We start from the raw sequence: 72,089 nt of genomic DNA, 5'->3' as shown, positions 1-72,089 counted from the left end.
TTTGAAGCATTGAATCCAAATCTGAGAGTGCACTGGATTCGATGATTCTCCGTAGTAATCAGTATGATTCCTGCGCTTGAGTTGTGTTCATTGGATGCTCCATCAACATATAGTTTCCATACAGGAGTATCTCCTTCCTTCTTGACATCTCCATTCTCCAATTGGTAGGAAGGGTCTTCCAGTTTGGTGCCTTTGACTATGAAGTCCACCAATGCTTGTCCTTTTATCGCCGTCCTCGAATGATAAGTGATATTAAACTGTCCTAGCCCCACTTCCCTTTTGAGTAATCGTCCCGAGGCCTCTGGTTTCTGAAGAACTTGTCATAGCGGTTGATCGGTTAGGACTCAGATCGAGTGAGCTTGGAAGTATGGATGCCGCTTTCGAGAGGCGATTACTAAATAGTAGGCTAGATTTTCAAGAGGGGGATACCTAGACTCCGCACCTACTAGCCTTTTACTGAAATAGTACATAGGGTTTTGTACCCTGTTCTCTTCTTTCACCAAAGCAGCACTGATTGCATGCTCGGTGATTTCCAAATAGATGAATAATACTTCACCATCAATTGGCTTCGCTAGTGCAGGAGGTTGAGCGAGATGCTCCTTCAAGGCTTGGAAGGCTTTCTCACATTCCTCGGTCCATTGGATCTTCTTGCTGCCCCTCAGTAAGTTAAAGAAAGGGACACACTTGTCCGTAGACTTTGATATGAACCTATTAAGGGCAGCTACTCTCCGTGTTAAGCTTTGCACTTCTTTGATTGTAGTAGATGCCTTCATGTCGATCAATGCTTTGATCTTCTCGAGGTTAGCCTCGATTCCACATGAATTGACTATGTATCCTAGAAACTTACCAGAACCAACTCCAAATGAGCAATTGAGAGGATTTAACTTCATGCTATAATTTCTAAGTATTGCAAAGCATTCCTCCAAGTCTTGAACATGCCATCCAGCTTCTTTGGACTTAACCAACATGTCATCGACATATACCTCCATATTTTTGCCGATCAAGTCTCAAAACATGCCATTCACTAAACACTGGTAGATGGTTTCTGCATTCTTCATGCTGAATGGCAATACCTTATAATAGTACAATCCCTTGTCTGTCTGGAAGCTGGTATGTTCCTCGTCGGGAGGGTGCATACTTATCTGATTATACCTAGAATATGCATTCATGAACAAGAGTATTTCATGTCCTACAATTGCATCGATCCGTTGGTCTATTCTGGGTAGTGGGAAGCAGTCTTTGGGGTAGGCCTTGTTCAGATCTATGAAGTCCATGCATGTCCTCCACTTCCCATTTGGTTTTGGGACCAGCACCGGGTTTGATACCCATTCTGGGTAGTAGGCCTCCCTTATAAAATTGTTTTCCTTGAGCTGCTCGTCCTCCTCCTTCAAGGCTTGAGATCGGTTTTTGTCAAGAAGTCTCCTCTTTTGTTGCACCAGTGGGTAGTTTTTGTCCACATTGAGGACATGCCTTATCACGGACGGAGAAATTCCAACCATGTCCTTATGTCACCAAGCATAGACGTCCTAGTTCTTCTTCAAAATTTCTACCAACTATGCCTTAATTTCAACCTTTAGCGCCTTTCCAACTTTGATTACTCTAGTCAGGTCTTCCATATCTAGTAGGACTTCATCAAGATCTTTGGCTGGTCTTACTCCCATGACGTCACCCCACAGCGAGGATCGATGTCATTTTCCTTGCTTTGGGAAACTTGCTATTATAAAAAATCTTCGTTAAAAGGAGCCCCCGACTCCAGTAGAGTGTTTCTTTCAACATCAACTTCCATGTTGACAACCTCATTGGTTGCATCATTCCTTTCACAGCAGATTACTATCATGTTGTTTACGCATATGGTCCTCTCTTTGCCTTAACCACTGACGCATTATAGCATTCATGTGCCTCCTTTTGGTTACCCTGTATGCATCCTTACTCTGCGCTTGTGGGGAACTTCAAGGACAGATGCCAAATAGACACTGCTGCGTGTAATGCCATTAGGAGGGGTCTCCTGAGGACTACGTTGTAAACTGATGAGCAATCTACCACCAAGAACTCTGTCATCACAGTCTCGTGCCTAGGGGCATTAAACATAGTGACCAGTTGAGACGACCCAAAATCTGTAATGTGGCTTAGAGCATGGATTAGGGGGCCAAGAGGGCCATAATTGATTTGTTATGTCATTATGTGATTATATGCATGGTTATGTGAGTTATATTATTACATGATGATAAATGCATGCATGTGGGTCTACTTTTTATTATAAGGGTATTTTGGTAATTTGGCTCGTGGAGGACATATTTGTACATTTTCATGCAAGTTTATGACTTATGGATGAGACCATCTTATAATGTGGATTTGTAAGAGCTATTCGGCATGAGACGATCTCAGAATGCAAGTTAGCAGTTTGATCATAACGGGGTTATTTACTGGGCTCAGGGTGAGTCTCTGGGTAATTTGATGATTAGTACATTACTGGAAATTAATAGGTGATGGGATATGATTTCTTAATATTTGAGAATATTGGGAATATTAGGAATTGGAGGACGTTAATTATGATTAACAAGATTAGATGGGAAAGGACGGTTTTGCCATTGGGGGTTGTTAAGGAAATAATATAGGCTTGGGGGCATTTTGATCTTTTGACCAAGGGATATATATTAAGTTAGAAAGTTGTAGAAGCTTAGGCAGCAAAATAGAGCATTTCCTTCCTATTCCACGATCATCTCTCCCACTTTCCTTTCCTTTGAATTTTTGAAGCTGAGATTGAGGGTTCAAGCTAGGTGATCAAAGCTTGAGGTTCTAGGCTAATGTTCAGCCATTAAAGGGAATGCAAACCTGTGATTTAGGTGAGAATTCGGCCATTAATTTTTTGGTTTTTTGCTCTATTTTGAGCTCAAAGTTTTGATTATAGAAGTGGTTATTTGATGAGGTTTTAAATGGTTTAAAGCTTATGTTTTGTTGGTTGAATGTTGGGTAAGTTGTAGTAATACTTGGTTGTGATTTCTAAGTTGTTTGGTGATAATTTTTGGTTGGTTTTAATGGAGAAAATGGCAGGGGTGCTGTGTTCCTGGGGTCAAGTCGTGACTTGGCCCAAGCAAGTCACGACCCGCCCCTGGTACCTAGCCAGAGCGCTCTCTGACTTGGGGGCTCGCCGCGACTCACTATGCCAAGTTGTGGCCCACCCCTTCCTTTTGTGCCAGGGAGGAGTTTTCAAGGGCTTTGGCTTAGGGGTTCAATTCCTAAGGCTCGAGATCGAATCTACTATCCATTTTAGTACAATTTGAGGTCTCGGGAGCGAGGTTTAGACCATGAACCCTTTATGATTTATTTTATTAATGGAATTCCATATTTGGTTATGATTAGGTGACCGCTAAGGGACCAAAGGATTGATCATTCTAAAAGGGTCATTCTTTTATTTTTTCTCCCTTGAACCAGAGGTAAGAAAACTGCACCCAGTATGTGGCATGCATGGTTATTGATGAGGCATGTTGAGTACTCTATATGTGGTTATTGATTGCATATTAAATGCTTATCAGTCTTGCTTACTTGTGAGTCGTAATGACTTATTAGTTAGAATAGAGAATGGTGTCAGTATTGATTGTGAAGCTGTAACTTATTAGTAATGTTCGGCAGTGGTACTAAGCCACTGGTCGTACGGAATTGACCTATGAGTCAAGAACGGTAATAGCGAGTTTAATGCAAGCCGAAAATATTAAATCTAATCGACATAAGCATTATCAACATAAGCATGAAATGCTTGACCAAACTTAACTTGGATGAAAACAAAAGTGCTTGTCTAGTCTAAAGGCTAGTTACTTAGAACCAGAGCCAAAAGGCTCAGGTGACCGTAATGTCACATGGCTTAAGGTGAGGAGCCCAAGTTCGTGACTTATTAGTTACTTATCTAGTTCAAGTTCGTGACTTATTAGTTACTTATCTGGTTCAAGTTCATGACTTATTAGTTACTTATCGGGTTCAAGTTCGTGACTTAATAGTTACTTATCTGATTCATGTTCGTGACTTAATAGTTACTTATCTGGTTCAAGTTCGTGACTCCATAGTCACTTATCTAGTTAGAGTGTGGAACCCAAGTGCATGACTCATCAGTAACTTATCTGATTAAGGCTATAAGCTCCAGCATGATTACCAAAATCATTATTGATATTCACTTATCTGATTAGGCTGCAAGCCCCAGTAAGACTATCATAATCATTTATTGATATTGTATACATGCAGTAATAAGTTTTCTTGGTGAGCCTTGGTTGACGGGTGCTATGTGGTGCAGGTAAAGGGAAAGAAAAGCTCAACCAGCCTTGAGTGGAGAGCTTAGGTGGCGATGTGTACATATGCGGCCGCTTGACCACCACGGCCAAGGTGTTTCTCAAAAGAACTAGGGGTTAACCCTATTTTTGCCGCTTAGGTTGGCGGGTTGTAATTTTTACACTATAATGACCATTTTAGATTGTAAATAACTTTGTAAACACTTTTATGGGCCCATGAAAATTTTATGCTTTAAATAAAATATATCCATTCCTTTTGATCAAGATTTTTCACCTTAGCCTATTAATAACATCTAAATGAACATTTATAACCAAATGACTTGTTTACCAAGTTGAGCACTATTTAAAATCCGCAGTAACGGTCTTGGAGTAACCAGGGCATTAGAAATGGGTATCAGAGCATGCGAAGGTTTAGGGTTCCTGTAGAGTGGCTGGGCATGTACACTCGCCACTGAAGACAAGGTCGACTCATGGTTTGGTAACTATTTATGTGGTTATGTGTTTAACTGCTTAAATAGAATATAAATGCTTTACCTGCTTAAATGAGATATATTGATATGGCTAGGCCTTCACTACCGCATCTTAAGCAAGAACATGCTTATTAGTACTGATATTGCTAGAACATGCTTATAAGTATTGTTAATCGTTGAACTATTAACTGACAAGTGTTAAATGTTCTTTGCTATGATCTTGTATCCATTTTTTTATCTACATGATTGTGGAACATGGGTTATTATCTGTTTAATCTTGGATCGTGAGGCGGAAAGAGGTTTAGTTATCATTGCCTAATTGGCCGCATTGACTATTGTAGCAAGGTTTAAGTTGATAATATGATTCCATGATAGACATATTCATCTGTTGGCCAAGAAGATCAGGGCCATAATAACAGACAGGGTCAAGACAATGACCATAATCAGATTCCACAGTCAATTCCTGAAAACTGGCAATAGTTGTTTGCTGACTTACAGGCTAGAGTATTCAGGCAAGAAGAAGAAATTCGCCTCCTGAGACAACAACAGGTTCCTACAGGGAATATTTGACATGAGGCACCACCAGTAGCGGTGCCAGCAGTTGAGCATTTTCCAAAGGTTGGAAGTAAATGGGAACCTCTTTATGAAAGGTTCAGGAAACAACAACCTCCAGTATTTTAGGGTAGTGGAGATCTAGCTAAGGCTGAGCAATGGATGAGCATGATTACCACCATCCTTGACTTTATGAGGGTGTCTTGTAATGAGAGGGTGGCTTGTGCCACATATATGTTTTGGGAGGGTGCCCGAATTTGGTGGGTAGTGTTATCCCAGACCAGAAATGTCAATGCCCTGAGTTGGGAAGAGTTTCAGACTATGTTTAATGAGAAGTACTATAATGATGCCATCAGGGCTACAAAGGCTGAATAGTTTATCAGATTACTTCAGGGGAATTTTTAGTGACTGAATATGCTTTGAAGTTTAATAGATTGGCAAAGTTTTCCACGGAGCCCGTGCCCACTGATGGGACCAGAAGGGAGAGGTTTATCCAAGGGTTACAACCTAGATTAGTCCGGGATATTCGTATCACCACTGTGGACGGAGTTACTACTTATGCACAGGTGGTGGAGAAGGCGGTCACAACTGAGAGAGCAGAGAACAAGAACTAGCAAGACAGTGCAGCTAGAAGAGAGTTGAGGAGGACAGGTCCTCCATTTGTGGGTTCAGGTAGGGGCGGAGGCCCTAGTGATCAGAAGAGGAAGGTTCCTGATAGCATCGCAACTCAAGTTATTGATAGGCAACCACGTGGTATTCCAATGGGCCGCCAGGGTGACAGTGAGGCCTGGAGGACTTGTCCAGAGTGCCCTAGGTGCAAGAGACATCGTTTGGGGGAGTGTAGGGCAAAGGCTTGCTTATTATGTGGGGCAGTGGGACACTTCCAGAAGGATTGCCCAAAAGCAAGAAAGGAAGAACCCAGGAAGGTGGACAACTAGACCCAAACTCGAGTGTTCGCATTGACTGAAGTATAAGTTGAGGCTTCACCCTTTGTAGTTACAGGTCAGCTTTTTAGTGTTGGAATCCCTTATACTGTTATGATTGATTCTGATGCTGCACATTCTTTTGTTGCTAGTAGAATTATTGATAGATTGTGTAGACCATGTGATTATTATGCTGTGGGGTTCGAGACCTTATTACCCACTGGGGAGTTGGTAGTATCCAGGAGATGGGTCAGATCTTTGCCAGTGCCAGTGGAGGGCAGAGAGTTGTCAGATGATTTGATAGAGTTAGTTATGGCTGACTTTGACATGGTTCTGGATATGGATTAGTTAGTGAAGTATGGGGCAACCATAGATTGCAGAAGGAAAGCAGTAACCTTTGAGCCTAAAGGTGAGGATCCTTTTGTATTTCTTGGCACTGTGCATGGACCCTGTATACCTATGATATCTATTCTGAGGGCTAGAGATCTATTGCAAGGAGGTTGCATAGGATTCTTAGCCAGTGTGGTGGATTCCAATCAAGCCATACCAGTGGAACAAGAGGAGACAAGATTAGTGTGTGAGTTTCTGGATGTGTTCATAGAAGATTTACTAGGGTTTCCACCACACAGAGAGATTGAATTTGTGATAGAACTGGCACCAGGGGGGGAGCCATTGTCTAGAGCACCTTAAAGAATGGCTCGAGCAAAGTTAAAAGAATTGAAAGTACAGGTGCAGGAGCACTTAGATTTGGGTTTTATGAGACCTATTTTCTCTCCTTGGGGTGCGCCTGTTTTGTTTGTAAAGAAGAAAGATGGTTCTCTGAGGATGTGTAATGATTACAGAGAATTGAATTAGTTAACAATTAAGAACATGTATCCTCTGCCAAGGATAGATGATCTATTTGATAAGTTGCAAGGTAAAAGAGTATTCTCAAAGATAGACCTTCGATCTAGTTTTCATCAGCTGAGGGTCAAGGATGAAGATATACCAAAGACTACTTTCACACTAGATATGTGCATTATGAGTTCTTAGTCATGTCTTTTGGATTGACTAATGCCCGTGCTGCTTTCATGGATTTAATGAATTGAGTGTTCAAGGATTATTTGGACTAGTTTGTGATCATCTTCAACGATGATATTTTGGTTTATTCTCAGTCTGACTCAGACCATGAGCACCATTTGAGCTTGGTTCTACAAAGACTGAGGGAACACAGATTGTTTGCAAAGTTCAAGAAGTGTGAGTTCTGGTTATCTCAGGAAACTTTCCTTGGGCACATTGTTAGTAAGGAGGGGATTGAAGTAGATCAATCAAAGATTGAGGTATTCAGAGATTGGCCAAGGCCAAAGGATGCTTCAGAAGTTAGGAGTTTCCTTGGATTGGCATGTTATTACAGACATTTTGTGGAAGGATTTTCAAAGATTTCCACTTCATTGACTGAGCTGACATGCAAGAATCAGAAGTTTGTGTGGTCAGACAGGTTTGAGAAAAACTTCCAGGAACTGAAGTAGAGGTTGATTACAGCTCCAGTTCTTAGTCTTCCTGTAACGACCCAAAATTACTAATAAGGCTTAGGGGCCTTGATTAGTGTGCCGGGAAGGCATAAATTGGAGGTTAAGAGAATTAATGGTAAGAAAGCGTGAAATGGGTATTGAATAAGTATGCGGGCCCTGTTTGGCTGGTAAGGGCATAATGGTAATCTTGGCCCGTTAGGGCATAAATGAGAATGTGTGTGATAAATTGTTGAGACCATATTATTATGTGGGTAGATTGATATATATATATGCGTGTACAGGTGTGTGTATTTGTAACTATCGGCGCGAGGCGATCCTAGGGAGCAGGTAGCGGGAAAAGTCACAACGGGGTTTAAGATACGACTTTGGATAAGTCGGGGGTACTTTTAGATAGCGGGTAGCGATTTGGACTATCAGGTCATGAAAATAAATATATGGAGATATATTTGAGGTTAGGATGTCTAGGTGGGAATATTGGGGGATTTTACCATTTTGGCCTCAGGGACGGTTCCGGCACCCCGAGCCTCGAGATTAGCTTAATAAGATAAGTTAGACATAAAGAAGCTTTTGGAAGAAAAACATAAACTGACTAAACACTTTACCTCACTTCACCTACACGTTCAGGGAAAGCAAAGGAGAGGAAACACAGGAAAACTAAGGGGAAACAAGCTGAAATCTCTTGGATTTGTGGTGAGGGATTGAAGGTTTAGCTCAGGGGTAAATCAAGGAACTAAAATAGGGATTAAGGTAAGCATCTAAACATCTCTTCTGTGGTTAGAAACTCTGAGTTTTCTGAGTAGTAAGATAATTGTAATTTTGATGTTTTTGAAGCTAGAAACTTGGGAACTAGCTGGGATTCTGCTTAGAGAAGGGGTTCAGCTGGAAAGGTAAACTTTAACTTATGATTTAGAAGTTTAAATCTGAGTTTTGAATGGTTGGTTGTGGTATTTGATGTTCTTGAATTTCAGAGATTGAAACAGGGATTGAAATGAGTTTTAGATTAGGTTTCCTGTTGAATTATGATGTTAGAGTTGTTTTAAAAGTGTTGGGAATGATTGGTATTGAAGTAGGGAGCTTTGGGATGATTTTGGGTAAGGTTTGGAGGTTGGAAATGGTGGAAATTCTGGGTTCCACGGGAAGGGCCGCGACTCTGTTCTAGAGCGTTGCGGCCCTAGCCTGCAAAGGAGCCAAGAAGGCTCGGCCAAAGGCAAGGGCCACGGCGCGTGTCCCCTTCAGGTGTGGTGTTGGCTCTGTTTTGGACAAGGGCCGCGGCTAAGCTTCAAGGGCCGCAGCCCTTGGTTGCACACTTAAGATTTTGAGGGTTTTAAGCATGGGGGAGTGGTCTAGTGTGCTCGGGTTTGGTTTCACCACCATGCTTGGTGGAATTTGGAATCCCGGGAGTTAGTTTTGTCATTGGAAACCTATATTGGAGTATTAATGGAATCTATTATCTTGTTTGTGACTAGGTGATAAGCTAGGGCTCGGGAATGGATCGTGCTCGGGGGTCGTTCTTTCTAATTAAAGCATTTGGAATTAAGGTAAGAAAACTACACCTATATATGTGGATAGGATGGGACTAAGTGTACCCTATATATGAATGTGTTGTTAAGTGATTGCGATACACTATGTGAATATGTTGGGACTAAGAGTTCCCTATAATGATATGAATGTCATAAGGCGGTAATATGCCACGAGGACATGTGGTAACAGCCTAAGGGTGCCAAAATCCACACTTGCGCATAGGGCGCGGCTCGGACACTGGTATCCGAGGACAACTTATTATGCACTAAGCTCGGTTAAGCTGGCCGGAGTCAGTGGGCACGTCACTGTAGTTGGCCTAAGCGAGCCAAAGGCAGTGAGTTAAACAGAGGGTGCGGCCTGCGGGCATTAACCTTAGTTATTACTTGATATGTGTTTATTGTGGATTAATGTCTGTGACTTAATGAGTGTCTAGAGCTGGATTAATGGTTTTTGGTCGGTGTGTTGCCTTGAATGAATTTTATTGCCTGATGGTACTGAATAGTATTTTCTAGTTATTGGACTATGCTCTGTGAATTGCTAGCTGTTAATACTGCTATGTCATGATATTATGTTTTCTTGCTGGGCTTCGGCTCAAGGGTGCTACATGGTGCAGGTAAGACAAGTTGACCATGGGTTGGAGAGCTCTGGGGGCCACCACAGTCGAGGATTTGTACAGGAACGGGAACCTAAAATGTATACTTTGCCATTAGAGTGGCTTGGTCAATTATTTGTAATTAAGAATTTTGTATTTATGTTATTTAAACCCTGACTTGGGATCCCATATAATAAACGTCTGTTTTCAATAAAGTTTAACCGTTTATAATCAAATTCTATTTAACCTAATCCCTTGTGTCAATAGATACACGGTTCAAACTAAATGACTTGATTAGCAAGTCTTGAACTATTTCAAACACACAGTGTAACAGTCTTGGTTATCAAGGGCGTTACACTTCCTACAGATCAGGAGAAGTTTTTGATATACTATGATGCCTCACATAAGGGTTTGGGTTGTGTTTTGATGCAGTCAGGGAAGGTGATTGCTTATGCCTCATGTCAGCTGAAGGAGTATGAATAGTTCCCACTCATGATTTAGAGTTGGCGGCTGTGGTCTTTGCATTAAAGGTATGGAGGCATTACCTTTATTGAGAGAAGTGTGAGATTTATACTGACCACAAGAGCCTGAAGTACTTCTTCACACATAAAGATCTGAACATGAGACAAAGATGTTGCCTGGAGTTTGTATAGGATTATGATTGTGAAATACTGTATCATCCAGGAAAGGCCAACGTGGTAGCAGATGTCTTACGACGGAAGGGTCTGAGACAGGTTTTCGATGCGAGGCTGATATCCAGAGAACTAGCAGAGGATATGACCAGAGCTGGTATAGAGTTGTTGGTGGGCCAGTTGGCCAACATTACGCTACAGTCTACGCTGTTGGAGAGAATCAAGGATGGTCCATTGGGTGATCCACTACTGACCAAGATCAGAGAGGATGTTTTAGTTGGAGTAGAGATTATACAGTGCAGATATGGGTTTGTTGAGATACAAAGGTTGGATATGTTTTCCATTAGACACTGCTTTGAGGCGAGAGATTCTGGATGAATCTCATACTACTCCTTACTCTTTGCATCCAGGCACCACGAAGATGTATCAGGATGTGAGATCACTATATTGGTGGCCTGGGATGAAGAGGGATGTAATGGAGTATGTGGCTGAGTGCTTGACATGCCAACAAATCAAGGCTGGGCATTAGAGGCCAGCAGGGTTATTACAGCCTCTGGATATCCCATAGTGGAAATGGGAAGACATCACGATGGATTTCATGGTGGGGTTACCCAGGACTGTTGGTCAACATGATTCAGTATGGGTTATTGTGGATCGATATACCAAGTCAGCTCACTTTCTTCAAGTGAGGACTACTTATACAGTTGACCAGTACGCATATATCTATGTGAGAGAGATCGTGCGCCTCCATGGAGCACCAAGGTCGATCGTGTTAGATCGGGATCCCACTTTCACTTCCAAGTTCTGGGGAAGTTTACAGAGGGACATGGGAACACAGTTGAAGTTTAGTACTGATTATCATCCTCAAACAGATGGACAATCTAAGAGGACGATTCAGATATTAGAGAACATGCTGCGAGCATGTGTGCTAGACTTTGGTGGATCCTGGAGTAAGTATCTACCTTTGATAGAGTTTTCCTACAACAACAATTATCAATCTACCATTGGGGTGGCACCTTATGAGATGTTGTATGGTAGGAAATGTAGATCCCCAATTCATTGGGATGATACAGAAGAAATGAGATACTTAGGTCCTGAGGCAGTTCAGAGTACCGGTGAGGCCATTAAGAAGATTAGAGCTTGGATGCTCACTTCTCAAAGCAGACAGAAAAGTTATGCAGATCCCAAACGCATGAACGTGGAGTTCCAGGTAGGAGACTATGTTTTCCTTAGAGTCTCGCCATGGAAAGGGGTGAGAAGGTTTGGGAAGAAGGGCAAGCTGAGCCCTAGATTTGTAGGTCCATTTGAGATTCTAGAGAGGATTGGTCAGGTTGCTTACAGATTGGCCTTACCACTGGCATTGTTGACCGTACATAATGTGTTTCATATCTCATCTCTTTGGAGGTATGTATCTGATGTGACTCATGTGTTGAGTTACGAGGATCTGGAGCTTGAGGCAGATCTCTCCTATGAGGACAGCCAGTCCAGATACTAGACAGAAAGGACAAGGTCCTCAGGAATAAAATGATACCTTTGGTTAAGGTATTATGGATGAACAACAAGGTCGAGGAAGCAACTTGGGAGTTGGAGTCAGATATGTAGAGTCAGTATCCCGAGTGATTCAGGTAAATTTCGAGGATGAAATTTCTCTAAGGAGGGGATAGTTATGATGACCCAAATCCTTAATGTGGCTTAGGGCCTAGATTAGGCAGTGAGGAGGGCCATAATTGATTTATTATGCCATTATGTGATTATATGCATGATTATGTGAGTTATATTATTACATGATGATCAATTCATGCATGTGGATCTACTTTTCATTATAAGGGTATTTTTGTAATTTAGCCCATGGAGGGCATATTTGTATATTTTCATGCTTGATTATGACTTATGGATGAGACCAAATTATAATGTGGATTTGTTCAAGCTATTCAGCATGAGACGATCTCAGAATGCAAGTTAGAGGTTTGTTCATAACGGGGTTATTTATCGGGCTCTGGGTGCGTCTCGGGGTAATTTGATGATTAGTACACTAATGAGAATTAAAGAATAATGGGATATGATTTCTTAATACTTGAGAATATTGGGAATATTGGGAATTGGAGGATGTTAATTATGATTAACATGATTAGATGGGAAATGACAGTTTTGCCCTTGGGGGCATTTTGGTCTTTTGACCAAGGGATATATGTCAAGTTAGAAAGCTATAGAAGCTTAGGCACCGAAAAAAACATTTCCTTCCTCTTCCACGATGATCTCTCCCTCTTTCCTTTCCTTTGAATTTTTGAAGCTGAGATTGAGGGTTCAAGCTAGGCTAATGTTCAGCCATTGAAGGGAATGCAAACTAGTGATTTAGGTAAGAATTCAGCAATGAATTTTCTGGTTTTTTGCTCTGTTTTGAATTAGTTTTTGAGCTTAAAGTATTGATTATAGAGGTGGTTATTTGATGATGTTTTAAATGCTTTAAAGCTTAGGTTTTTTTGGTTGAATGTTGGCTAAGTTGTGGTAATGTTTGGCTGTGATTTTTGAGTTGTTGGACGAAATTTTTTGGCTGGTTTTGATGGAGAAAATGGCAGGGGTGCTGTGTTCATGGGGTCAAGTCGCGACTTGGCCAAGGCAAGTCGCGACCCGCCCCTGGTACCCAGCAGAGTGCACTCTGACTTGGGGGCACGCCGTGACTCACTAGGCCAAGTCGCGACCCGCCCCTTCCTTTTGTGCCAAAGAGGAGTTTTCAAGGGCTTCGGCTTGGGTGTTCAATTCCTAAGGCTCGGGATCAAATCTACTAACCATTTTAGTACGATTCGAGGTCCCGGGAGCGAGGTTTACACCATGAACCCTTTATGATTAATTTTATTATGGAATTCCATATTTGGTTATGACTAGGTGACTGCTAAGGGACCAAAGGATTCATCATTCTCAAAGGGTCTTTCTTCTATTATTTCTCGCACGAACTAGAGGTAAAAAACTACTCCCAGTATGTGACATGCATGGTTATTGATGAGACATGTTGAGTGCTCTATATGTGGATATTGATTGCATATTAAATGCTTAGAAGTCTTGCTTAATTGTGAGTGGTAATGACTTATTAATCTGAATCGGAAAAGGTGTCAATATTGACTGTGAAGTTATGACTTATTAGCCAAGTTCGGCAGTGGTACTGGGCATTGGTCATATGGAATTGACCTATGAGTCAAGAATGGTATTAGCATGCTTAACGCAAGCGGAAAAGATTATATCCAGTCGACATAAGCATTATCAACATAAGCATGCAATGCTTGACCTAAGTTCGATGAATACAAAAGGGCTTGTCTAGTCTAAAGGCTAGTTACTTAGAGCCAGAGCCAAAAGGCTCAGGTGACCGTAATGTCACATGGCTTAGGGTACGGAGCCCAAGTTCGTGACTTATTAGTTACTTATCTAGTTCAAGTTCGTGATTTATTAGTTTCTTATCTGGTTCAAGTTCGTGACTTAATAATTACTTATCTAATTCAAGTTCATGACTTAATAGTTACTTATTTGGTTCAAGTTCGTGACTCCATAGTTCCTTATCTTGTTAGGGTGTGGAACCCAAGTTCGTGACTCATTAGTCACTTATCTGATTAGAGCTACAAGCCCCAATATGATTACCAGATTCATTATTGATATTCACTTATCTGATTGGGCAGCAAGCCTTAGTATGATTATAAGATTCATTAATTAATATTGTATACATGCAGTAATAAGTCTTCTTGCTGAGCCTTGGCTCACGAGTGCTGTGTGGTGCAGGTAAAGGGAAAGAAAAGCTCACCCAGCCTTGAGTTGAGAGCTTAGGTGGAGATGTGTACATATGCGGCTGCTTGACCACCACGGCCAAGGTGTTTCTCAAAGGAACTAGGAGTTAACCCTATTTTTGTCACTTAGGTCGGCGGATTGTAATTTGTACACTGTATTGACCATTTTTTTTTGTAAATAACTTTGTAAACACTTTTATGGGCCCATGCACAGTTTTATGCTTTAAAGAAAATATATCCGTTCCTTTTGATCAAGATTTTTCACCTTAGCCTTTTAATAACACCTAGATGCATGTTTATAACCAAATGACTCATTTAGCGAGTTAAGCACTATTTAAAGTCCACAGTAATGGTCTTGGAGTAACTAGGGCGTTACACCAGTAGTATGATAGTTCCTACTGGTGCTAGGCATTATCCCGTGAACCCATATATCACATGGGAACAAGGTGTCAGGTCCTTGACATTGAGCTTCATCTTCTCAAGGGATAATTTGTAGACGATATCTACTAAGCTTCCCATATCAACCAAGCATCTCTTCACTCGGGCATTGGTGATTTGAATGGTAAGGACTAGAGGGTCATTGTGGGGGGTAACTCACATGCTTGGCGTCATCCTCCATAAAAGTGAGAGTTTCACTTTCATACGTCGAATTTTTCGGAGACCGCTCCTCGACTACCATGCACTGGGAATACTCCCATACCTCATGTCTTAGGGTCCTTGAATATCGCTCACGAGCATTGTTACTGTTGCCTGCTATGTGGGCCCCCTCACATATGGTATCCAATGTGAAGTCCACGACCACTGGCTCTAGTGGTGGACTCCTTTGCCTTTGGAACTCTGGATTCCTGCTTGGGGTTTCGGTCTTGACTCGGTACCTCAAGAGTTTTCCTGATCGGAGGATACTCTATCTCATCCTTCAATTGTTTACACTGATTTGTGTTATTCCCATAGTCATTATGGAAACAACAAAACTTGTTCTTGTCCCTCTTTCCTTCTTAGCGCAAGGGTGGTGGCTTTCGGTATTGTACCTCCTGGTATTTTTTTAAAGAAATCTCGGACCTTGATGTAGTCAGGATAGTATAGGTTTTGAACCTGGGCTGGTAGGGTTGATGCTTAGGCTCTTTGTCGGTTGGTGCTGTCTTAGCCTTCTTTTCTACACTTTGCTCGGCCCCTAAGGTACTCCTCTTCTTACCATTGCCCCCATCGGTGCCTTGAGGGTTTGCGCCATTCTTGTGTGCCTTGATAGTTGTTTGATGGCTTATGCATTTTTCTTCCTTCATGATAGTGTCATCTAGCTTCATGTATTTGTTCGCTCGGTCTAGGAACTTCTGCAAGGTGTTGATGGGGTTCCTGTGGATGCTATCCCACAAGGTACTACGATAAATTATCCCTGCTGAGATGCAACGAACTTCCCTTCATCTCCTACTATGGATGCTCAGTTTTCATCTCTTCTGAATATTTGGATGTAGTCCTTCATGGATTCATCCTTCCCTTGCTTGATGCAAGCTAGCTGATTTACATAAACTGGTTGAATCCGTCCGGCACTGAAGACCTTGCAAAATTCCTTCCTGAACTGCTCCAAGGAAGTAATGGATCCAAGTTTGAATTTCCAATACCATTTTGGGGCTGAGTCAGAGAGAGTGGTAGGGAATACCCTGCACTATAATCATGCTCAACACTGAGTAACTCCATTTGATCCTCGAACTTTCCAATGTGTCATACTAGGTCCTCCTTTCCAGTGTATGTTGGAAGTTTTGGGGTCTTGTATTTTGGTGGTGGTTGAGCAGCTTGGATCATGGAACTGAAGGGACTCCCACTTCTATGAGCCAGCTTGATATCGGAAGGTTTCTTTGTTAGGCCCTGAACAACCATGGTGAGTGCATCTATTTGAGCTTGCACTGCTGGTGGGATCACTACTCTAGGTGGGGTAGACATCCCTGGTACCCCCTTTAGAGCGCTGGTTCCCATGTTGATGACTTCTCTCAGATCCTAAGGTTGTGCATCTTTCCTAAAACAATCGAACACATAATTAATGTTGTTCATCGACTCCTTTCCCTTGCGAGACTGAGGGTGTAGGGGTGGTAGGTCCGCCTTGATCTTTTCGGTGCGATCCTATCCTCTAGTCTGTCCTCCTACATGACTATGAGACTTTGAGCGACCATTTCCATTCCTGTCACACCTCTCAGATGTCTGACCTTCTTCTCCTGTGCCATTTCGTCTGTCCCGCTGGAAGGGGGCCTTTGGGTTGGTAACACTTTTACTCCGAGAGGCAGTGTTATTCTTCTTAGTCATGGAGGAGGCAGTCTTGGATTGTGCCTCTTCATCCTGTCTTTGGGAAAGTGTCTCTGAGAGTGTCCTTGGGGTTCGACTCCTCCCCTGGGACTCCTTGTTACTGCTGTCTCGCATCCCTGCTGCTTTGGCATGAGCCTCCCGCGTCGCTTGAGCAGCAGCTTTAGCGTTAGCTCGGGCTAACTGGGTAGCCACTTCCAGGGCCACAACAAGCTCCTGGGGCCTCCGATGATCTTCCTGCTCCCTCTGGACCATCCTCTGGACCAGCTCATTTATCTCCCACCATTGTTGTTCCATAGTTGCCCTCTGGAGGGAAATTTATGCAGCAAAGGCCTCCTGCCTCGCCAAAAATTGTGCCATTATTAACTCAATTTTAGTTTCATTTTATAATGTGTTTTTTTTTGTAACCTTGAGTCTTTATGTTTTTTTTGTGCAAGATTACGCTTTTGTTTGTCTTTGTTGTAGGTCGGTGTGTTGAATCGTGAGTTAAAAGCTAAAAAACGAGGAAATGGTGGAAAACATAGCTTTTGGCGGTTGTTTGACTGAAATTGGTGCTAAGGATGAATAATAATAAGTTTTTATGAAGGAAGGATGTCAAAAGGTTAAAATTTGAAAGAAAAAAAAGTGGAATTAAATTCGCTCATGGGCTTAAGGGCTGCGACTCTAGCAAAGTCATAGGCTGAAGGGTTGCTGAAAAGAGTTAGAGTCACGACTTGCTTATAAGTCGTGGTGCTAGTGGAAGTCAGAGGCGAAACAAAGTGGGCATCAACACACGGGCCGTGACTGGGGTTTAGAGAGAACCGACGCCTGGAGACTTGAATCAGAACTTGAAGGACCTTGAAAATGACACAGGCCGCGACCTAGGAAAGGCTAAGTCGCGACCCGCCGATAAAAAAAATAGGCATTCGTGTTCTTTTTAGTATAAATTCATACTTTATGTTTTAATTAGGGTTAGGTTAGATTTTAATTACGAGTTTAGAGATTAATTTTGATTCTGAGATTAGTTTTTCTCCACTTTCATATTTTTTAATTCTTCTTCAAGTCTTTGAATTTTATGTTTCTGAATTATTATTTTGTTGATTTAGTCATGTCTGCTATGAACTAAACACTTTATCTAGGGTTTAATGTAGTCACTTTCTTTTTAATCTTATTATGATGTTCTATTGATTCTTCTTCTTTATTCTAATCTATATAATGTTTGCTTAATGCTAGTAAATACCTTATCAATATTTGCTTGATTTATGATTTTGATTCAAAATTTGAACGATGAGAATTGAATATGCTATCGTGATATAGACATAGGTTACATATTGGACAAAAGTACCTGTATGGCTTGTGTAGTAATTAGGTTTCTATGTTTAATACCTCCTATATGTTTAAGTTTATCATAGAGATGTAGAAAACCTGCATATAGCTTTAGATCTTATATCTTGAAAAAGAATAGGAATCGATTTTCGTTAACCTGCTATTAGAATGGGAAGAAAGAAATTTTAAACTAATTAATAAAATTAATAGAATGAAAAGTTAATGACGTTTTAATTATTGAATCAGTCTTTATTTTTGCAAAGTTTATTTTAATTTTAAGGCTTAGTTTAAAATTCACTCTATTTTTGACAACCAAATAGTAATTTAAAAGCATTTATTGGTAATTGGTTGATAGTCCTTGTGGGAACGATAGTTTATTTGCTATCTATATTACTTGAATCGATTATGTGCACTTGCGTATCATATTTTTCGCAATCAAGTTTTTGGCGCCGTTGTTGGGGACTTAATATCCAATATCAAATTTAATTGTTTTTTATTCTAATTTGGTGTTTATATTTTATACTCATTTGGATCAACGTTGTATTGTGTTTCAGGAATTATTTGTATATGCGGGGAAGTAGACAAAAGGAACTCATACTGGTAGATCTTAAAATTGAAAGAATGTGCAGAAAGAATCGAAAGATAAAGAAAATGTTGGATTTTTCCATGGCTGCGAATCAAGGGAATGCAGTAAATCATGCTACCAACGGTGTCGAAGGGGCAATGGCTGCTGAGGTCCCTGCTGATCAATGGGATAGAAGTTTATGAGATTATCTACTCCCAACTGTTATAGGAGTGCATTCATGCATCAGACCTCCAACAATTGCTGCGAATAATTTTGAGAATAAGCTAGCGATTCTGCAAATGGTCCATTATACTATTCAGTTTGGAGGCTTGCCTTTGGAGGACCCTAACTTACACATAGCAAATTTCTTAGAGCTTTGTGTGACCTTTAAGATGAATGGGGTGAGTGATGACGCAATTAGGTTGAGGCTGTTTCCATTTTCACTACGAGACTTAGCAAAGAGTTGGTTGATTTTCTGATAAGCTACCTCTATTACCATAAGGTAGTAGCTCGCTCAAAAGTTCCTTGCCAAATTCTTTCCTCCATCAAAGGTGGCACGGTTGAGAGGGGAGATTAATAATTTCTGTCAGATGGAGAGAGAGTCATTGTATGATGCATGGGAAAGATTTAAAGAATTTTTAAGGAAGTGTCCACATCATGGTATAGAGAAGAGGAAGCTAGTCCATAATTTTTACAATGGGTTAGGCGGTACTACTAGCACTATCATAGATGCGGCAACAGGAGGGGATTTATGAGAAAGAGTGTCAACAAAGCTTATGATCTAATAGAAGAGATGGCCATAACAATTACCAAAGGCCTACTGAGAGGGAACATACAAAAAAGGTGGTTGGGATGATTGAATTAGATGCCATGTCAATGCTTATAGCTCAAGTGGCATCCTTGACGAAACAACTACAATAGAATAACCTCACAGCTCAAGCCATGCAATTACAAAGTTTGTGTGGAATGTGTGGAATGGCGCATCCACCTAACTAGTGTCCTGCAATGGATTTAAATAATTTTCCTATAGAACAAGTTAAAGCCATAGGAAATAGCCAAATGTCAGCCAATAACACATATCCCATGTTCTACAACCAAGGGTGGCAGAATCCCCCTAACTTGTGTTGGAAAAATAATCAAGGAGCAAAACTGCCATACCCAAAAAATCATCTGCAATATCCACCCCATCAATCAATATATGGGCTAAATCCTTGACCGTATTATGATCCTCACCAAGCAATGCCACAACACAAACCGCTGCATCCTCAAGTGAATCCACTAGAACCACAGTCAGACTCGTTGAACCAATTTATGACTGAAACAAGGTCTTCAATAAGGAATTTGGAGACACAAATTGGTCAACTGGCAAAGTTAATGTCTAACCGATCTCAAGGGAATTTACCAAGCTCCACCGAGGTCAACCCAAAAGAACAATGCAATGCAATATCTTTGAGGAGAAGTAAGAAGTTGGAAGATCCAAGTAAGAAGCCTATTAAGTTACCAAAAGTGGTCGATGAGAAAAAGGATAAAATTAAAGAAGAGGTTAATGAAAACTTTGAGAAAAAGGAGCCAGAAATAAGTATAGAGCAACACATTCAAATCCCATATCCTCAGAGGCTTCAAAAGAAGACACTAGACAAGAAATTTTCTAAATTTTTAGTTGTCTTTTAGAAGCTTCACATCAACATTCCTTTTGCCGAAGCACTTGAACAAATGCCAAGTTATGAGAAGTTTATGAAATAAATTTTGTCAAAAAAAAAAAAGAAAATTGGAGGATTATGATATGGTTGCACTTACTGAGGACTGCAATGAAATATTTCAAAAGAATTTACCTCCCAAGCTTAAAGATCTTGGTAGTTTCAATATTCCATGCTCTATAGGGGGTTCAATAGAAACCAAGGCTTTATGTGATTTGGGGGCTAGTATAAATTTAAGGCCTCTATCTATTTTTATAAAGTTAAAATTGGGAGAGGCTCGACCAAGTACTGTGTCTTTGCAAATGGCAGATCGTTCATTAAAGCATCTAAGGGGTATTATTGGGGATGTTCTATTAAAGGTTGAACAATTCATTTTCCCTGCAGATTTTATTATTCTTGATATGAAGGAAGATGAAAATATCCCCATTATTATTGGAAGGCAATGTTTAGCAACTGGTAGGGCCTTAATTGATGTGCAAAAAGGTGAATTGAAGTTGCGAGTGCAAAAAGAAGAGGTAACATTTAAAGTTTTTGCAACAATGGAGGTTCCAAGTTGTTGTAGAGTTGATGTGGTGGAAAATGAGGGTAATAAGCTAGAAGCTACTAAGAAAAACTATGGTGAAAAGTGGAATGCGAAAAGTTCGTCATCGTTCAAAAAGGTTCTTCAGTGAAAGGATTCGAATGTTACATGAGCGATGGAAAGTTCCATCAATTTCTAATAACAAGAAATGAGGGCCAACTCATGATACTACGGCTCTCAAGGATGTGAGGGGAGGACTTGATCCAAGTTGAATATGAAAGAAAATAAGCACCTGACTAAATGACGTTAACGACAACGCATTTGGAGGCATTCCAATATTTTTTTTGCATTTGTTTTTATTAGTTTTATATTAATTTTGGATTATTAACACTTTTATTTTAGTATTTTTTTATTTTCTTTTAATTTCTATTAAATAGGAGACTAATTTGAGTTGCAGCGCTAGCTTGGGCTCCACAGAATGAACTATGGGATAACAAAAAATTTTCCTTTCCCCATTTTCGATTCACCATCTTGATCCGTATAATTTTAAGTAGTCTAAGGTGTCATGTAAGTTTCTTTTCCTTAGCTTTTATTTTAACATTGGGGACAATGTTTAGTTTATGTTCGAGGAAAGGAGTTTATTGTTTGTGTTGTGTTGTGTTTGTTATGTTTTTTCTAGGTTGTTTAGAGTGCTAGTGTGAATCAAGTTGACAATGATTAGCCAATGATAATATCATTGAATAATGTGCTGTATAAATTGAATGGGAATGAAGCTTTAAAAATCTGTGTGCTTGGTTGAATATTTCTTACCATGTTTACATTAGCCCACTTAAATAATTGATAGTTTAATCATGATTTTAATAAATTGTGTAATTGAACAATTTTTATGATTGCCGAATTTTGAAAATGAAAATAAATTATGAAAATGTTGTTATTCTAGAACTTGTTTGCTTGCTTTTTGAGACTAAATCCTAGATTATGCATGCTTAGGAAGATGATTTAGGCAATTCTTTGAACCGATTGAGTCTTTCAAGCCAACCTTGATTTATTAAATCCCTAGTTACCAAAATTTGAGCCTAATTTGATTATTTTTGTTTGACACTTAATTTTAGCCTATTTGAAACTTTGTTATTTTTCTTTCCCTTTGATATACCATGAGCATATGAAAAGTGATTGGGAAATGATTTCTAATTGGGTTTATATTTAGACATTTGTGTCAATAGAAGAAGAAAAATTGAGAGAAAAAGAAAGAACAAATATTGAAAATGAACTACACTCCAATTGAAAATACGAAGAAATAAGTTTGGGGGAGTGTAGTATCATTAGAAAAAAAAAGGAAAAAAAACATGTTTATGAATTCTCTCTCAAAATAAGAAATATTGGGAAATTTGGGATTGGTTTTTTTGGTATTTGAGTGGATAAAGGTTGAATTGTTTGGTTGAGTGCTTATGGTATATTTTGAGCCTAAATGACATTTTCACCTACCTTAACCTAAGCCTTTCAATTATAAGCTGTGAAGTCTAATTGATTTCGGAGTATGTGTTTTCTACATTAGTGGAGATTAGTAAGTATAACAAGCTTATGGGATAATGAAAATAATTGATTGTAATGAAAAAAATTTGGTGAGCATGAATTGATTCAAATACATTTTATTTATGAATCATGATTTTGAGAGCTTTAATTTTTTTTTGGACTTAAGTGAGTTGGAAGAATGTTTTGACTAAAATTTTGGATTGTATGATGATTTTTCTAAAGATTATATAAGTGTGTTAGTCATCATAACTTGAGTCGTGAATTATTGTTGTCGGCTTGATTCAAGTGTCTTTGTTCTTTAGATTTTTAGTCGAGTCTGTTCATTATTGTGTTCTTTACTTGAGGGCAAGTGAAGAGTAAGTTTGGGGGAGTTTCATAACTCCATTTTAGTGTCATTTTAGAATGTGTTTTTGTGGTAATCTTGAGTCTTTATGTTTGTTTTGTGCAAGATTATGCTTTTTCTTGTCTTTGTTGTAGGTCGGTGTGTTGAATCGTGAGATAAATGCTAAAATAAGAGGAAATGGTGGGAAAATGGAGCTTTTGGTGCTTTTTTTTTACTCAAATTGGTGCTAAGGATGAATAATAATAAGTTTTGATGAAGGAAGGATGTCAAAAGGTTAAAATCTGAAGAAAAAAATGGAATTAAAGTCGCGGAATGGGCTTAAGGTCGGCGACTCTAGCAAAGTCAAAGACTGAAGGGTTGTTGAATAGAATTAGAGTCGCGACTTGCTCTTATAAGTTGCGGGGCTAGTGGAAGTCAAAGGAGAAACCAGGTGGGCATAACCGCACGGGCCGCAACTGGGGTTTAGAGAGTCGTGTTGTCTCAAGACTTGAATCAGAATTTGAAGGGCCTTGAAAATGACACGACCCGCGACCTAGGAAAGGCCAAGTTGAGGCCCACCTATAAAAAAAGAGGCATTTGTGTTTTCTTTAGTTTAAATTCATACTTTATGTTTTAATTACAGTTAGTTCAGATTTTTATTATGAGTTTAGAGATTAATTTTATTATCAGATTAGTTTTTATGTACTTTCATATTTTTTAATTCTTCTTCAAGTCTTTGAATTTTATGTTTCTGAATTTTTTTTTTTTTTTCATTTAGTCATGTCTAGTATGAACTAAACACTTTTATCTAGGGTTTAATGTAGTCACTTGGATTTTTATTCAATCTTATTATTATGTTCTATTGATTCTTCTTCTTTATTCTAATCTCTATAATGTTTGCTTAATGCTAGTAAATACATGATCAATATTTGCCTGATTTATGATTTTGATTCAAAATTCAAAATATGAGAATTGAAAATGCTATCATCATATAAACATTGGTTACATATTGGACGAAAGTACCTGTATGGCTTCTATGCTTAATTAATGCCTCCTATATGTTTAAGTTTATCACAGAGATGTAGAAAACCTTCATATTGCTTTAGACCTTATATCTTGAAAAAGAATAGGAATCGATTTTCGTTAACCTGCTATTAGAATGGGAAGAAAGAAATTTAGAACTGATTAATAAAATTAATAGAATGAAAATCTGTTGAAGTTAACACCCTAGGTTTTTAATTATTGAATCATTCTTTATTCTTGCAAAGTTTATTTTAATTTTAAGGCTTAGTTTAAAAATTACTCTATTTTCGTCAACCAAATAGAAATTTAAAAGAATTTATTGGTAATTGGATGATAGTCCTTGTGGGAACGATACTTTATTTACTATCTATATTACTTGAATCGATTACTTGCACTTGCATATCATATTTTTCGCAATCAAGTTTTTGGCGCCGTTGTTGGGGACTCAATATCCAATATCAAATTTAATTGTTTTTTATTCTAATTTGGTGTTTATATTTTATACTCATTTGGATCAAGGTTGTATTGTGTTTCAAGAATTATTTGTATATGCGGGGAAGTAGACAAAAGGAACTCATACTGGTAGATCTTAAAATTGAAAGAATGTGTAGAAAGAACCGAAAGATAAAGAAAATGTTGGATTTTTCCATGGCTGCGAATCAAGGGAATGCAATAAATCATGCTACCAACGGTGTCGAAGGGGCAATGGCTGCTGAGGTCCTTGCTGATCAATGGGCCAGAAGTTTAAGAGATTATGTACTCCCAACTGTTACAGGAGTGCATTCATGCATCAAACCTCCAACAATTTCTCCAACAATTGCCAGAAATTGTGCCATCTCCTCCTGGTAAGCATCCTTTGGATCTTCTGCATCAGGTTGATCCCCAACCAACACCAGAGGTTCGTTAATGGGATCGATGGGATCCTGAGTGGTGGAATCCCTAGGAGCCGTCTTCTTTGTCGACTGGGTTTTGGAGGCATCGTAAAACTAATGAAAGTATGTTTCTTGATTTTGTACTCTCAATGAATGCACGAAATTGTTGACCTCTAAAATTTTCCAACGGTCATATGTACAGTATACGACACCTTTTGAATGAAATAAATATAATATACGATAGAGTACAAATATCTTCAACAAACACAAAAATTTTATAGTGGTTCAATCCTATTCTGATGAACAGTAATAACCCAATCCACTTAGTATCGAATCACTTGATAGACAATTGCACAGATGAACTGAAGAGTTCACTCATCATCAACACGCCCAAAGTTTCTCCCCAGAAAATATATGTCTACAAATCATTCCCCTAGAATGAAGCTCTGGATCCTTTATTTATAGTACCCATGGGTTGTTACATGATCAGCAAGTCTGGAGATCGCAGTTTGGTGCACGATCATTGTGAGTGGAGATACGTGTCCACCTCTCCATGATTATGAGATCGTGGGTCTTCTCATTGTTTCTCTAGATTGTGGTTGACGATGCACGATTGAAACCTTGGGGAAAATTCTAAGTCTTTGTTGGTCTATGAGACTTAGGTGTTCGGCCCGATGACCCTTTAGAGCTTGGGTGCTAGGCCTGATGACCCTCTGGGTGCTAGGTCTAATGATCTTCTGGGTGCTAGGCCTGACGACCTTCTAGGTGCTAGGCATGTTGATATTCTCCGTGCTAGGTTTGTTGATTTCAACTTGAACGAGCGTGAACTTTATCTAGCAAAGTGTATTTGGAAGTTTAGGCCGACCACCCTTTGAAGAATAGGGTGGGCCAACCACCCCATGCAGTTCTTGAGCATGCTAGGCTGACCACCCCAATGAGGTGTAGGCATTGTCGACTTCCCTATAGATCTTGGACCTATCCATTTTTGTTCATAGGTCTTTTTTCAATACTTTGTCATTTTTTGATGACTTGTGATGCCACGTGTCGCTTTCTCATTCGCCACATCATCTCTTGAATTTTGAGGGATAATAAACTTAATGCACAATTTCAGGTTCCAAATCAAAATTCAAGTACTTAGGTCAAAAATCCCTATTTTCTCCAATTTCAAAATCAAACCAAAGTTCTTGCTTTTTAATTTAAATTCAAGGACTACAGCAGTTGCCTAATAAGTTGCTATCATCAATCTACCTATCTAAACAATTTAACGTCATCAATTTTTTATATTCAATTAAAACCCCAAAAGTTTCCTCAAGAACAATGAAGAACAAGTAAGAGAATTCTCATACCTTTCTCTGAAACTTTTGGATTCCTATGGTGAAGGTGACTCCTAGCAGCTACAAATTTCCCCTTTGAAGCTTGAATTCCTCTTGAAAATCCTTAAAAATTTGAAGAACTCAAGCCTAGCCTTCAATGCTTTTGGTGAGAGAAGTGTTTAAAGAATGAGAAATGAAGAAGGAGAGGAAGAGAAAGTAACGTGAAATGGATATGTAAAGGGTTATTGTCATCTTTTTACTAATTATATTGCCAAATGACAAAAATGCCCCTCCATCTAATATCCCCACTTAACTAACCACATGGGCAATTTGGTAATCTTTATCATAATTCTAATAATACCACTAATCTTAAAAATTTCCACTAATTTCCATTAAACATAAAAATTACACTAACTAATTTGTTCCACCAATATCCATAAAGTGTAAAAATTCCAATAATACCCCTAGAATCGACCCGAACCGGATAATTTCCCCATCGCTACTACCGCTGAAAATGACATATATCAAAAAAAGAATGTGGTCACAATGCACATAGCACATATAATTCACAAATATACCCTCACCATGTCAAAAATATAAAAATTCATGCTTTTATCAAAAGTGTGTCTTTAAATACATTAATGGGCATAATCAAACATATTCAATTATATAATAGTATAATCCCTCAATAATTATGTGCATGCCCTCCAGGCATGCAATTAAGGAACAAACTTAATTAGGAGTTTTAGGTGTTACATCCATGCTCTAGAATGCCTAATGCCATAGTTAGTATATCGTTTGTGTAACGTCCTACGTTTTCGAGTACCTTTAAACGACTTGGGTCGGGATTTTTTCCCCCGGGTTAAGAATATTATTTTAAATAATATTATATTTTATTTGTAAGTATTCCATGAGTTATTGCTAGCCAAAATATGAATTTTGTGATTTTAAAAGTCAAGATAAGACTTTCGGTCCTGGACCGACACAAAAACCCTGATCGGGTAAAAATCTCGGAAAATAAAACGAAAAATCATGGCAATTATATTTTAGGCATAAAATACATTCATAAAAGTTAAAGTTTGGTCAAAAATAATAAACCTAAAAGAAAATGGAAATTTTAGGGCATTTTGTGTTAAATGCCTAATTTTGCCGAAATGGGGAATTTTATTCCATGAATGGACCTTAGGTTAAATTTTATTATGTGATTAATTAAATTAAATGTGAGAGATATTTAATTTAATTAATTAATGTTAAGTTTGGTGATTAAAACTTAATAAGAGTGAAAAAATGTGTCAAAAGTCAATTTGGACTTTTCTTCTTATAAACCTTTATTAACCTTTATAAAAAAATAAAAAATAAATAAAAAAAATTAATGGTCACATATATGGAAAATGGTGGCTGGCCATGTGCTATTTTAGAGTGGTGTGAACCCAATTTTATAAAATTCAAATCCCATTTAATTAAGAAGTCAAGTGGGCAAGTGGGTAGAAAAGCACTCAAGTGTTTTGTGATATTTTGAAGAGTTGTGTGAGCCATTCTAACCCCCAAATCCGACCACTCTCCCTCCCTCATTCACTCTCATCTGATTTTTGAAGACTCTCTCAAGTGTTCTCTCCATTTTCAACCCCAAGAACACCAAAGAAACTTGGAAGCTAAGTCTTGGTCTAGGAAGGGTTTTCCCTAAGGTAAAGTTTCATTAATCTAGACTTTTGTCAAGTTTTAATCATAGAGTTTCAAATAGCTAATTACCTATGTTGTTGGAGGAAGTTGGTTAGGGTTTTTGAAAGGTTTTGAAGGAGTCAAAGCTTATAGGAAGGTCCAAACCTTAAGCAAGAACACCAAAGAGGTAAAAAGTTTAATTTTGATGAGTTTGTTGTAGGGTTTTTAGTTTTAAGCATTATTTTGTATATCTAATGCTTAGAGTTTCTTGTTGATGATGTAATAAGGTTATGGTAGTTGTTTAATAATTTTTATGATGCATGTGTATTGATTTTTGAAAATGGGAACCAAAACCCCCAAGGGTTTTGTAGGATACCCTAAAACAAAACATGTTTTAAGCTGTGACTTCCAAGGGGTCAAGTAGCCACTGTATATTGTTTTTGTGAAATTAAATTGTACGGTTATGTTGTTGAGATTGAGTACATAAAATTGAGCTTTTGAAACACTAAAAAATGTTTAGAAATGAGTAAGTTATGCTATTTCAAAGTTTAGGTAAAAAACTATTTTTTCGTATTCTCATTTTCGGAACCAAGTTTGGACAGCCACTGTATAGGGCAAATGAACCCAGTTATTTTCTAAAATTTTGTGGACATATTTCTGGCATAACCTATTAGTCCACTGTAAAATTTGGTAAGGAAATATTGAACGGTTTGAAAGTTATTAACTGTCAAAGTTTGGAAAAAATAAGGACTTGAAAATAAGGTCATTTTTACCTCATTGTTGGAAAATGATTTCACCAATAAAAAATGCTCATTTTGACCTAAGATTTTACAAAGACCTAAATGGCATAACAAAAATGGAATTGGGAAATTTTGGTAACAATTGGGTAAGTAAATTTCAAGTTATGAACTAACGAAGTATGTAGTTAAAAATGTGAAAAATAGGTTTTTCACACTTAGTGTAAAAATGAGATTTTGGAACATAAGGTAAAAAGTAAAATTTTGTTTATTTCAAGATATAAATTGGTAAGTCTTGAAATCATATTTTCACTAAAATTACCCCTTTGAGTTTAAATGAATTATTTTTCTAGTAAGTAAAATTGATTAATTGCTTTTGGGAAAATTAATTAGTCAAGATGAGAAATTTATAACAGTTTTCCTAATTAAGACGAATTAGGAAATTTTCTTAAAACGGTTTTTAGATATTAAAACCTTAAGAAAAATAAAAGGAAAATTTAAAGAGTTTATTTTCTTTAAAAATAATTAAGGAATTTATTTGTATTTTCTGGATATAATACCGGCTAAAATCTTACATATTTTAACCGACTAGTCGAAAGTGCGGGTTAATAGTGATACCTTGAAAGAGTAAGATTTTTAGCGGGTTGTGGGGAAATACCATTGTGATACCCGAGCCTAGGTATCGAGACTTAGGATAGGTCTCCCCGAGACTTAGGGTTTAGTCTCGAATATTTTGTATAACTTTCCTTAATAGGTTTAAAACCAAATAAGGATTGTAAATCCTTACAAATGACTTTTATTAAAATGACCAAACTGCCCAAAATAATAATAATGAATTATGAGTGCCATAATTAATCCGAGTATACAGTATGGATAACTACAGTATTGGCTAAGCGTAACTGGACTGAACGTTGGAGGGTGAAAACTTGCTGAGCGCTAAGGACTCCAAGTAAGTCAACTTATATTGTATGGCTGCAACATGAAATGATTATTGTCTTGTATGTTAGTATAGGGATACATGCATATATATAGGCTGTCATAGAAAGTTGCTTAGAGACGTTAGTCTAGTGAGTGCTGATTTAGAAAATATGAACGGTAGAAGTCCGTCATATCCTAGACGGTTGATCCCCGTCACACTGCTTGATTTTATTTATGTCCGGTTCATTACCGCGACGAGTGGCCATGAGATGAGGATAAGCTGGTTAAACCTAGGGGCGCCAAGATAAATGGGACCTAGGGGCCCTCATGCTTACTTAATCATTGGACGGTTAGAATCCGAGCAAGTGCTCTGATAAGTTATTCCCGGATAGCAGCCGTGAATATTGGCCATTCCGTGAGAGTGCCTAGAGATACTAGGGGTTGCCAAGATTGAGTGAGGTTGAACACCCTAGGGGCAGCTGCTCACCAGCACCACTGATTAACATAGAAGTCTCCGTAAAACCGTGTAAATTGGATTACACTCTTGAATAAGTAGCGATGCCCTAGGTAACACGATAGTTACCCTTGATGAGAATATTTATTGGCTAGATCTTAGTGTGGAGACTCGGTTCTCTTTTACAGATTAGCAATTATGTTGGAGGGCGCGTTACGCATGAATTGTTGGAAATTGTCGAGCGTTGGTCTCGAATTATATGGTGATATAATATATCTGCTTGCTCTGGGATTTTCTGAGTGCAGGGATATAATTGTTGATAAGATATAGTTGTGATATAATATATCTGCTTGCTCTGGGATTTTCTGAGTGCAGGGATATATTTGTTGATAAGATATAGTTGTGATATAATATATCTGCTTGTTCTGGGATTTTTCTGAGTGCGGGATTTTTATCTAGATATGAATTAATTTATCCTTGGTTATCAGGCATGACCATAAGTTTGCCAGGACGTTTTAGCGTTCTTGAAATTGATTGTGTAGGGTCCGGAACCCTAATTCTCTACATGCTTTGTTTGAAAGTTGATCTTACTAAGCGTTTTCGCTTACCTAGTTGTTTCATGTTGTAGGTAAGTGCAAGGGCAAGGCAGAGCAGTGAGCGCTGGAGTCTTCCTTGCAAATGTACATGTGGACCGACCTTTTGGGAAGCCGTTTTATTTTTGGAAATGTTGTGTAATTTTCGTAAACAAGGCTCACTCTACTCTTTATAAAATATGTTTGTAACTAAATGTTAAGTATGGCCATACGACTTTTTAAAAAGTTTTTTTTTATATGGGTTTTTGAGACATTTTGTTAAATGAAAACATTTATATTTCCGCATTATCGAGTCTTGAAATCCGGGTTGTTACAGTTTGAAACTTCCCCCACCAACTTGTCATCTACTACTTTTTGCCTGAATTCTGCCTATATACATAAAACAATTAAATCAGTTAGAATTTACCACATACGCAAATCATTTAAATTCGTACAAAAAAGTAAAAGAACACTTACAATCATCTTCACCACCTCTCGGCTTCCTCGTCAACAACTTCTCATTTCTTGTTCATCTGTGTTCGTGTCCACATCTCATAGCTTATGACCCATTTCCTGCTCCATTTGTTACTCTACAAATGAATAACCACTACGTCCTGAGTGATGTAGGTAATTGTTATGAGCTCAAGCATCTTGTTTTATTTTCCTCAACTCTTCCCACTCTGGGGTTAGTATTTTCATAACAATGTTTTGCCAATCTTCAGGATCGTAATACTCGATGTTGTCTGATGGAAGTTTGGTAAAAAGCTCAGGAGATACCTTCTTATATACATAAACAAGAACTTTTGTTAGTCTTGTTTACTAGTTTCTCCATATATTTCCTGCTTCTTTGAGGACGTCAAGTTTTAATAGAATTTTGCAGTTTGAACGTACCCTGCACATAATTGACAATAAAATTTCAAACTTTTTTCAATAGATTAATATTTTTAGGATACATTTAATAGTTAATATTAAATCTTACCTGGATTGGACCCCATATAGTATCTTTTTTATCCTTCTGTATTTGTTTCCAATTTTTGACATCTAAAGGAAAGGTTGCACGTGATAGAAGACAAATAGTGTTGTTCATCTTGGTCACCCCTTTTCCCATCACTCAACCAAAGTGATTGTACTCGACCTCATAATTGTGATCCTCACTTCTTGCTTTGAATACATCACTACAAAGAGTTTTCCCCCTAGTCTTCTAATCTTGTGTATTTATTGGTGCAATAGGATCGACCCCCTCTGGACATTACCATCATCATCAACAAACGGATCAACCTTATCATCATATCGTGGATCCATAATCTGTGAATATACAGTTAAAAGAAAAAAAATTATATATGTTAGTCTACTTAAATCTTCACCATCCTCACATATATATAATATATGATATAAAACTCACTAAATGCATAAAAACAAAAATAACAAAATTAATATACCTCTAATTATCTACCCATAACCCTTCACCATTCTCGCCTATAGAGTCATCATCATTATCAATGGTGACTTCAATACGTGGTGTAGCAATGGTAAATGTTTCTTATTCAAGTAAAATACCATGGCTACCAGACACTTTGAGTAGATAATCTTTTGATTGACTTTAGGACAACTAACCATTGAGCATCTATTGGATCACTCACATAAAATAATTGCTTGACTTGTGACGCCATTATAAAATGATTAAATTTATCTCCTATTCGGTTTAAGTCCACCATTGTTAATCCTAACTCATCTTTTTTGACATTGTTGTCACTTTTCACCCAATCAAACAGGAAGAGAGGAATATGAAGAGTCACACAATCTAGTTTCCAAATTTCTTTGGTCAGCACATAAAATGTAATATCACATTGTATAAGATTTTTATCTTTGGAGCTAGAGAATTTAAAATTCTGGGCGATAATAGTAACACAACTATTATGTGTCTTTCTAATATGATCACATTGATACTTAATTACACTCATTGAAGGACCTCGTGCTATCCATTTTAGTGTTTCAAACACTTTGTTGGGGTGTTACTCTAAACCTGGAATAGATAACATAAAACCAAATCTATCAAAATGTAACAAGTTAAAATATAATAAAACTCAGGCAAGAACAACACAAATATTTTACTTCATTCTCTAACCAAGTATTGAAATTTTGATAATGTTCTTCTTGTACAAATTTTTTATTCTAAGAATTAGTACGATAAGTAGTCTTTATTTAATTGAAATGTTCTCTTCAAGAAAAACTATTTATATCAATAAACTACATTAACTAGCAACATAATGAAAGAGAAAAATACGATTTATCATGCATATATATTAGAACTTACTCGATGTATGGTTGAACATCATCAATATTTTTTAAGACTAGGCGATGTGCTTCATCTCTATCAAATTTATTTACTTCACAAAAAACACCACCTCTACCACTTCTACTTATTTAAAACTCAATTTTAGGAGAACACGCTCCAATGCTCGCAATAACTGATAAGTATTCAGAGCAGAACCCCATTACTTCTTCAATGATGTAGGATTCAACTATGTGATGGACCCAAAACGGGTATGTTTTAAAAATTTATACTCGTAAGCGCACGAATCATATATGGAATATAGTGTTCGTGTAAGCACGAGATCGAACCCAAAGAAGTTGTCTAAAATCGAAAAGAAAACTATTTCAAATAAAAATTAATAAATTCTAACCTAGTTCCAAAGATTGATGAGAATTTGTGACAAGAAAATTAAATAAGAGACAATAATAAAGAAATTTAAGACAATAAATAAAAATAAATTAAAAGTAGAAATCAAGATAGTAAAATAAAGATTATTAAGATAATAGAATCCACAAAATATAAGTTCAATAATATTTATAAGTACATTGATTTCCAAGTTTTAGTATTAGTAGAAATTAATCAAACCATCACTTATTCAAATTAGATATTATATTTAAGCACAAGTTTTTATAAAAATATAGGATTTATCTTCACTTTTAAAATTATAATTTCAAAGCATTTAGTGTAAATCAATCTAATGAAATAACAAATAAATCAATGAATATTATTTATAAGGCAAAACATAATATTTTTGTTCTAAGCATTGGATGTGTACAATTTAATGACACATCTTTCACAAAGAATATTATGTTTTTGCACTAATGAAGAAAAAAGTGTAAATATGTTCTAACAATCCAAAATACAAGATATTTAAGATGAAAGAAAAATATTTGAAGAAGAAAATCCATAAACTTTATTGCACAAAATGGGAAACCAACATACAAAATAAACACTATCTAGTTACATATTGTTTCATCATCACCTTAATAATCTTAAAAAGATTAGAAACTCATAACTAAAATAGCCAATACAAACTAAAAATTACAAACATATATAGGAAAATTTGGAGGATGAACCCCCAAATTTTTCCTCTAAAAACACACAGAAAATTTACAACAAAGAAGAAGAAAAAGAAGAAGAAAATTGAGAGGTTTTGAAAGTGTAGAATTTGTGGTATGGTAACCACCCCCAAAATATGCCATAAAACCCCTTATTTATAGCAAAAAAAAGTGTATCAAAATAATCAATTTAAATTGATTAAATTAATTGAATTACTTATAATATGGCAAATATGTGTAAATTGTAGGGTGTAATGAGGATTTTTGAGTAAAATGTGTAGAAAGTGGGGTAAAAATGTTGGCATTTTTGACAAAGGGGACAATGGTACATTTTGCTTTTGTTTGGCTCAAGAGTGGAAAGGTGGTGGAGGCTTGGCAGGCGGTTGTGGGCCTTGGTGGACTGGAGCAGCTAGGGAGAGATTGGCTGAAGCAAATGGGGAGGTGTGATGTTTCGGTTTCAGCAACTGGCTGGGAGTGTGATGGAGTGTGGCACGGGTTGGCTGAAGCGTGGGCCTTGGGGAGCTGCAGCTGGACCACGGGCTTGGTGGATAGGCTGTGTAGCTGATGGGCCAAATGGCTGGCAAGCCTGCTGGGAGAGGCAGGGAAGGACATGGGCTGGAGCATTTGAGCCTTGGGCTAATTGGGTCTTGCTTCTCAAGAATGCCACATTTTTCCTTCTCTTTTTTTTTTAGCTTTCTATCCTTCTCTTTCAAGCACAAAGATACACCAAATTCCCTAACAAAATAAACATAAAATAAATCATAATAAAATATTTTCAACTATAAAGTAAATCAATTTAATTCATTGAAAATATTAATTATAACTTAATTTATATTTAACATTTAAGTTCAATAATACAACATTTTTTTACCACAAACTAAATAATAATAATTCAACTAATTAACTACAACATTTTACAACAAAATAACTATAAAAACACACAAAAATATAGAAAATTAAAATAAACCCAATAAATTAAAAATTACTTAAAAACTTAACAAATCAATTAAAAACTCAAGAACTAAGCAACAATTAGCATATAAAATATCGTAAAATAACTCTATTTTGTAGAGTTATCACTATGCAACCCTCAAGTCTGCTTCTATTTCTAATTTAACCTTTTGAAATCTTCATATACCATTCAAATGGGTACATTCATCTAAAGTATATTTTTCTACAAAATTTTACCTCTCTCACCAAATGAACAAATAAATGAATCATTATGTCAAAAAATGAAGGTGGGAAATACTCTCCAACTCACATAAAGTAATTAAGAGATTTTTTTGGAGATTGTGCAACTTTTATACATCTACCACTTTACAACAAATAGATTTAAAGAAGAAGCATAGTTTGGTGATGGAATATCAAAAAAAATTTGGGCAACGCATAACTGATAGCTATCGGTAGAATAACCTTCCGACACTTTCACATTCAACACAGAATGTCATATAATTTGTTTTCTTCTTTTTGCAGGGTATAACACGCTAGTGGCAAATAGGTTTTTCTCTCACCAACCTCTTGTTGTAACTTTTTACGTAGACACATTACTTTTAAATCTAACCGAGCTTTAATTCCATCTATACTCCAACCAAGAATATTCAACAATGTACTAATTAAGCTTTCTGACATGTTTTTCTCATTGTGCATCACATCCAAGTTATGCCGAAAAATCGAATGCTCCGAGTATTCTAGCAAAAAAAATAGATTTCTTCTTTTAACAACCTGTCAGACCATCTACAATCCCCTTTGCTTTTTCACGTCTAACATTTCTTTTCTTATTTGTACAATCTTTAGGCTTATCAAACTTGCATTGTGCTTTGTCCAAATTTTCTAACAATTGTCCTCCAAGTAAATGCGGGGAGGCCTTCCAAATTAAGGTAAACCATTGAAGACAATTGTCCAAATTCAAAATTCACGTTTTTTAGGTAAGAACTCTTAGTGTCCCATATAACAAATGTTTCTAGAGTGTTTTAAATATTAAGAATGAGTCCCCTCTTCACAAATGGGACATGCCTTATACCTTTACACACTAAATCCAGAAAGATTACCAAAGGCTAGAAAATCATTCATGGTCCACAACAACAATGCTTTAAGATTGAATTCTTCTTTATTATAAGCATCATAAGCACTAACCCCCATACCCTAATGTGCCTAAATCGCCAATTAAAAGAGCTAGGTATACATCAATGTCAATTCTAGGTTGGTTAGGACCTGATATCAACAGGGTGAACATGGTAAACTTCCTCTTCATACATAACCATGGCGATAATTATGGATAACTAGAATTAAAGGGCAAGACGAATACTCCTCAACCAAATTTAGGCCATTTCACATCAACTATTTTCGAAGCTTGCGAGTCAGTTGTATGTGTCAGCTTAACATCATTTACTCTGTCTTTGGTATCAAGATTATTAGCTCGGTAAAACTGAAACGAAAGAGGTATCAGTGATAAATACAATAAAACTTTTGTAGGGACACCTTTTCTAACCGCATCAGAATTTTTTTTTCTTTTGCCATCTTGACTCGCCCCATGTCGAACATGCAATTGCATTATTAAATCTATTTTTCGATATAAAATGCAATCCTTAGGACATGCATGTATTTTTTCATTTTGCATGCCTAATGAACGCAATGTCTTTCTTGCCTCATAAAATGACAACAACATTTTATTACCTTCTTGTAATAAATCTCCTAAAAATGATAGTAACTCCGTCAATCCCTTATTACTCCACCAATGTTTGGCTTTTAAGTTATATAACCTAAGCAGTGGTGATAATTTAGTGAACCTTGTACAATTAGGGAACATGGTTTCGCAGGATCTTCTAAGATGTTTTGAAATATAACTTGATCTACATGTGATTCATATTGTGCATCATCAATAATTTCTGCAATATCATCAACTTCATATTCCACATCAAAATACTTGTTATTCTTAGATGGTCCCTCATTAGTGACTTTCATTATTTCTCTGTGCAAAAATCACACTTTATGACTCTTGTCTATTCCGTTCCTAAATAATTGATCATTTACTTTAACAATTACCATCCTGACAACATTACCACACCTAATACAAGGACAAGGACTACTATTAGGTTTTTGAGTATTTCTTGCACAAAACTGCAAGAAAAACTAAAATTCATTCCTATATTTAACTGACACCTATCCGCTAACATCTAATGTCTATCCATTGTCAAACTTCACACAAATATAGAAAGCAAACAAACATTAACAATTAGGTTAATTAATTACATAATTGACAAGTAAATAAAGGAAAAAAATATATCCAAAAAAATTTGGGCAATATTTTCCGTATTTCTATTACATTTCCCAATTTAAATCGTACATGTATACAACACATAATATACAACAGTATTCAAAAAAATAATCAAACATGCATAATTCTCATATTACTAAATCTAAAAAAAAATTGGGTAGCGTTTCCCTGATTTCTATCACATTTTCCAAACATAAAGTGTACATGTATACAACACATAATACACAATAGTGTTAAAAAAATCAATCAACACATGCATAATTCTCATATTACTAATTCTAAAAAAACTGGGCAGCATTTCTCCTATTTCTATAACATTTCCAAAATTAAAATTAACATATATTCGTCACATAAACACAACAAACCAATTAATCAATTAAACATGCATAATTTCAACCTTATATCACTGCAGCACACAGTCCCAGTACCTATCTCAACTAATTTTCATATCCTAAATTCCACTAAGTTCAATATAATAATTAAGTATTTCAAGCTTAGAATAAATTTTATCTATTAAAGCTAAATATATCTTAACTCCAATATAATTCCTTCAAGCTCGATTACCAACAAAGTCATCAACAAAGAATCTATTTAAACAAAAAAAAAGACAAAATTAACAAAATATAAATAACAATTTACTAAAAATATTATAACTAAATAAATAATAAAGTGGAACTTAAAAAATACATAATTTAATATATATACCTATTTATACCCTTAAACCCAAAATTAAATTAAAAAAATGAATAAGTTAACAAAATATACTAAAAATATTCTAACAAAATAAATAATAAAGTGGAACTTAAAGAAAATACATAATTTAATATATATATATATATATATATGTACACCCATTTAAACACATAAACCCAAAATTAAATTTATTTTTTTAAAAAAAGTTAACAAAATATAAAGAAAAATGTACTACAAATATTCTGACTAAACAAATAATAAAGTGGAACTTTAAGAAAACATATAATTTAATATATATATATATATATACCCATTTAAAGATTTAAACCCACAATAAAATTGAAATTTTTTGAAAAAGTTAACAAAAAATAAAGAAATAATAATAAAACTATTCTAAAAAATAAAAATACTAAAATTGTAATTTTAAACTTAAAACAATTATATAATCATCAATATAAAACAAACAAAAATTTTAAAAATATAAAATATAAATAATTAAAAAAAATCAGAAAAATTGAATTTAATTCATAAAAATTAATAGAATTGTACTTACTTGTGGTAATGTGAGATATTGAAGTAACAAACCACAAAAAAAACTAAGAAGTTTTTTAGATTTTAAAACTATAATCTTCAAGAATCTAAAATCTACACAAAAAAAAACTCAAGAAAAAAACTATGTATAAGGTTCCTAAATATAAATAATTCATTATTTTTAACATTAAAATTGAAAAGAAAAAAACCCAACTAATGTGGGGCTAAACTGCCAAAGCCACCGGTAGAGGAGAGAAAACACAAATTTTTGTTTTAGGAAAATGAGGGGCTTGGGAACGATGGTTGGGTAATATCTGGACTAGAGCATTAGCGTTAGTGCCTAACTGACACTAACGGAAGCTTTACGTCAATTGGGCACTGACGCAAACATCCCCTCTTAACAACGTCAATGATACTACAGATGCAAATGCTAAATCTCAGTCAATCGCGTCAATTAATTGCGTTGACTGACGTGTTTGACTGACACAAAAGGGGTATTTTTTTGTAGTGACAACACATGGACTTTTTTTTTTTTAAACCCCTAGCATTCAACTAGCTATCTAAAGTCTCAGAGTGTATTAATGGATGAGTCCAACTTAGGTTGGTCCATAAGAATCGTTATGCGCTGGACATTGTGTTATATGGGTCTTCTATCAAGTCCCCACTCGATCGTGTGAGTAGTAGTAGGATAGCTCTACTCGAAGCACAATTCGAGTTGAAACATAATGAAGCTTCCATGCAGGGTTTTGATGTAGTTAAAACCAAATGCGCATAATTGGAAAGTAATGCCAAGAACATGAGTCCAAACTTGCTTCCCATGGCGATTGGCAGAAAAAAATTGTGAACTTGATAAGGAGCAGGAAGAGTTGAAGGAGAAAATGAGGAAGACAAACAAGGCACACAAAATCTTGAGAACTGCCTGGGCTGAAAGAAAAAGCCTATTGGGAAATCTTGAGCTGAAGAACATAACGCTTCAATTAGATGTTGACAAAATTAACACCGGTGAAAATATCTTGGAACAACTTTCCAAAGAAAAAAGAAGAGATTATTTCTCCTCCTACAATGAAACTAAACAAGGTTATCAAAGATACTGAGTAGCTCCGCGAAGACCACTTAATTGAGACATCTCGATTGAAAAAACAAATATCATCTTTGAATGCAAAGGTTCAATGTTTAGAGAATGTGAAACAAATATTTAACTTATAGCTCTTAGTTTTTACCATCTTCTTTTCACAAATTGCACATTCTTGTAATTAATTATGCTTGTTTGACTTATTTTCCAGGATTTGAAAGCAACTACCTGGAGTGCACAAGAGCCCCTATTTCTGATAGGTATCCTGGTGAGTAGAATATGAGTATTCAAGGTAAGAATGATGTAGCGTACTACTTGGACTGCTTGATTCAGTGGAATAACAAAGCCTCAAAGACAAACAAGACCTTCTTCATTCCTACTATGCAGATTTGGGCCTCACTATAGACGAATATATTGTCGATATCTATATTGAAAAGATGGGAGGGTTTGTGATCAATTACCCAACTTGGCTCTGAAGAATGACAAAATTTTATTTCTGAGTATGCACGTAGGATGGCTCCCTACATTGCTAGCTCAATTGTTCGACGTAGACGCCACTAATTGACTCGTCAGCAAAAAAAAAAATTTCGTAACCATGTTGTGCCTATTTTGTCGTTGTTTTTTTATCCAAACCATCATGCACTTCTTATAAATCAAGTAATGATTTCTTACAAAAGTCTCGCAGTCATACTTCCATTTGCTCAAATGTCATATAATCTACTTCATTTTTCGTATCATGCCTGCTCATATTAAATTCAACACCCACTTTTCATCGGTAATTTCGACTAGCGCAGCCTATAATTCACTTTCAATGTGCACCTCGATATGTTTTCAGTTAGAACTTCGTACATAAAATCATGGCAACACTCAATCTTTATTTTTGTTAAGTGAGATTACTTTCTCTGTGCATTCTACTATGTTCAGAGCTAAGATATTTGTGCATCAATTATTGTAAAAGGCTTGATGCGATACCGAAATACAACTATTCTCTGAAGCACATAGGCATGTTAGCATACATAAAAACAAATTATCATATCTTTATAAGAACATAAACAAAACATGTGTCATTCATCGGTCAACTTGATTATGCTTAATCATGTCAAAATTTATGTTCACTCAAATTTAAACAAGAAAAACATACATTCCATTAATCACTGCACCAATTTTCATCAATATAGAACATTTCATTTACCCCATACAATCAACTCAAAAAGGTTTTAGTACACTAGTATGTATAACTTGTCTCTTTTGCACCTCGATGATTGCTTCTGCTACTCGAACTTTTCTTGTTTGCCTTCCATATGCTGCTCTAATGTTTCTATGTTTAGGCAGTATGGGCGGTTGGCAGGCACTTAGGGTATAATGGTCGGTGGCCACTACCCCTAATCATGGATGGTACTCACTTCGCGTGTATTGGCTTCAAGCCACAACCTGGTGGGATAATAGTTAGGTAGAGTTGCGCTATATGGTAATTAGTTGTACAAAAGCAGATTTTGACATTCCCGCTCCAACACTTGGGTAGAGCTTTTTAAAAATGATAGAGTCAATGGAGAACTTGCTAAGCTCATCCTCAGCTTTCCACCCTTGCCATGCCTCCACTTGACAGATGTGACAACTCTTCCGCAAGATAGATGTCCTTATGCTTATTCGAACATTCTTTACTGGAAGCATTGGGCAAGTAGGAGTGCATTGTAACGACCCAAAAATGCTAATAGGGTTTAGTGCCTTGATTAGCATGCTGGGAAGCCATAATTGGATTCATGTGTGTATTTAATTAGTTTAATGCGTGACTATTTGGCATGCATGATAAATATGATTATTTATATTATATCCATATTTATGAGTATTAGATATGCATGTGGACCCTTTACTGTTTATAAGGGCATATTTGTAATTTTGGTCCGTTAAGGGCATAAGTGAGGTTATATGTGATTAATGGTTAAGACCACATTATTTTGTGGATATATCTGTAGTATATGGCTCAAGACGATCCAAGTGAGCGGATTAGTGGAATAGTCACAGTGGGGTTTTATACCCGGCTTGAAGTGAGCCTAGGGGTATTTTAGGTACTTAGAATATAATTTGGTGTTTATTGAGTAAGGAGTAAGTATTTGGTAATTATTTGGACATGTCGGGATTAATTGGGAATTGATAGGATGACTTGTGGAATTAGTGGGAATTCGGGAAAAGACCATTTTACCCTTGGAACAATTAAAGAAGGTTGAGATTGTAGACGGAACTAATAGGAACTTCTGTCTTTTGGGTTTAATTTTTTATTTTTGATAAAAAATGAAGAATATATTGCACCAAACAAATTACAACCGCCTGTTCACAGCCAAACAAACTCACAGCAAATTACAACATCTGAACAAACTCAGAGAGATTACAATTCTTACTCATCTCTTTTTGAGTCAGCCTACCCTGCAATCTAATTTTAAGAGTCCTCTTGATTATCTTAACTAAAAAATGGGGCGTGTAGGAGACCTGAGAAAAGAAACACAGATTCCTATTACACCAGATGTGATAACAGAAGCTGCCAAACAAGCTACATACATGCGTTGCAACATGGTTTTAGGCTTCCCATCTAGCCAATGCTTCCAGTTGTCCCATTGATTCGGCCATATATCAGGTCCTATCCAGCTCTTAATCAACTCTCAGATCCTATGAGAATAAACACATTCAAAAAATAAGTGTTTATGAGATTCCTCAACACTCTCACAAACCGGACATGTCACTGAGTTAATCTCAATATGGCACCAGACCAGATTATCTCTAGTCAGAAGATGCCCAAGAATAGATTGCCAAAGAATAAAATGATGTCTAGGCACTGAAAGACTACTCCACACTGCCTTAACATATCCCACCGGCTCCATCTGAAGCAAACTGTTATATCATAACTTCAAATTCAGCTTACCATGAATAGCCAAACTCTCCAAAGCATTGACAGAAAAGATCTCTCGCAAATAACACACCTTACGCCAATACCAACTTACATCTGGTTTCAGTTGATAAGCCCAGACAGAATTACCTTTTAAGTAAACCCCATCAATCCATTTCACCCATAAAACATCTTGTTTTGAAGACAAAGCCCAAAGGTATTTAGCCAAAAGGACTTTATTCCAAATAGACCCTTCCTTAAAACCCAGACCTCCCAAGACTTTTGGAAGGCAGACCTGGGACCAAGAACAGCAGTGAAATTTGCTGCGATTATTTTTTACTCCACAAAGAAAGCTATGACAAAGTCTGTCAATTTCTTGAATGGCACTAATGGGAAGCATAAAAATATCCATCCAATAGTTGCGTATGCCCTACAAAACTGAGAATATCAATTGAGTTCTCCCCGTAAAAGATAGACGTCGACTAGCCCAAACATGGAGTCTATTATGAATTTTCTTAATTATTTCACCACAATCAGCAATCAACCATCTCGTAGGCCTCAGCGAAACCCCCAGATATTTCAGAGGAAAACTTCCTTCTCCAAGCGCAACAGATCTAAGAATTTCAGTTCTAACCTCTGCTGCCACGCCCCCAAAGAAAACTTGAGATTTACTCAGATTAGCTTCTAAACCAGAACAGTGACAAAACATCAAAAAACCATCAAATAAAATCTGAACAGATTTCGAATTCCCCTTACAAAACAGAATCAAATCATCCGCAAAGCACAAATTCACAAGTTGCAAATTCTTACACAAGGGATGATATCGAAACTCTTTGTGATGAGAAGCTTGGTTCAGAAGACGAGTTAGATATTCCATTGCTAGCACAAACAGAAGCGGAGAGATGGGGTCTCCTTGTCTTAAACCTTTTCTCCCTTCAAAGCTTCCTTGTAATCTACCATTGAACATAAGAGTATAAGATGTTCCCGTCAAGCAATTTATTATCCATTGAATAAATTTCCTAGGAAAACAGAAAGCATTCAAGATATCCTCCATAAAAGTCCAGTCAACAGAGTCATACGCCTTGCTGAGATCAATTTTTATCACACAACGGGGAGAAATATTCTTCCTAGAATAACCATGGAGAATTTCTTGAAGGATTAAGATATTATGAGCAAGCTGTCTGTTCTGTATAAAGGCTCCTTGATTTTGATGAATTATCACAGGAAGACCCTTTGCCAATCGGAAACAAATCATCTTAGAAATACACTTATAGAGGGTGTTACAAAAAGCTATAGGACGATAATCTGTGGCCTTAGAAGGGGAAACAACCTTAGGAATAAGAGACAGGATTATTCCATTCAATTCAGTAAGAATCACACCACTATCAAAGAACATTAGTATCGCTTCAGATATTTCATCTCCTATATCCTTCCAGGGAGCTTTATAAAATCCAGAGCCATAACCATCAGGGCCAAGACTCTTGGTAGTTGGAATATTGAATAAAGCTCTCTTAACATCCTTTTTAGAAAAAGGATGAATCAGGTCAAGTTGTTGATCTAATGACAACACAGTACCTTGCTGGAAACAGCTCAAATCAACCCGACCAATTAGAGCACCACTCTTACCCAAAAAACCTTTAAAATGATTATGAAAATACGCAATTACCTCTGTAGGATTCTCAACAATCTTCCCCTCATTAGTTGTAAAACTAGTGATACGATTCCTAATTTCCTTTGTTTCAGACTTGCATGAAAATAAGCTGTGTTCTCGTCTCCAAATCTAAGCCAGTTAATTTTACTTTTTTGCCTCAGGAAAATTTCATACAACTTAGACATTCTAGCATACTCAGCCGCTGCCTCATCCTCTTCCTGTTGTAACAAATTCGAAGAAGGAGACTGATGCAACATTAATTGGGCCAACTCATAATTCTGCTTAGCTGTTGCATAATTCTGAACCACATTTCCAATCTGCATTTTGTTGAACTGAATTAAAGCAGGTTTTAGTCTCTTTAGTTTTTGAATGATCTTCTGCAATCCAACACCACCTGCTGGTTTAGACCAGATACTCAAGATAGTACTCCTAAAATCCTTATGTTTATCCCACATATTAAAGTATCGGTAAGGCCTAACCCCTGAAGTTTGGAATTGAACAGTTTTGATGATACAAAAAAAATGATTAGATATAGCGTCCCAATTAAACCGAGCTTCAGAGTCGGGAAAGGTATTAAGACACATTTCATTAGCAAAAACTCTGTCTAGCTTAGAAAAGATTCTTGAACCTTCTTTTTGTTTGTTAGACCAAGTAAAAAAAAAACCACTGGATCTTAATTCAATCAACAGTGATTTTTCCCTCCATTGACTACTGTCTTCAACTTCCATAGCAGTAATGTGCCTTCCTCCAATTTGGTCATCATATTCAAAAACTACATTAAAACCCCCTACAAGCAGCCAAGGCCTAGAATTAACCTGAGGTAATTGTAACTGATCCTAGAGATTTTTCCTCTCATCCACTGAGTTTCTACCATACACAAAAGAAAGAATAGCTATTTGACTAACACCCTTTATCTGCACTTCACAAGTGACCAGTTGGTCCCGCTCCTGAACAATAGCAACATGAACTAAATCCTGATTCCAAACCAACAAGATTCTACCTTCAATTGCCCTACTATTGTACCAACTCCAGCCCACGAACACATCATGCATCATCTCCTCAATCTTATTACTGTGAAGTTTAGTTTCTAGAAATGAACCTAATCGAATTTTATTAACAATACAGAACTTTAATAAAGACTGTTGCTTATTCCGATTATTTAAACCCCTAATATTCCAACACAAAACATTACACCCCTCCATTAACATGTTGATGCTTTTGTGACTCCTTATTTGAAACTATCCCAAGCTTCTCCTGCAGAATATTAAACTTGTTTGCTCTCAAAGTCAGATCAGTTGAACCTTTTTTCCTTAAACCACCCACTTTTTTAGGGGTAGACCAAGGTTTCTCCTTCCCTGTCATAGAACAACTAGCCTCATTTGTTCCTTCAGTTGTTGTTATCAAAGTATCCTTCGAATTTCCCTTTATAGCCGGCTGATCTCCTTTACTAGTAGTTTGAGCTTCTTTTCCAACAACCATTTGATTGACATCCATTAGCTTATTCTCAAGCCCTGACTCATACAGTACCGTAGCACCCCTATGTTCCCCTTTTTCTGAACTTGTAATTTTCTGTTTTGGTTTCCTGACAACCGCCTGAGCATGCTTACAGCTGGATGCAGTATGGCCTAAACCCTTGCAACAAGAACATCGGGTGGGAAGCCATTCAAATTCTATGGCCTGCTCCATCAACTGACCTCGCTCATTGATAAAACTAATTGAGTGAGGTAAATGGTCAGTAATTTCAACATCCACAAGGACCCTAGCAAATTTCACCATAGATTTTTCCTTAGTTACCTTGTCCATCATCATAGGTTTCCCTATTGTGCTAACAAGAGCACTCAGACATTTTAGACCCCAATATTGAAGACCTAAGTCTGGCAATCGAATCCAAACTGGGACTGATTTCACCAACCTCAGTGTATCTAAATCAGTCGACCAAGGCCTCAACAAGACTGGTTTCCTATCAAAGTGAACCACTCCTGCTTCCAAAACCATATCCCTAGTTGCTTCATCTCTAAACTTGACCAGAGCATGACCTGCATTCATACGGGTGATTTTTTCTATACCCAACTTTCCCCATAACTGATTAATAAAACCTTCAAAAACTGCTAAGGGAGGATTAGCTCCTAAAACTACACATACCAAAGCTGATTTCCAGAAGGATGCCTCCACTTCAGTCTCCTCTATATCAATTTGAGCTATCAGTTTCTATTCACGAACCAGGGGCTCCTCATATTTGAGCCGAGCACCACCATTAGCAGTAAAATTCTCCTGAAATTTAGACCACTTTTCCTTTGCCAATTCCTGAAAGTCTTTCTCCTCTGATTCAACCGCCCAAGACCTGGAACCAGCCACATCCTCAGTATTAGGTACTTCTCTATCTTCCATAAAATTATCCTCCCCAACCTCTTGAAATTTGTCCTCTGTATCTGCATAAACCTCATCCACAGGTTCCTCTCTCAAAAGATCCTTCTCCACCACTTCTTCACGATGAACATTGGCATTGTTGTTCACACTCGGAGATGAACACAGTCCAGGCTTCTAAATAGCTTTCTTATGCCTCACCATGGGGGGAGAGAAAACCAGTCGCACGCCTTCTCTCTAATGTTAGTTAAATGTTTATCTTTGATACTTTAACACTTACCAGAACTAATAGGAAAATTACAGAAACCTCTTAGCCCTCTCATTCTCTCATACACGTTTCTCTCTCTTCTGCCTAAGAGGACTTTGAGGTTTTGGGAGAGGGAACCTAAGGAATTCAGCAAGAAGGTCTGGAAGATTGAGGCTAAAAGTTGACAAGAATCAGCTGGGAAGTTTGAGAATTAAAGCTAAGGAACTAAAAGATTGAAGCTGAGGATTTAAGGGTCATTGAGGTAAGGTTTCAAAGTTCTAACTATTGAATTCAGTTTTGTTGTTGCTAAAAGTTAGAGTTTGCATGAGTTTTAGTTTCTCAGCTGATTTTGGGTGTTTAGTGGTGTAAGAAAATTGTTATAGGTTTGTTGTGATGGTTGTTATATAAGGATAAGTTTTTTGGGTTTAATTATGAGATTTGCTGAGATTTGGAGTTGAATTTTTGGGTTTAGGCTTGAGGGAAACACTGGAAAAGGGTGGTTTTTCTGGGTTTAGGGGCTCGGGTCGCGACCCTGTTCGTCATGCGCCACGAACCGCATGCTTTAAGAAAATTGTTATAGGGTTGTTAACGAGACTGAGGATCCCAGAAATTGAATATATGTACTGTGTGATTGTATGCTTGTTATGCTTTGTATGAATTTATGGGCTAAGGGTGTCGGGGCTAATGGTAAGCGTATTGAATGCAGCTTGGCCTAAGCGAGTCGGGGTCAGCTAGATAAATAGAGGGCTCATCCTAACGGCGTCGACCCTGAACATTTGTATTGTTGATTGAAACATATGCTTGAAAATACATGTTTACCGTTGTTTTGTTTAATGCTTGTACTCTGCTGAGTTATTGAATTAATTGGATTAAGGTTGATTGGATGCTGTTACTGCTATATGTGTTTGTTGTTTATGGTTTTCTTGCTAGGCCTTGGCTCACGTATGCTATGTGGTGCAGGGAAAGGCAAAGGGAAACCAGACCAACCATGAGTTGGAGAGCTCTAGGTGCGAAGTGTACATCGTGAGCTAGTCGACTGCCATGGCCGAGGGAAAGTTACAGGAATAGAGCTCTAAATTTGTATTTTTCCATTAGTCTTGTTGTTGTTGTATCGGTTTTTGGGAATTGTATTTACTACTTATACCCTTTTTATTGGGATCCCATGAACCAAACATTATTTTAATGAAAATTAATCGTTTATGATCAAAATCTTTTAACCCAAACCTGATAGATGACTTTAGAATCAAAATTATGTTCAAATGACTTGATTAGTATGTCTTGCACTATTTTAAAATACACATTGTAATAGTCTTGGTTATCCAGGGCGTTATAACTTGATATCAGAGCGGTCTAGGTTTAAGGGTTCCTAAAAACTTGCTGGGCATGTGCACTCTCCGCTAAAGACAAGCTCGACTCAGGGTTTGGTAACTATATATATGTGATTATATGCTTAAATATTTAAATGAAAAATAAATTCTTTTTTGCAATGATTAATCGGGAGCATGAGATACTGATAGGGCCTGGCCTTTGACTACTATGTGAATAAATGTTTAAATGCTTGTTTGCGTCCTGATTGCATGTCGTTGGTTGAGTTTCAATGATGGTCCATGGAAAGAATGTTAACCTGTCATCATTGCCTAACTGCCGAGTTGTTGATTTCAGATACATTTGGATAGTTATGTGTCTAACGCGATCAATATGACTAGCTGGAACTGAGGTCGAGGCTAGAGATGATGAGCAGGGTCAGAACCCTCTACCAGTCCCTAAGAACTGGTAGCAGATACTTGTTAATATGTAAGCCAGGTTACAAAGTCAGGAAGAGTAGATTCACCTTTTGAGACAGGATGCTCCATCAGGAAGTGCTGCACCTATTGTGGCACCAGCTGTACAGCCACCTGAGGTTGGGAACAGGTGGGAGCCACTTTATGAACGATTCAGGAGACTACATCCTCCAAATTTTGAGGGAGGACCAGATCCACTGAAGGCTAGATAGTGGATGAGTATGATCACCTCCATCCTAGATTTTATTAGGGTTGAAGGTAATGAAAGGTGGCATGTCCCACCTACATGCTTAGAGAGAATGCCCGTATTTGGTGGGAGGTGGCATCATACACTCAGGATGTTTCTATTTTGAGTTGGGAAGGGTTTAGAGATCTGTTCCACTAGAAGTACTACAAGGTTTCTGTCAGGGAAGCAAAGGTGAATGGGTTCATGGGATTGGTACAGGCCAGCATGACAGTTACAGAGTATGCCTGAAGTTTGATAGGCTAGCAAAATTTGCATCATGATTAGTGCCTATAGATGCAGCCAACTAGGATAGGATCGTTCGAGGGCTTAATGATACAATAGCCCAAGATGTGAGGATCACCTCAGTACCTGGGCAGACGACTTATGCCCAGGCTGTTTAGAAGGCTGTTATTGCTGAGGAGGTAGAGAATAAGATATGGAGGGAGAACGCTATGAGACGGGATGTTCGCAGGGCTGCGCCTCCATATATTGGGTTTGTAGGTACAAAGGCCCCAGTGATCTAAAGGGGAAGACCTCTGATACCTCGACCACTGCTGGTCTTGATAGGAGGGGCCGGGGTGTTTAGGGTGGTCGCCAGGGAGGCGGTGAGACATGGAGGAGTTATCTAGTGTGTGCAAGATGCAGGAAACGCCATCCGGGTGAATGTCGGGCATAGGCTTGTTACCTGTGTAGGGTGGTAGGATACCTCAAGAAGGATTGCCCAACGTCGAAGAAAGAGGAACTAGGGAAGGCGGACAGCTTGAATCCAGCTATGTTCACCCTGACGCAAGCAGAGGTTGAGGCTAGTTCCTTGGTAGTGACATGCATGCTTTCTAGCGTTGGCCCTTCATATACCGTATTGATTGACTCTGGTGCTAAGCATTTGTTAGTTTCTAGTAAGGTAATTGATAGATTGTGTAGACCTAGTGAGAATTATACTATGAGGTTTGGGACTATACTACCTACAGGGGAACTGGTAGTTTCTAGGAGATGGATTAGAGAACTGCCAGTGATGGTGGATAGTAGGGAACTAGCAGTACATTTGATTGAGTTGAGTATGGATTATTTTAATATGATTTCGGGAATGGATTGGCTAGTAAGATATGAGGCCACTATATATTGTAGGAAGAAGATGGTAACCTTTGACCTTAAGGGTTAGGATCCCTTTGTTTTTCGTGGGTGCTATACATGGACCCCGGATACCCATGATATCAGCACTAAGGGCTAGGGACCTATTGCAAGGAGGTTGTATAGGTTTTCTAGCTAGTGTGGTGGATACCACTAGAGTTATGTCGGGTGGGACCAGATTCGTATGCGAGTTCTTGGATGTGTTTCCTAAGGATTTACCTGGACTACCGCCACACAGGGAGATTCAGTTCGTCATCGAGTTAGTGTCGGGTACTGAACCAATGTCGAGGGTACCATATAGAATTGCTCCGCCACATAGGGAGATTCAGTTGCAGGAGCTTCTAGACTTGGGGTTTACTAGACCTAGCTTCTCACCATGGGGTGCTCCAGTTTTATTTGTGAAGTAGAAGGATGGGACTCTGAGAATGTGTATAGACTATAGGGAGTTGAACAAGGTGAACATCAAGAATAGATATCACTTACCAAGGATTGATGACCTGTTTGATCTGCTACAGGGAAAGATGGTATTATCGAATATTGATCTTCGATCTGGTTATCACCAACTGAGGATCAAGGACGAGGATATTTCGAAGATCGCCTTCTATACGAGGTATGGGCATTATGAGTTCTTGGTCATGTCATTTGGTTTGACCAATGCCCCACTAACATTTATGTATCTGATGAAAAGGGTGTTCAAGAACTTATTGGATCTATTTATGATTGTCTTCATTGACGGTATCTTGGTTTACTCCAGTTTAGAGGCAGAGTATGAACAACATCTCCGACATGTATTACAGAGATTGATAGAGCATCGGTTGTACACTACAAGAAAAAACAATATTCATGACACTTAAAAACTGCTAACCGGGAGTATTGATAACGCTTCTGAAAATGCCAACATAGCACCTGTTATTAAAAGTCCTGTCTTTTCTATAACAGTGTTCGAATGTTATGTTTGATGTTATCTTAAACTATTCAATAACACATTTTTAGTTGCTATAATATTCAAATAATAACATTTAGTTAGAGTATTTGGTTATAAATTTGAAGTTTAATCTTATACTTTTTGCATAACACTTTTCAACTGTTACGTTTGATTATTTTGATAGCGTTTTTAGTTGTTATATTATATAAATCATAACAATTTGTTACGCTTATAATATGTTTCTAAATCATAACATATTAAGGTTATTGTGATAAGGATACTTATAAGTTTTTTTAATTAAAAGATTTTCATTATTGTATTTTGATAAAAAAAAATCAAAATTAATCATAAAATGTAATTCTAAATAGATTGATAAACCATAAGTATTACATTAAACAATAACTAATTCAAGCCATGAATGTGTCTTCTTCATGAGATCTTAGTTCTAACTTAAGTTTGAAAGTATAACATAATAAAGTTTTGTAATCTTGAACATTTTTACTTCAAAAATGAAAAACAGAAACATTACAAGATACACAAAAGTAAACCATGCATGAAACTTGCTCCATCCTTCAATTCATCATCCTTTGTGCACTTGTCATTGATGTGAGTCCATTTTCTTAGCTACAAGAAAATTTAAATAATTAATGCTTCAACTTAAAGTTAATATTAAACTACAAGTGTACATAAAAAAAGTTAATTACCTAATTATGACTTTATCAGCTGGCCATGCAATTATACTACCTATAACATCTTCTATAGTAGACATAATTGTTGCAGGCCTCCACATAAATGCATCATTCTTTCTCACAAGATCTATCCCCACTTTCATAGCACTAGGCCCAAGAGGAACATGGTGAACCTCATCCTTTGGGTCACTTGAAATAAAACAACCTTCTTCAATAATTTCTCCAGATCCAATCCAATCTAATATTTTACATTTGGAGCCAAATGTGTGGTTCTTGACACTCTAACAATATATCAATAAAAAAATTCAGCAGCAGTAAATGATTTTATATTGAATATTATATGTTTTAAATTTTATCATTTTCACATAATTAGTATCATAATTACCTGAGTGGAATGAACATGAAATGGTAACCAACAAAAAGCAAAATTTTGATAAGACTATGTAATGGTAAATACATAATTGTATCAACCAAAATATAATTGAATTGTTTATAAACCTAAAAAGTACACATCAAAGAGTAGCTCACTTCCATTTTAGCACACCTAAACAAAAATACAAAGTAGCTTCATCTTTATTCTCTACGAAAGGTTTACATAACTTCACCAAGCAAATCACAAGCAAAAGGTTAAAAGTTAAATCAATCATAAAAATAATAAAATAAAAGACCAATTTTTTTAATTTCTTCATACATTAATAAAATTAAATATGACAATAAAAAAACAGCAACCAAATATAATAACAATAATGTACAAAATGGACTACACAAGATATTTAGTTAGAAATATGGTGAATCTGATCGACAACCAAATCAAAAAGCGCAAAGAGGTATTATTATATTTTGTTATAAATTGAGGTTATGATTAGCATAGTACACGGAAGAGACTCTAGAATTTATGAACTCATCAAGATAGGTTGTGAAAAAATAACATGATATAAGGTTCTCCTTATAAAATTAATTAGGCCCTGAGTTGGTAAGAAGATCTTAGGAAGACTGTATTGCTCTATTTTTCCTTTTTACAGACTTTGTAATTTTTGCCTTGTTTTAACTAGTTAATTTTTAAGTTTTTTAATATTAGGGAGGTTTTGCTAAAAATGAAAAAGAAAAAGCTCAACTTTTAATTATGTACTATTTATTTTTCCAAGTTGGCTTTAACCAAGGAAATGATGCTGGTTTAGCTGACAACCCTCCTTTTGTTTTTTAATATTAAATAACAAAAAACATGGTATAAATATATTTATATATATATATATTATATTCTTAAATCAACATATGAACACCAAGCATTAATTGATATGTATTACTATCACTTTGTTATCTATTAATTAATTTATTTAAACAAGTTGAAAAATGAATACGGTAATTAAAAAAATAACAATAAAAAAAGGAAAATTAATCTATTGACAATGAAACAAATCAAGTATTGTGGAGAAGTTCAAGCAAGAAATAATTGAGTTTTTTGAGATGACAGATCTTTGATTGATGACCTATTTTCTTGGAATGGAAATTAAACAAAATGACTATAAAGTCTTCATATTTCAGAAGAAATATGCTAAGGAGATTGATAACTCTACAAAATAGAGTTATTTTACCACTTTTTTATGTGCTAATTGTTGCTTAATTCTCGAGTTTTTAATTGATTTATTAAGTTTTTAAGTAATTTTGAATTTATTAGGTTTATTTTGATTTTATATATTTTTGGGTATTTTTTATAGTTATATTATTGTAAAATGTTATAGTTTAATTATTTATAATTAATATTGTTAAGTTTTGAGTAAAAAGATGCAATTTTGAGCTTAAATATTTAAGTAAATTAAGTTTTAATTAATATTTTCATGAAACTTTTGTTGTATATTTTATTATTGAAAATATTTAGTTTTAATTTAATTTATGTTTATTTTTGTAGAGAATTTGTAGCATGTTTTTGCTCTTGAAAAAGCAAGAAAAATTAAGGAATTATGGCAATTTTGAAGAGGAAAGGAAAAAAATGGCACACTAGCCTTCATCCCACCAATTCAAGCCCAGGCCTGCCAGCTGTCACCTCGTGCTCCAAACAGCCCACATGCTCGGCCCAACCTCTTCAGCAGCTTCCTCACCTCCCAGCGCCTCACCCATTCGGCCACCTACCAGCTTCAGCACCCAGCAGCGAAGCACTCTCCAGCAGCAGCCAAGCCGAAGCAGCTCTCCCCAACACCCAGTTGCTCCACTGCCGAAGCCCACGCCCAGAAGCCCACCTGCCAGCACCTTCGGCCTGCTCTCCCAAAACACCCAGCTTTCCACTTCACACAGCCACAAAGCCTCCTTCTTTTCCCATTTTTGAGCCCAACAAAAGCTTAAATGTCCCCTATGTCCAAAAATACCACTTTTTACCCAAAATTTTCTACACATTTTATCCCAAAACATCATCATTACACTCTATAATTTACCCCTATTTTCCATATTATTATTAATTTAATCAATTTAATTAATTTAAATTGATTATTTTAATACTCATTTTTTGGCTATAAATAAGGGATTTGAGTGCTCATTTTTTAGGGAGGTTACCATACTACACATTCTACACTTTCAAGACCTCTCCATTTTCTTCTTCTTCTTTGTTGTAAATTTTCTATGTGTTTTTAGAGGAAAATTTTTGGGATTTTCCTCCAAATTTTCCTAGTTATGTTGGTAATTTTCTTGTTTGTATTTTCTATTCTAGTTATGAGTTTCTAATCTTTTTAAGATTATTAATGTGATGATGAAACAATATGTAACTAGATAGTATTTCTTTTGTATGTTGATTACCCATTTTGTGTAACAAAGTTTATGGAATTTTCTTCTTCAAATATCTTCTTTCATCTTAAATATCATGTATTTTGGATTGTTAGCACATATTTACACTTTGTTCTTCATTAGTGCAAAAACATAATATTCTTTGTGTAAGATGTGTCATTAAATTGTACACATCCATGCTTAGAACAAAAATATTATGTTTTGCCTTATAAATAATGGTAATTGATTTATTTGTTATTTCATTAGATTGATTTACACTAAATGCTTTAAAATTATAATTTTGAAAAGTGAAGATAAATCCTATATTTTTATGAAAACTTGTGCTTAAATAGAATATCTAGTTTGAATAAATGATAGTTTGATTTATTTTAACTATCACTAAAACTTGGGAATCAATGTACTTATAAATATTATTGAACTTATATTTTGTGGATTCTAATCCTTAATAATCTTATTTTACCATCTTGTTTACAATTATTAATTTAGTAATATATATTGTCTTTAACTTCTATATTATTGTCTTCTATTTTATTTTTATTATTAAAAATTCTCTTCAATCTTTATAGCTAGGTTAGAATTTGTTAATTTTGGTTTTAAATAGTTTTCTTTTCGATTTTAGACAACTCATTTGGGTTCGACATCCTTGCTTACACGAATAGTATTCTATAAATACAATTCGTGCTCTTGCGATTTATAAATATTTAAAACATACCCGTTTTGGGTCAATCAGAGATTCTGAAAAAGTTTGAATTTGAAGAATGCAAAGACATGAGCACTCCAATGAACTCAAGGGAGAAGCTATTTAAGGAAGATGGAACAGAGGAGATTGATCAGGCATACTTCAGAAGCATGATTGGTTCCTTGATGTATCTCACAGCCACTAGATCTGACATTTTGAATATTGTAAGTAATTTCTCTCGTTTTATGCATTGTGCAAGTGAATGGCATCTCAAGGCTGCAAAGAGGGTGCTTAGATATGTGAAAGGCACAAGTGATTTCGACATTAAATTTACAAGGAGTGTGGAGTTTTAGCTGCTTGGTATCTCTGATAGTGATGGGGGAGGTTCCATTGATGATATGAAAAGCACCTCGGGGTATTGTTTCACACTTGGTTCTGGTGTTTTCTCCTGGAGCTCGAAAAAACAAGAAATCATAGCTCAATCCACTGCTGAAGCAGAATTTGTTGCTGCAACAGCCGCTGTTAATCAAGCTTTACGGTTGAGAAAGATTTTAATTGTTCTTAACATGGAGCAGGAGGAAAGTACACAGATTCTTGTTATCTATATAGTTATGATCATGGCATGATTCTGGGTTGTAGAAGGTAGGGTACTTGTTCTTTTTTACTTTTTATTTCTGCTGTTATTTATGTCCTAAATATAAATAATGTCTCTCTACTGATAAAGTAACATTTTCTTTTTTCTTTCTTTCTTTATATAACTATTGTCATGTTTCTACTTCTTGTATATATGGCCCAACTGAATTATTATTCAATTATGAAACACAAATTTTGGATATAGAATAGACTTATGTGATGATACAACATGAATATCTCTTGATAGGGCAAGTCTTTCCCAAATATTCATGCATTATAATGGCTCTGTGATACATATATATAGATATATCGTCTTTAAAAATCTTTATGGAGATGGGAAGTTAGGAAGACTGAGTGAATGAGTATGAGCCAATATCTGGCTTCTTTTTGTTATTTTTAAGCATTCCTACAGTTAACTATAAGAATAATAAAAAAAAGTGATGATTATGTGTTTTTTGCAGGCTTCTTTCTAGAGTTGCATAGCATACTACTGCTCAAGCAGACCATTTTCATGAGGTTTACTTTTTTCATCCTCATATATAATTTGTCTAAAGATATGTTGTAAATATATACATCTTCAAGGCTTATCTGTATGATGTCTCATATAAATATTTGCTAGCTATTTTTTTTAAGTTTCTCCTATTTACATTTTTTCCATAACAGTTACATATTATATTACAATTTTTATTATAATTTTTTTAATTATCTTATGCCTAAACAGATTTTTCCTACCATGGTAAAAAGTATTGATGCAAGACTTGAATTTTAGGGTTTAAAAGACTCAACTTAGGACTAAAATATTGTACCTGCGTTTCACCTCAGTTGAGGAAAATGTCTCGATTCTATATAAAATCAGAAAACATTCCAGCCATATTTATTAACCAACCATCTACCATTATCAATTCAAAATATTCAAACAACACATAAGTTTTCTTCCTTATCTCGCCGCAGCACACAAATTTCTCACATCCTACTTCACTAAGACACACAAGTTCTCAACCTTCTGTTATCACCGCAACACACAATAATAATCTCAGGACCTACTTCACTATGGATGAATATCTAAGATATTCAAACTCCTCTAACATTTGCAAAATATTTTAACAAAAATAAAAGAGAACATACCTCTTGCAAACTGTTGTGAATAAAGTTTCCTTCCAATTTGAAATCCAATGAAGCCTCTAAAATGAAAGCAAAATTATATACCAATTAATAAACTATCAGCATCGTTGGACCTTTAATTAGGAGTCATAATTAAAAAAAATTACAACTCTTACAACCAAGAAACTATCCAAACCCACTACAGAGTCCTTGGAAACTAGAGCTCAAAAAAAAAAAAAAAAAAAGAACAACAAAACTCTTAAATACAACGACAAGAGGCAGTAGATTTCTCTTGAGGAGGAAAAAGGGCTATGGTTGAAATCAAGATGTAAATGGGCTAAAGAGGGAGATGCAAACTCAAAGTTTTCCCATAACATCCTAAGCGCCAAAAAAGCCAAGAATTTCATATCTAGGATTGAGAAAGATGATGGATCAATATTAGATAACGAGGATGATATAGTGAGTGAAATCACTAACTTTTATTCTAATAATATCATTGTAGACAACCCTGTATTGTAACCTAATTCTAACTTAATAGATACTGTAGTATAGTCTGTTAGGTTAACAATTCATATGTCAGGGAGGACTAGACAACTGAATAGTTTGTCTTTGAATAAATGATTATTTATTTAACTTTTTATGTCAAGGACAAAGGTTCCCCTCAAAAGAGAAAAAAAAGATGATGCATATGAAAAAAAAAAACTTTATAAACTTTGGAAGGTTCCCTCTCAGAAGTGCCCAGATGGTTCACAAATAAATGTTGATGACAAAGCACTCAGTGACTTCTTACATACCTAATATTTCCCAAGGGATACCAAGAAATATCACATTTGGACTATTCCTTCAAATAGTCACAAACTTATAAATTAACATTGTAAAGCACAACTTCAAAAGAGAACACATACATGTAAAAACAGAAGCTATTATAAATAATCAGGATGATTTTTGTTCATGCACATCACAAATTTTACAAGTTAAACTAGATCAGGCCATAGCATGAAACAGATTGAAGCAAAGGTCAGAGCACTATTACCTTCTTATTAACACATTACATAAGATTAGTATACGATCACTTGGCATGAGGGAAGTTAGGACACCATTAATTGCATTGGATATGTTTTTCTTCATCTGCTCTAGTGTTACTCCATTTTCTTCCACTACCCGACCTGTAAGACGTCGCTTGTATTCTTTACATTCCAACACACTTTTCACCATTACCATACATTGTATTAAAAATTGCTCAAATGATAATGCATCTGGCACGTGATCTGTTATCTTATTTAAACAGAAAACCTTGACAAGTGGAAGAACACTTTTATTGCTGAACGAAAAAGGATGAATTTCTTGAACTTTAATTAAAACCTTCATCAATTTAATGCATGCTCTCTTTATGAAGTCCCAAAATTTAGCGGGTCCCTTCTGAAAAGTTAAATGTGCCAAAAAATGCATGGAAGAACAAGCAGCTTTTTAGAATCAAATTAACAATCATAAATCAAATCCTTCCTTTTAGCTAAAGCACTGCATAAATGTAATCAATGAAATATATTTTCCATTAAGGCCTCCAATCATATACTTATAACTCTGTAATATTAGTCGCAACAAATTTAATTTACAACTTATATATCTTCAATCCATCTAATTTCTTTTTTATAAACTAAGTTCCCCACCCAACCCTACAATAATGCTAAGTAGGTACACAAGAGAGACTCAAACCTCAGACTTTACCCTACCCATCTTGGGTATTAGATTCTTCTAATATAATGAAGACACAAAGAGCAGGCAAAAAAAAATATATAAATCAAAACAAAAAGGAAATAGTGAGTCTTAAAGTGTTGTTATAACATTAATAGAGAGAGGCATAGAAAATTGCTAGTCTTTGATGGGTTTTTTTAAAAAAATGAAAGGTTACCTAGTCATCTTTCCTTTTTAATCCAATTTTTTTCATTTAAGAAATTTACTTTCCAAATTTCTTTTTCTTTTTCATGAAACTAGGATCCTCATCTAACTCTTTAATATTTGGGGACCAGAAACTATAGTAATTATTGCTATGTAGGTACCCAGAGGTACTCGAACCTCAAACTTTGTGGGAGCAAACTACATGTTTAACCACTTGATCTATCCCTATAGGGTGAAATTTTGTTTCCTATCAAAAGCATATAATCTTACAAACAATTGATAGTAAGAAATTCAAGAAATGACAAATCTTAAAATAGAAAACACTCATTCGAAGCAAAAAGAAATGTACAGCTTTATAATCTTATAAGGAAAATCACCAGAAAGAAGACATGTACCAAATTATATCCCATAGAAAAGCAGTGTTAATATTTCTTCAACAATTTCCTAAGTAATTTCCAACCCTAAAGCCAAAGACTTCTTAACGTGGTCCATGTTAATGTACATTTAATTAGTTTCTTGTGGAGAAAGACAATATGTTCGACAACAGTTTTACAATATGTATCAAATAATGATAACAACTAATCACTCGTATAAAAAATAATCAATATCATACAGTAGGAAGAAATGATTGAACAACATTCAAGATCACAGGAGAAACTTCCTTGACTGGTCTAACCTCCTAAAAACAGACAGAAATTTACAATCAAACTTTACAGTCGTACTGGAAGAGGTGTCCAATAAAATCTTAAACATACAAAACACTAACAATATGAAAAAGAGAACTGGAGGAGAAATTAATTACTTACACACTTTTTGAATCACTTAGATATCCAGAAATTACTAATTGTCTTATGATCTTTAAGCATAACAACCATCGCTCACATATAAGATAAAGCTCCTCTTGATGATGCTCTAGAGCATTTGAACTCTGAGAAAGTGTAGAGAAACAATGTAATATGGTCTGCAGATCACATTGCCAAAGCTGCCAACTATAATCAAAGAAGTGGGATGATATCTGCCAAAAAACACATCATTAGATGTAAAACTAAAAAATATAAATTTTTAGCCGTATATGAAAAATAAAATCAAAATAGAAAATAAGAACCATGAAAATCTCTTCTTCACCAGTACTCCTCTCCTCTTACTGGGTATTTGGTATAATCTAGATTTTAAAGTCTTTCGCAATTAGATAATGCTAAAAACTAAAAATTGGTCTTCAATTGTTATTCTTATAAAGCTTGTAACATAAACATGGTGGGGTATGTATAATTCTAAGATGAAATTGCAATGCCAATTTGTATAAACATGATGGGGTATGTATAATTCTAAGATGAAATTGCAATGCCAATTTGGGGTATGTATAATTCTAAAGATGAAATTACAGCTCATTGCATTGGAATGTCATTTTATAATCAACGCATTGTTACATTTTAAATGTTTCCAACTCCCAAACCACCAAACTCGTTTGGTTTGAAAACAACATTCTCCACCATAAAATGATCAACCCCCAACAAAAATAGAAACATCACTACTTATTTTCAATCACCCCCTCCACCCTTTTAGGATACAATACAACTATTCAGTTCAATGGTCAAGTCCCATATGCCCCTACATATGATTAATTACATGATTCTCTTAAAAATATACCCTTAAGAAGATTTTATTTGGACCTTATTCTAATTTAATACATTGAATTTATTTTTTTTTCAAAAAAAAAGTTCAGCGCCGGAGGTGAGATCCCAAGTTTGGTTAGAGAGGAGCAGCAGGAGTTCAAATAAGAATACATGCACAGAAAACCATGTATAGTGACATCACATACATGTAAAGTCAGTCAAATGGTTAAAAAATATAGTCACCTGAAAGAATAAGGATCTAATCTTATGGTGATGGGAAAAAAGAGAGTAACACCAGTACTCTTTACCTATGCAAAGGTCCTTTGTCCATCCATTAGACGCTTAGTGGACAATTCTTTCAAGGTTCGAAAGAGGATCAAAAAGATTCTGTGAGAAGAGAGAACATCTGCTGACTGAAGTTGTTGTGCTAAAACTGAAAAGAGATATTTTCGGTATAATAATTCATCACACAATCCCTCTACTAAAAACGTGTTGAATGAGACCCTATGATATGTGTAGCTAGCCAGCATAATAACTCCCACATGATGTAAAACAAATATATATATATATACACATTGATTATCTGATATTAAATTGAAATCTGAATTAAAAAAAATACCTCACATAGACAAACGGAGGTCAGAGTGCTCTTGCCTGGGTTCTTGCTTCCAGCAGGAGAGATGCTATGAGGGAGAATCGCATGAGGGAGAAGGAGGAGATAGAGAAGGATCAGCAAGACTCGCGTGAGGGAGAAGGGGGAGATTGAGAAGCAAGAATCGCGTGAGGGAGAAAGAGGAGCAAGACTCGTACAGGTCGTGGTGATCCAGCAGCTCAACGGAATGGATTAGAGACTTAGTGTGAGAGAGAGTGAGAGAAGGAAAGATAGTCGATGGAGTGAGTCTGAAAGAGAGGGGCAGAGGAGACAAATGGGTTAGACAAAATTTTCATTAGGCGCCTTCTTTCTATTTCATTTGGCGCCTAAATTGGTTGTGAAAAAAAAATTAAGCGTGTGTTTTTTTTAATTTTCCCATTAATAATGCTTTTTAATATGTGTCATTTTTTACTGTAATATGTACTCAAAATTGTTGTATTGATATGCCAAGTTTAAGTAGTTCGAGTTCTGGCTACCAGAAGTGACATTCCTTGGACATATTGTTGGTGGAGATGGGATTAAGGTGGATCTAGCTAAGGAAGAGGCAATTAGGGATTGACCAAGGCCAAGGAACGCCTCACAGGTTAGGAGGTTCCTTTGGTTAGCAGGATATTACAGATGGTTCGTGGAAGGGTTTTTGAAGATTGCTGCATTGATGTAGAATTGACACGGAAGAATCTGAAGTTCACCTGGTCAGACAAGTGTGAGAATAGCTTCTAGGAACTGAAGTGACGACTGATTACCGCTCCTGTGTTGAGTCTTCCTTCGGAGGGAGGAAAGTTTGTTGTATACTATGACACATCGAGGTTGGGGTTGGGATGCGTGTTGATGCAGAGTGAGAAAGTTATTGCTTATGCATAACGACAATAGAAGGAGTATGAGCAGCGGTATCCTGCCCATGATCTGGAGTTGGTGGAGGTGGTATTCGCACTGAAAGTTTGGCGTCATTACTTGTATGGAGAGAAGTGCGAGATATACACTAATTATAAGAGCTTGAAGTATTTCATCACCCAGAAGGACATGAATATGACACAGAAACATTGGTTGGAATTGGTCAAGGAATATGACTGTGATATCCTTTACCACCCAGGGAAAGCCAATGTAGTGGCAGATACATTGAGCCGGAGAGGCCCAGGACAACTATTTAGCTTTAAACGTATAATGCCCTAGATAACCAAGACCATTACACTGTGTGTTTAAAATAGTGCAAGACTTGCTAATCAAGTCATTTGGTTAAAGATGTGATCCAAAAGTCATAATCAAGTTAGGGTTAAAAGATTTTGGTCATAAACGGACAATTTTCATTAAAATAAACATTTAGTACATGGGATCACAAAAACAAGGTGTAAAGGACAAATTTACAAACTTCCAAAAATAGTTATTTACAATCAAAGGACACTCTAATGGAAAATAGGTTTATGTCCCTGTACCATCCCTCAGCCGTGGTAGACGAGCAGCTGACAATGTACACCTCGCCCCTAGAGCTCTAAAACTCATGGTTGATCCATCTTACCCTTGCCTTTACCTGCACCACGTAGCAAGAAAACCATAACACCATAGCAGACACATAATTAGTGATGACAATCAATGAATCACAAGTTAATCATCCAGATATTCAACTAGCCATAAGCATCAGATTAACAACAGAAAACATATTTATATTCAACAACTTATCATAATCATCATATAATATTCAGGGTCAACGCCCTTAGGCCGTACCCTCTGTTTAACCCACTCACTCCTGCTCACTTAGGCCGAGTCCAGAGTTTATCTAGCTGACCCCAGCTCACAGTGGCCGAGCCGCGTCTTGTGCGTAAATTATCCCCAGCACTCTTAGGCCGTTCATTTCATGCTCAAATGGCATTATTACAGTTATACAATATATGTATTCAAATACAGGGAATCTTAGTCCCAACATAGCCACACAAGGGTGCAATTTTCTTACCTTTAATTCTGAATGGAGAAAAATGAAATGGTTCCAAGCACGATCCTCAGCCCCAAGCCTTGACAATAAACTTAGTAACAATGTCCAATGGGTAATTGTTAACTTCCAATCCAAATAAATACTTAGGAGGTAGAAACTGGCCTCCGGGACCTCAATTTCTACTAAACTGGGTAGTAGAAATTGTCCCGAGCGCCTAGGTCCAAACCCCCGAGCCTTACCAATTCTAGAAACCATTCTAAGGCCAAAATCCCTAGGCAGGTTGTGACTTGGCTTAGTGGGTCGCGACTTGCCCCCAAGTCAGAGAGCAAGTACGCCAGCCAAAGGGCAGGCGGGTCGCGACTTGGCATAGTGAGCCGCGGCGCGTCCCCAACTGAGAGAGCATCCCAAGGGCAAAAAGGCCACACGCGCCGTGGCGCCCCAGGGCTGGGTTGCAGCGCGCATCCTTCAAACCCAAAAAATATGGGTCCTCTCCTCCTTCCTCCAAGGCAAGAACCTCTAGAATTCAAGCCAAATATACCTCCTACTTCCAACTAATACATAAGAGCGAGTCCAGGACTCTAATCTCTAAATTCCAAGCATGTTATAACACAGAAACTTTATCAAAACCACAAGCAATTCACCAAGAAATCTTAATCAACACACTAAATTCCATACCCCAACTCAGCAACAATTTCATCACCCAAATACACAGAATTATACATGTTCTAAGCTTTCCAACCACTCAACTTAAATTCCACCATGTCAAGCTAAACTCTTAAACAAATTAAAAGACTAGATCTTACCTGAACAATGGCTGAATCCTCCCATGTTCCAGCTTAATTCCTAGCTTGAATTCCCCCGAGATTTCCTTCTGTTTTCCTTCAATTAATTCCAGCTCAAGCCCAAGCTTACTTCGCCTTTTCTTCCTTAGCTTCAACTTCTTCAAGTTCTTCAAGAGTGAAAGTGTGACAAATTGGAGTCTTCCTCATACGTCTAGTATATTCTAAATGCCCAAGGAGTTGGCTGACCCTACCCTTAACCACACACAATGATCAATCTGCCCTTTTAAGTTAGCTAGTCCTCAATTTGTCCCTAAGGGTAAAATGGTCATTTTCCCCCAGTCCCCGCTAATTCCTCAAATGTTCCTAATATTTACCAATTAATCCCGTCACCCAATTAATTACCAATTATTTTTTCAATATCTAATAGCTCTCAAAATTTCCTCTAAACTCCCGAAATTACCCCCAAGCTCCCCTGAGCCGGGTATTAATCCCCTCCGTGACTATTTCGCCAATCTGCTCACTAGGATCGTCTTGAGCCATACGCTGCAAATATATCCACATGATAATGTGGTCTCAAAAATTTATCACATACACTCACATTTATGCCCTCAACGAGCCAAAATTACAAATATGCCCTTATAAACAATAAATCTAATACTCACAAACATTCATGTCACATAGTCATATAATCATATTAATCATGCATCTAAACATTTAAATCACACATATACCAATTATACCCTCTCGACACACTAATCAAGGCCCTAAAGCATTATTAGCAATATTGGGTCGTTACAACCATCCCCTCCTACTGAGAATTTCGTCCTTGAAATTTACCTGAATCACTCGGGATACTGATCCCGCATCACTGACTCAAGCTCCAAGGCTGCTTCCTCGACCTTGCTATTCCTCCATAACACCTTAACTAGAGGAATCGTCTTATTTCGTAGAACCTTGTCTTTCATGTGTAAGACCTGAACTGGTCGCTCCTCATAAGACAAATCTATCTACAATTCCAAGTCCTCATACTTAAACACATGAGTTGTATCTGAGACATATTTTTGAAGCATAGAAATGTGGAATATGTCATGAACTCTTGAGAATGACAGCAGCAGTGCTAATCTATAGGCTACCAGCTCGATCCTCTCCAGGATTTCAAAAGGTCTAATAATTATAGGGCTCAGCTTGCCCTTTTTCCCAAACCTTCTCACCCCTCGCAGTAGTGAGACTCGTGGAAACACGTGGTCCCCTACCTAAAACTCGACATCCCTACGCTTAGGATCAGCATAGCTTTTTTGTCTGCTCTGCGAAGCTAGATTTGAGCTCGAATCTTCTCGAAGCCTCATTAGTCTTCTGAACCACGTCCAATCCCAAATGCTTCATCTCACCCATCTCATCCCAATGAATGGGTGATCTACACCTTCTCCCATATAACATCTCATACGGAGCTACTCCAATCGTTGATTGATAACTGTTGTTATATGAAAACTCAATCAACGGGAGATACTTACTCCACGATCCCACAAAGTCTATCATATATGCCCTGAGCATGTCCTCCAATACCTGAATCATCCTCTCAGAGTGTCCATCGGTTTAAGGATGAAAGGTCCTACTGAACTTCAGCTGAGTCCCCATAGCCTTCTGTAAACTACTGCAAAACTGGGAGGTAAATATAGGATCCCGATCGGATACTATATACATGGTAACCCCATGAAGACGTACAATCTCCCTCACGTATAGCTCTGCATACTGATCCACAATATAGATCGTCTTCACTGGCAGAATTTGAGTTGACATGATGTATTTGTCTACTATCACCCACACCGAGTAATCTAATCCCACTGTCCTGGGTAAACCTCCAACAAAATCTATCGTAATGTCCTCTCATTTCAACTCAGGAATACCTAAAGGTTGAAGCAACCCCGCTGGCCGCTGATGCTCAGCCTTCACCTGTTGACAAGTTAAACACTTGGCCACGTACTCCACCACATCCTTCTTCATCTCAGACCACCAGTACGACGTCTGTATATCCTGATACATCTTTGTGGTGCCTGGATGGAGTGAGTACAGTGTAGTATGGGATTCATCCAATATCTCACATCTAATCCCTATATCTGTCGGGACATAGATCTGATCCTTGTACTGTAGCAAACCAATCTTAGAAATGGAATAGTCCTTAGCCACTCCTGCTAAGACATTCCCCCTAACTTTCTGCAATAGTGCATCAATCGTCTGACCCTCTTTCATCTGCTCTCACAGGATCGACTGTAAAGTAATATTGGCCAACCTTCCCACAACCAACTCTATCCTCGCTCTAGACATCTCTACTGTCGATTCTCTCGAAATCTGTGCCCAGCAAAATAATTGTCCCGGGCCCTTGTGGCTCAATGCATCTACCACCACATTGGCTTTCCCTGGGTGGTAAAGAATATCACAATCATAATTTTTCACCAACTCCAACCAACACCTCTGCCACATGTTCAGATCCTTCTGGGTGAGATCTGATCCTTGTAATTTTGGCCCCTTACGGGCATAAGTGAGATTATATATGATTAATGGTTGAGACCACAATATTATGTGGATATATCTGTAGTATGTGGCTCGAGATGATCCTAGTGAGCAGATTAGCAGAATAGTCACAGCGGGGTTTAATACCCGACTCGGAGTTAGTCTATAGGTATTTTAGGAACTTAGAATATAACTTGGGGTATATTGAGTAATGATTAAGTATTTGGTAATTATTTGGACTTGTCAGGATTAATTGGGAATTGATAGGATGACTTGTGGAATTAGTGGGAATTTGGGAAAAGACCATTTTCCCTTGGAACAATTAAAGAAAGCTGAGTTTTTAGAGGGGTACTTCTATCTTTTGGGGTTAAGTTTATCTTTGATACTTTAGAGCTTACCAGAACTAATAGAAAAATTACAGGTACCTCTCAGCCCTCTCATTCTCTCATACACGTTTCACTCTCTCTCTTGTGCCTAAGAGGACTTTGAGGTTTTGGAAGAGGGAACCTAGGGAATTCAACAAGAACGTCTGGAAGACTGAGGCTAAAAGTTGACAAGAATCAGCTGGGAAGTGTGGGAATTAAAGCTCAGGAACTGAAAGATTGAAGTTGAGGATTTAGTGGTCATTGAGTTAAGGTTTCAAAGTTCTAATTTCTTAATTTAGTTGTGTTGTTGTTAAAAGTTAGAGTTTCCATGAGTTTAAGTTTCCTAGCTGATTTTGGGTGTTTGATGGTGTAAGAAAATTGTTATAGGTTTGTTGTGATGGTTGGGATATAAGGATAAGTTTTCTAGGTTCAATTCTTAGATTTGCTTAGGATTTGGGGTAGGATTTTGGGGTTTAGGTTTGAGGGAAATGATGGAAAAAGGTGCATTTTCTGGATTTAGGGGCTTGAGTCGCGGCCCTATTCTTTAGGCACCGCGACCCATTTGTTTTAGGAGGCTGCGAACCTTTGTTTCGCTAGGTGGGCTGTGACCTGGAGGGGTGCAAGTCATGGCCCTAAATGGAAAATTAAGGAAAAATAAGGTTTCAGGCTTGGCCAGGCTCGAGGATTCAAACCTAGGCACTTGGGACTAATTCTACTACCCGGTTTAGTGGAATTCGAGGTCCCGGAGGCTAATATTTGTTCCCTAAAAATTTATTTGGATTAGAGATTGGTAATTATCCATTGTTATTTGTGACTAGGATTATGGTTAGGGCTCATGACTGAGGATCGTGCTCGTGATTCGAGGTAAGAAAATTTTGAGGGATCTTGGAGTAAGTATCTCTCATTGATTGAGTTTTAATATAACAACAGTTATCAATCAACGATTGGAATGGCTCCATATGAGATGTTATATGGGAGGAGATGTAGATCACCCATTCATTGGGATGAGATGGATGAGAGGAAGTATTTGGGGCCAGATATGGTTCAGAAGACAAATGAAGCTATTGAGAAGATCCGAGCTAGGATGCTTGCCTCACAGAGCAGACAGAAAAGCTACGTTGATCCCAAGCGTAGGGACGTGGAGTTCCTGGTTGGGGACCACGTGTTTCTTCGAGTTTCACCACTGCGAGGGGTAAGGAGATTTGGGAAGAAGGGCAAGCTAAGCCCTAGATTCATCGGACCTTTTGAGATCCTGGAAAGGATCGGTCAAGTGGCTTACAGGTTAGCTTTGCCACCATCATTGTCAGGAGTTCATGACGTATTCCATGTTTCTATGCTCCAGAAGTACGTCTCAGATACAACGCATGTCCTGAAATATAAACATTTTGAATTACAGATAGATTTATCCTATGAGGAGCAACCAGTTCAGATTTTGGATCGTAAGGATAAAGTACTACGAAATAAGACGATTCCTCTAGTTAAAGTGTTATGGAGGAATAGTAGGGTCGAGGAAGCGACCTGGGAGCTTGAGTCAGCAATGCGGGATCAGTATCCTGAGTTATTTAGGTAAATTTCGAGGACAAAATTCTCATTAGAAGGGGATAGTTGTAACGACCCAAAATTACTAATAAGGCTCAAGGGTGTTGATTAGTGTGTCGGGAGGGCATAACTGGAGTATGTGTGATTTAAATGATTAAATGCATGACTATGTGATAAGCATGTCTATATGATTATTTGAATATATGAGATGCATGATTATGAGTATTAGTATGCATGTAGGCCCTGTTTAGATTATAAGGGTATAATTGTAATTTTGGCCCGTTGAGGCATAAACATGATTATTTGTGAGAAATTGTTGAGACCACATTATTATGTGGATATATTTGCAGCTTGTGACTCGAGGCGATCCTAGTGAGCAGTTTTGTGAAAAGTCACGGTGGGGATTTATACCCGACTCGGGGGAGCTTAGGGGTATTTCTGGGAATTTGGGAAATATATATGAGATTATTTGATATTAAGGAAAAAAAATTGATTGTTAGTTAGGTGTCGGGAAGTAAGCGGTAATTATTAGGGACATTTGAGGAATTAGCGGGAATTAGGAATAATGACGAAAATGCCCTTAGAAGGACTTAAAGGTTTAGTTATAATTGGGAGGGCAATATGGTCATTTGAATTTAAGGGATAAGTGATATTCTGCCTTTATGACTTAGTGGGAAGTGTAGAATGAAATAGAAGCTGAAGGAAAAGAAGCAAAAGATAAGGAAGAAAAATAGAAACTCTTTCTCCCTCTCCCTATGGATACCTTGTTCTCTTCCTCACCTTGAGGATTTTTGAGGCTGTAACTCAGGGGAAACTTAGGCTGGAGCTTGGGGCTAGGGACCTTGATAAAGCTGGAGGATTTGGCAGGAGTTACTCACCCAATCACGGTAAGGTGTTAAGGTTGTTCTTGAGTTTCTGAGTTTTATTGGCATGGATTTCTGAAACTTGGTTTTGATGGAAATTAATGGAGAAAATCTTGAGGAACTAATGAGCTTAGGGTTAGAAAGATACTAAAGATAACATAAGGTCGAATTCCCCACTTGAGGTAAGAAATTCTGAGCTTGAACACTTGAATTCTTGACTGTTCTGGTTCTCTTCTGTTGGGTTTTTGATCTTCAAGCTCAAACATGGTTTTTTCTTTGTTTTGGGGTGCATGTGGCTAAGTTCTATATGGTTGGGTTGTGTGGGGTGTGATATAGATGATGGTAGGCTCATTTTGGAGTATTATTGAGGTTTGGAAGAGTTTTGGTGGGTTTTGGTGCGAGGAAGTTCGAAGGAGACAAAACTTGGAAGTGGAGTGCTGTAACTAGCGTTGTAGCGCTAGTCATTGGGTGCTACAACGCTAGGCCTAGATGTCTGGGCGCTTTTTGGCTTTGTTTGTAGCGCTATGGCACCCACTTTTGGGCGCTTTAGTGCTACCCTATTTCCAGAATGGAATTTTTGGGTTATTTCTTAGGATTTTTGCCCGAGGGCTCGGGGTTTGATTCCACCACCCTGTTGGGTGGAATTAGGGCTTCTCGAGGGCTCAGGATTGGTCCTGAGGCTAGATTTTGGAATTGAAGTTTAGTGATGATTCTAATTTATTGCTATGACTAGGTGTATGCTAGGGCTCGAACAGGATTGTGCTTGAGGGTCGGTTCCGCTAATCAAACTATCGGAATCTAAAGATAAGAAATTGCACCCGGTTATGTGTTAATGATGGGATTAACAGCTCCCTATATGTGATGTCATGAGATGGTATTATTCCATGGGACATGTGATAAACGACTTACGAGTGTCGCAATCAATATTTGCGCACAGGGCGCGGGTCGGCCACTGGTAGCTGAGGACAGCTTAATATTCACTGAGCTCAGTTTAAGCAGACTGGAGTCAGTGGCATAAATAGGGGTGCGACCTAAGGGCGTTGACCCTGTTTATTATGTGAATTGGTTATCAATGTTAATTAATGAGCTTGGTATACTGAATGCTTGATTATGTGAATATTATGGATTGCTGAGTATATGACTAAGCTTTAGGAGTTGTCTAATTGTTGATTTGTAAATTGATTTCTTAATGAGTATGCTCTGTTATCTAGTTTCTTGCTGGGCCTTGGCTCACGGGTGCTACGTGGTGCAGGTAAAGGCAAAGGCAAAGTGGACCAAACCTGAGTTGGAGAGCTTTGGGCCGGATATACATAGTCAGCTGATCGACTGCCATGGTCGAGGAGTGGTACAGGATGGGAAAAGCCTAAATGTTCATTTTGCCCTTAGGGTGGCTAGTAGCTGTACTTTTATCCTGAAGTTTTGTAAACTGTCTTTTAAACGTTATTACTTTTGGAATCCCATCTACAAAAACGTTTGATTATATGAAATGTAACTTTTGTGACCGAAATATGTTAATCCCTAGATCAATTATAGTTTCAGTAACACGTTTCTAACTAAATGACTTGATTAGCAAGTCTTGCACCTTTATAACCACACAGTGTAACAATCTTGGCTATCCAGGGCGTTACAACTTGGTATCAGAGTGTCCTAGGTTTAAGGGTTCCTAAAGACTGGCTAGACATGTACATTCGTCGCTAAAGACAAGCTCGACTCAGGGTTTGGTAATTCTGTATATGTGTTTATATGCTTAAATGATTAGAAAGGAATATGAATGTTGATATTTGCTTGATTAATCGGAAGCATGAGATATTGATAGGGCCCGGCCCTTGACTATTGTGTGATGATATTGAGGCATGCTTATTAGCATTGCTATGCATGTAAATGAATATATCAATGAATACTTGGATAAACTGTTATATCTTGATTGTTTGTGAATGTTTGAGTTCCAATGGTGGATCATGGAAGGATTATTACCCTGTCATCATAGTCTGGCCGTCGAGTTATTGATTGCAGATTAACTTGGATAGCTATGCGTCCAAGACGATCTATACGACTTACCGGCAGTAGGTCTGAGTCAAGGGATGATGACCAGGGCCAGACCCCTTCGCCAGTCCCTAAGAACTGGTAGCAACTTATGGCAGACATGCAAGCATGCCTACAGCGCTAGGATGAGCAGATCTGAATTCTACGACAGCAGGCTCCATAAGGGAGTGCTACCCCTATTATGCCACCGGCAGTGGCAACAGTTGTACTTCCAGCAGAGGTTGAGAACATATGGGAGTCATTGTATGAGCGGTTCAGGAAGCAGCAACCCCCAACTTTTGAGGGAGGATCTGATCCACTGAAGGTCGAACAGTGGATGACTATGATTACTACTATCCTAGATTTCATGATGGTAGAAGATCATGACAGAGTGGCCTGTGCCACATATATGCTGAGAGAGGATGCCCGTATTTGGTGGGAAGTGGCATCACAGACCAGAGATGTTACTACTTTGACTTGGGAAGGATTCAAAGATTTATTCAGTTAGAAGTATTAAAATGTCGCCATGGGGGTAGCAAAGGTTAATGAATTAGTGGGGTTGTTCAGGGCAGCATGACAGTCACAGAATATACCCTGAAGTTTGACAGACTTGCAAAGTTCGCACCAGATCTTGTGTCTACTGATGTAGCTAGGCAAGATAGATTTATCAAAGAGCTTAATGTTATGATAGCCCGAGATGTGAAGATCACAACAGTATCTAGGGGAACAACTTATGCCCAGGCTGTTGAGAAGCCTATTACCGTTGAGGAAGCGGAGAATAAGATCTGGAGGGAGAGTGCGGTAAGGCGGGAGGGCCGCAGGGCGGTTCCTCCATACTCTGGGTGTTGTAGGGGGCGGAGGCCCCAGTGATCTGAAGAGGAAGGCTCATGATACTCTGATTGCTCCTGGTCCTGATAGGAGAGGTCGGGGTACTCAGGATGGCCATCAGGGAGGCGGTGATTCATGAAGAAGCTATCACGCGTGCACGAGGTGCAGAAGACGCCATCCGGGCAAATGTCGGGCTAAGGCCTGTTATGTGTGCGGGGTGGTAGGACATCTCAAGAAAGACTGCCCGATAGTGAAGAAAGGGGAAGCAGGGAAGGTGGACAGCTTGACTCCAGCTTAAGTGTTCACTCTGACGCAAGCAGAGGCTGAGGCTAGTCCCTCGGTAGTGACAGGTCAGCTTTCTAGCGCTGGCTCTCCTTTTACTTTATTGATTGACTCTGGTGCTACACATTCCTTTGTTTCTAGTAAGGTGATTGATAGATTGTGTAGACCTAGTGAGTACCGTACTACAGGGTTTGGGACGATACTGTCTACAGGGGAACTGGTAGTTTTTAGGAGATGGACTAGAGCACTGCCAGTGATAGTTGACGGTAGAGAACTTTCAGTAGATTTGATTGAGTTAGATATTGAGGACTTCGACATGATTCTAGGAATGGATTGGCTGGTCAGATATGGGGCTACCATTGACTTTAGGAAGAAGATGGTGACATTTGAGCTAGAGGGAGAGGATCCCTTTGTCTTCGTGGGACCGATATGTGGACCCCGCATACCTATGATTTCAACACTAAGAGCTAGGGACCTATTACAGGGAGGATGTATAGGATTCCTAGCCATGGTGGTTGGCACCACCAGAATACTGCCAGCAGGGCATGGAGAGACTAGATTGGTTTGTGAATACTTAGATGTATTCCCTGAGGACTTACCAGGGCTGCCACCACACAGAGAGATTCAGTTCTTCATTGAGTTGGCACCAGGGACAGAGCCACTGTCAAGAGCACCGTATAGAATGACACCGGCAGAACTGAAGGAGTTGAAGATACAATTATAGGAGCTTCTGGATTTGGGGTTCATCAGGCCATGTTTCTCGCCATGGGGT

At 37.3% G+C, this 72,089-nt stretch overlaps 1 protein-coding gene and 1 non-coding gene across 2 annotated transcripts; both read right to left on the bottom strand.

The window, feature by feature from the left end:
- Window positions 1-18,963: 18,963 nt before the first annotated feature.
- Window positions 18,964-19,071, bottom strand: LOC133799151 (small nucleolar RNA R71). Its single transcript, XR_009876349.1, has one exon. It is a non-coding gene; the product is annotated as a small nucleolar RNA R71 (small nucleolar RNA).
- An 11,262-nt stretch (window positions 19,072-30,333) lies between these two features.
- On the bottom strand, window positions 30,334-45,544 carry LOC133796130 (uncharacterized). The gene is made up of 12 exons (XM_062233612.1): window positions 44,800-45,544; window positions 44,370-44,597; window positions 44,163-44,285; window positions 43,593-43,979; window positions 42,341-43,482; window positions 41,963-42,142; window positions 41,693-41,842; window positions 35,122-35,263; window positions 34,915-34,976; window positions 31,281-31,332; window positions 31,007-31,068; window positions 30,334-30,417 (listed from the first exon to the last, which is right to left on the bottom strand). Exons 1-12 carry the CDS (start codon window positions 45,542-45,544, stop codon window positions 30,334-30,336), a joined length of 3,357 nt encoding a protein of 1,118 aa, XP_062089596.1.
- Between the last annotated feature and the right edge of the window lie 26,545 nt (window positions 45,545-72,089).

Source organism: Humulus lupulus, chromosome 8 (genome assembly GCF_963169125.1).
Source record: "Humulus lupulus chromosome 8, drHumLupu1.1, whole genome shotgun sequence".
Taxonomy (NCBI): domain Eukaryota; kingdom Viridiplantae; phylum Streptophyta; class Magnoliopsida; order Rosales; family Cannabaceae; genus Humulus; species Humulus lupulus.
This window is presented reverse-complemented; position numbering and strand designations above follow the sequence as displayed.

Coding starts and splice junctions, on each gene's coding strand:
- LOC133796130 (XM_062233612.1), bottom strand. CDS start 45,544: ATGAATGCAGGTCATGCTCTGGTCAAGTTTAGAGATGAAGCAACTAGG. Junction 41,843..41,962: donor CTTATCAACTGAAACCAGAT/GTAAGTTGGTAT, acceptor AGTTTGCTTCAG/ATGGAGCCGGTGGGATATGT. Junction 34,977..35,121: donor GATTGTAGATGGTCTGACAG/GTTGTTAAAAGA, acceptor GTTGGAGTATAG/ATGGAATTAAAGCTCGGTTA.